This window comes from Melanotaenia boesemani, chromosome 9 (genome assembly GCF_017639745.1).
Source record: "Melanotaenia boesemani isolate fMelBoe1 chromosome 9, fMelBoe1.pri, whole genome shotgun sequence".
Lineage (NCBI taxonomy): Eukaryota > Metazoa > Chordata > Actinopteri > Atheriniformes > Melanotaeniidae > Melanotaenia > Melanotaenia boesemani.
In genome coordinates this window covers 36,864,416-36,936,504 of record NC_055690.1, presented here as the reverse complement: position 1 = coordinate 36,936,504, position 72,089 = coordinate 36,864,416, and the positions used below count along the sequence as shown (strand labels likewise).

The 72,089-nt window shown below is 39.8% G+C and overlaps 2 protein-coding genes and 1 long non-coding RNA gene across 5 annotated transcripts in view; all 3 read right to left on the bottom strand.

Moving 5' to 3' along the window:
* Positions 1–21,538, bottom strand: part of LOC121646440 (gastrula zinc finger protein XlCGF57.1-like) — a 22,842-nt gene extending 1,304 nt beyond the window's left edge. For both annotated transcript variants that reach the window (XR_006011637.1, XM_041995401.1), the window contains exons 1-2: positions 21,347–21,538; positions 1–1,641 (exon numbers count right to left, since the gene is read on the bottom strand). The exon at positions 1–1,641 is cut by the window's left edge. Coding sequence is in view for 1 of the 2 variants with exons in the window: in XM_041995401.1 (XP_041851335.1) it covers positions 21–1,301 (1,281 nt within the window). In the remaining variant the exon portion in view is untranslated. The remainder of the gene's footprint in view (positions 1,642–21,346) is intronic.
* Positions 21,539–40,198: 18,660 nt separating this feature from the next.
* Positions 40,199–43,746, bottom strand: LOC121646439. The gene is made up of 4 exons (XM_041995400.1): positions 43,507–43,746; positions 41,767–42,800; positions 41,361–41,677; positions 40,199–40,934 (listed from the first exon to the last, which is right to left on the bottom strand). The coding sequence occupies exons 1-4, from the start codon at positions 43,729–43,731 to the stop codon at positions 40,576–40,578; spliced, it is 1,935 nt and encodes a 644-aa protein (XP_041851334.1). The 5' UTR covers positions 43,732–43,746; the 3' UTR covers positions 40,199–40,575.
* Positions 43,747–45,327: 1,581 nt separating this feature from the next.
* Positions 45,328–63,485, bottom strand: LOC121646441. 2 transcript variants are annotated; one of them, XR_006011638.1, is made up of 3 exons: positions 63,281–63,485; positions 54,439–54,609; positions 45,328–45,648 (listed from the first exon to the last, which is right to left on the bottom strand). It is a non-coding gene; the product is annotated as an uncharacterized LOC121646441 (long non-coding RNA). The 2 variants fall into 2 exon arrangements; XR_006011639.1 differs by having other exon boundaries at positions 45,328–45,652; positions 54,444–54,609; positions 63,281–63,483.
* Positions 63,486–72,089: the final 8,604 nt, after the last annotated feature.

The window sequence follows — 72,089 nt, the reverse complement described above, 5'->3', positions numbered from 1 at the left end:
ATTTTGCACTTTCGTCGTTTCTATTTTGTGTGGACACGCATGTGTCCTTTTAAAGAGACACGCCATCTAAATAATTCACCACAAACCTCACAAGGAAACGGTCTCTGTCCTGTGTGGATTCTCATGTGTTGGTTTAAGCTTGACTTCTCACTAAATCTTTGTCCACATTCATCACAGCTGAATGGTTTGTCTCCTGTGTGGATTCTCATGTGTTGGTTTAAGTTTGACTTCTCACTAAATCTTTGTCCACATTCATCACAGCTGAATGGTTTGTCTCCTGTGTGGATTCTCATGTGTTGGTTTAAGCTTGACTTCTCACTAAATCTTTGTCCACATTCATCACAGCTGAATGGTTTGTCTCCTGTGTGGATTCTCATGTGTCTGTTTAAGTTTGACTTCTCACTAAATCTTTGTCCACATTCATCACAGCTGAATGGTTTGTCTCCTGTGTGGATTCTCATGTGTTGGTTTAAGTGTGTCTTGCGACTAAATCTTTGTCCACATTCATCACAGCTGAATGGTTTGTCTCCTGTGTGAATTCTCATGTGTTGGTTTAAGCTTGTCTTTTGACTAAATCTTTGTCCACATTCATCACAGCTGAATGGTTTGTCTCCTGTGTGGATTCTCATGTGTGTGTTTAAGTTTGTCTTGTGACTAAATCTTTGTCCACATTCATCACAGCTGAATGGTTTGTCTCCTGTGTGGATTCTCATGTGTTGGTTTAAGCTTGTCTTTTGACTAAATCTTTGTCCACATTCATCACAGCTGAATGGTTTGTCTCCTGTGTGGATTCTCATGTGTGTGTTTAAGTTTGTCTTGTGACTAAATCTTTGTCCACATTCATCACAGCTGAATGGTTTGTCTCCTGTGTGGATTCTCATGTGTGTGTTTAAGTGTGTCTTTTGACTAAATCTTTGTCCACATTCATCACAGCTGAATGGTTTGTCTCCTGTGTGGATTCTCATGTGTTGGTTTAAGTGTGTCTTGCGACTAAATCTTTGTCCACATTCATCACAGCTGAATGGTTTGTCTCCTGTGTGGATTCTCATGTGTGTGTTTAAGTTTGTCTTTTGACTAAATCTTTGTCCACATTCATCACAGCTGAATGGTTTGTCTCCTGTGTGAATTCTCATGTGTGTGTTTAAGCTTGTCTTTTGACTAAATCTTTGTCCACATTCATCACAGCTGAATGGTTTGTCTCCTGTGTGGTTTCTCATGTGTCGGTCTAAGTTTGTCTTGCGACTAAATCTTTGTCCACATTCAGTCATTTTACCACAGATTTTTGATGTTGACATAAACATTAAATTTAACAGTTTTTACATGTGTCACTTTAAAACATCTTGTATGGTTTAAATAAAGGTTTCTTTGTTAAATGTCTCTAGAGAGATCGTTGGTGGTGAACCTCTTCGCCACATTCAGAGCAGATGAGGGATTTTCTGGCAGTGTTACACTCCACGTCACTGTTTACACCTGACCTATGTGCCCTGTCGTCATTCCATCTTCCATCACTTATCCTGATTGGGCCACAGATCCTGTGGTTCCTGTTTTATGGAGAGATGCTCCAAGTCCTGCTTGTCAAGACCACATTTGCAGGGAACCCCTTCTTCTACCACCAACAGCTGTAGGCATCTGCAGATAACACTGAAAAACAAACAAAAATCTCTGTTAATTTCTCCATTTGACCATGTGTAGATCCACTGACAGAACATGGTGACCCTCATCTTTCCCTAGATACTGTCTGACATCTGATCTGTTGCACTCTCATGTGATGGCTGGAGTAGCACAGCACACTAAATAGTGGAGGGCAAAATGCAGAATAAAGTGCTAAAAACAAAAGCTGTGTACAAAGCACAGATGGGTTGTGTTGTGGCAGAGAAAATCAGTGGTGTTCTGTCAGAGTTTCTCAAAAAATAGTAGCAATCACTGCAGATAATGCTGCCATTATAAATATGGTTTTTAAGCGCCTGCAATTAGGTAAACTGTGCTCTGTTGCCCACACACTCAACCCTTATGCACCCCTTTGAAAAAAAATCCCCTTTTGCACCCTAACACACATAAATGAGCATGTAAAAAGTCATATAAAATATTTTATATTTCCTTTTTACCTTTTTATTCTTCAAACCAGGATCAATTCTAATCATCCATATCAATGATTAATGAATTTTTAATAAATTTTTAATTTGCGGAAGTTAAAGATTAGCTTAGAAATTAATTTATACAGTCCATGTAACAAGTCAAGCCATTCATTATAACACCATGAAGGCTAACAGAAAATAGACCATAAACAACATCTGGAAATTAATTTAACAATAACAACAACATAACGAGAACAGTTCAGGGGAGGCAGGAGCGGCAAACTGTGAAGTAATGCTTTTTTGCAAAGAGGTTTTCTGCAGTTGTTGCAGTTGCTTTGCACAATTATTCTGCTAGAGCCAACCATGGTAATAATGTTATTCAGCAGCTCCTCTGCCGGAGCAAATGAAGTGAAAAACTTGCCACTTGTGACTGTCACACTTGTCAGCACCAGCTGATCGGCCGTTGTACAAACTCAAATGCAGTAAGATGTTTTTACGTCACAGGCTACCCACATTTTCAGGCCATACCTGGCTGGTTTCACTGGCATGTACTGCATAAAATTGCCGTGCCCTTTATACGGATCTAGCTGCTCATCCACGCAGAAGTCCTCATCCTGGTTTGAAGATCACCTGTACCGGGAGGATTCCACTCGAGCGCCACAAAATAAGGTGGCAGCTGGTTTGACCACGGATACGCTAGAGATGGCTGCTTGACCGCAGTTGGAATTTGTGGGTGACCACTGGATTTTACCACTTTTAGACCTCCAAGACGGTCTTCCGTGGCTTCTTCACCACCGTTTGTGGAGTCACTGGAGCTGGTGGATGACTAGTCAGCCGCCGGAAGGTAGACCTCAACTTGGTGGAGTGAGTGTTGCTCTCTGTGATTTTATCTGAGATTCCACCGGTGTGCTCAGTCACATCTGTTTGGGCCTGCATGATGTCCTGGGCCTGCATGATGTCCTGGGCCTGCATGATGTCCTGGGACTGCATGATGTCCTGGGCCTGCATGATGTCCTGGGCCTCTGCTACCGTGTAACGGTTTTTTCATGGTATCAGGTAGGAAATTAAATGCTTTTCTCCAACTTGCTCTTATAAACTGTGCTGCAGATGCAGCTGTGTAAACTAAGATGAGGATTGTTTTCACTTCAACACATAACTTTGATGAGCTGCAAAGGGTCCTGTGTTTTGTTCATTTCAAAGCAGTGCAGGGGAATGCATGTAAATGTGCATTTTACATATTTTCAAATAAAAATGTGGAGCTGCTTGAACGTTCAGGAAAAAAATACACATGAAATGGATAATATGTAAAAGTTGCCACTTGAAAGCTTCCTGCGCTATTGTGCATTTTGTCACACTGTAATGCAATTCAATATACACATTTTTGTGCTTAGGGTCCAAATGGGGAGTAATTACGATAATGGTAAAGGGTCTGTACTTATATAGCGATTTTATCCAAAGCGCTTTACATGTACGTCACATTCACCCATTCACACACACACATTCACACACTGATGGCTGAAGCTGCCATGCAAGGCGCTAACCATGACCAATCAGGAGCAAGTAGGGGTTCGGTGTCTTGCTCAGGGACACCTCAACATGAGCTCGACGGGCCGGGATCGAACCTGCAACTCTTGGGTTACAAGACGACCACTCTACCCACTGAGCCATGTTACAACATAATGTTGTTTACAATAGCCTAAAAATAAAATTAAGATCGTGAAAAAAATGCAATTTTCTGCATCCCATCCCTCATCTTTAAAATCAGCGAGGGGAATTGTTAAATATGCTAGAAATTAAAATGCAAAAACACATAAATGGTCATAGGTGTGCATAAGGGTTAATCTTGCAGCACAAAGTCTGTACTCCTTAAATTCAGTGAGCCAGTGGGTGGCTAAGGTCTGAACCACTGTTGTGTGGATGAAGAGGGGCTTGATGGCGAAGGTGGTTCTCTAAGAGAAGCAAGAACTTCCACGAAAGATACAAGACGTTCGTACAGATTACAGAAGAATGTAATGACCTATTTGTAATGATGAGCTCTGCAACATAGTTCTATAGTATTTGAATCCAATTTTAAATACAACTGTTTGTCTCCTGGTATGAAAAGCATCTCCTAAATGACTTAAACTTAATGTTCTGATTTGTTTGTATGTTAATCAGATTTACCTCGACAGACTCATCCTTGATGTAAGAATGCGCTGAAACTCGGTATCTAATGCTGGAGAAATTCAGAGCAGTACCCTGCAATTCAAGCAGCCAGCTTGGATCTAGGCTTTCCACCGATCGGATCGGCTTGATCGGATCGGCCGATATTTCAAAATTTTTTCCTATTTTTTGATCGGTCCTAAAGTCTTCATTCACCGATCCGATCAATGACGTCATTGGAATTTGAAAAAAAAAAGAAATTAATGTCACTACTTTCAATGAGTTGTAGCTTTGTGCGTTTATGTTTTGAATTCCGTCACTTTGTACTGTACAATAAAGTTTTTGAATTCAGAGTAGGCCTGCTCTGCTTCTATTCCACGTCTTGGCACGCGGTGTTGGTTGCACATTAAGTCAAAAAACATGTCAGCAGTATGGAATTTTTTCACCGTGAACCAGAGCGATATAACAACAGCTGTCTGCAACCTGTGTAAAGCTTTAGTACATCGTGGAGGAAACTCTGCTAAAAGTTTTAACACGACTAATTTGATCCGGCACTTAGAAAAAGAGCACAAGGAGGAGCATGCTGACTTCCAAAGACGGAGTGCAGAGAAGGTCAAAGAGACACCCAGGCGGCTACATCAGACAACTTTGGACCGTGTCCAGCCGTACAACCGCAACAGCGAGAAGGCAAAGGGGGGAACCAGAAAGTTGATGGAGTTTATTGTGCTGGCCGACCTGCCATTTAATATTGTTGAGAACCCCGCATTTCAGCGCTTGTTGGCATACTTTGATCCGCGCTATGTTCTCCCAGGGCACTCGTACTGTGGCGATACCGGTCTTAACGAGCTGCACCAGGTTGTTCACTCTCACGTCGAGGGCCTTCTGAGAGAACACAGTCCCTCGATTAGTCTGACCACTGATATTTGGTCATCAGATGTGAGCCCCATGTCTCTGCTTAGTTTAACTGCCCAGTGGATTGACCCAGATTTCAAACTCCGCGCTGCAGTGCTACACGCCCAGGAATTCCGTGGCTCTCACACTGCTGCGGCGCTGGTAATGAAATACAACAACATGCTCCAGGCGTGGCAGATTCCGAGAGAGAGGGTTCATGTCGTACTGCGAGACAATGCCGCAAACATGGCAAAAGCCATGCGAGAAGGTGGACTGCCGACCTTACCGTGCATGGCGCACACACTCCAGCTGGCTGTTCACGACGGGCTGCTGGCACAGCGCATGGTGTCAGACATCCTTGCTACAGGGAGACGTATCATCGGGCACTTCAAACGCTCCCCTCAAGCGTACTGTGCGTTCCACGACGTGCAGCTGCAGCTGGGCCAGGATGTCAAAAAATTCCAGCAAGATGTTGCCACCCGCTGGAACAGCAGCTATTACATGCTCCAAAGTCTGCTGCAACAAAAACGAGCACTTGCTGCTTTTGGGGCTGAGCATGAAGTTCCTGCTTCCTTCAATTCCAACCAGTGGGGTCTAATAGAAAACATCTTAAAAATCCTGGAACCATTTGAGGAGCTCACAAGGGCAATAAGTGCATCCACTGCAAGTGCTGCTGATGTCATCCCATCTGTGATGGCCTTAAAACGGTTCCTGAGCAGAAACTCCCCATCAGATCATGGTGTGGGCACCACAAAAGCTGAACTGCTGAGAGCTGTAACCCGGAGATTTGATGGGATTGAAAACGAGCCACTCTACATTTTGGCTACTATGTGTGACCCAAGGTGACGAAAAACATTTAGCCTAAATTAATTTACAAAATGTATTTAAGTTGACGTATTGAAAAAAATGCTATTAATTTAAACCCATTTAGAACTGCAAACATGTTCTGTAACTTTAATATCTGTTTTATCCTCTTTTGCCTTTACACATTAAAACAGTTTTGATACAGAAAATCATCAGAACCAATGTAACTACTGATGGGCCATTTGGTTACTTTTATTTGAAGTTGGTCTAAAAGAACAAATGCCCAGTAAAAATTAATGTGATGTTTCTACATCTAGATACAAGGATCGATGCTTTTCAGCAGAGCTGAAGGCACATACACGGGGGCTGCTGTTAGATCTGCTGGCTGCACAGATGGGCCCTGATGAAGGAGGACAAGAACTTGCAGACAGCAACACCACAGACGAGCCAGCTGAGAAGATGCCACGACTTGGTTCCTTGTCATCGATGTTGGGTGAGATCATGCAAGAAGAAAGACCAGAGCAGGGCACTGAAGCAATGTCTCAGTTGAATCTCTACCTGTCAGAGCCAGTTATCTCTCGAGATGCTGATCCATTGGCTTACTGGAGAGCCAACCGGGATCGCTTTTCTGCCCTCGCCATTGCTGCAAGAGCTTACCTATCAGCACCCTGCACAAGTGTGGACAGTGAGCGCCTGTTCAGCACTGTATCCAACATCCTGGATGCTCAAAGAAGCAGGCTTTCAGCCAAGAAAGTTGAGATGCTGCTCTTTGTTAGAAAGAATCTGCCATTGATGCATAAGTAGGCTTGGGAATTTATATCGCCAAAGTATATATAGCAGCAAGTTTAAACCTCCTTCTCTGAATTTAAATTGTTTGTTGTGCCTGGGAAAGGGAGGGATTGTTTACATTTTATTTAGTACATATACTTTGCTGCTAATTATTTGATTAATTTTATTTAAGTGCTCCGATATACACATTTAATTTATTTCAGTTGTTGGAAATATATGTGGCCTGGGTGCTGTGCCATATTTTCTGTTCACATGACATTTTTGAAAGTTCTGATGGAGAATTACCGCCTGTTATTTTCACTATTGACTGTTTATTGGAGTTATATATATACAGATGTATATATGAATGTTTGAGGGAGCATTACTGCCTTCATTTGCACTACTGTGACTATAATTTTTCATAAGAGTTTATGAATGTTTCAGACCAATTACTGCTCTATATTTGCTGTTCACTTTAAGTAATTTCATTATATTAAAGTTCAAGTAATTTAATTACAATAAGTTGTGTTCATTATTTATTATGGGTGCCAATGCTGTAAGGCATTGGCAACATATTACTATCGCTCTGCGTTTATTCCGTTTATTATTATAATTCTTCCGTTTCCGTTCCTAAACTTTGACGGCTATCTCCTCCTACAGCTTTCACTCTACCCCCACAAAAGTTACATCAATCTGTGCGTCTCGATCGGGACATGTGGGCTATGACTTTTCTCGTACAAAAGTCTGGCGGTTCTCGAGTAAATCGCAATAAACCGCGGTTTTCGGTCCCATTGGAATGAATGGGATTTGGGTCAGATCAGCCCAAAAACATAGGTCACTTTGGAAGCCTACAGCTCAGCCATACATTCACCTACAAACACCATTCAAAGTTTAAACGGGTCACGAAAGATAAATCTATCACTCTTCTGAAGGCCAGTTTCATATCTCTTACAGTTTGTTCACAATCACTGTGTAAGTTTTAGAAAAAATGCCTAAATCCTCTCCCTCTGCTCCACTCTCACGTCACTCTAGCTTTTCCTTCCACAAGACTTTCTTAAACAAAGTTCTCTCACGGCCACAGTTTTTGCTCTACAGAAACAATTTTTACATCAAAACGTAGGTTTTTTTGTTGGCTTCAATTTATCAGGAGCTCATTTTGGGCTAGGACGTACAGATTTGGAGCTATGAGGCTCAGAATGACCCAAAGTCTTTTCTCCCCATGCAAAATCCCCATTGGCTTTTGCTTAAAAAACTCATGCTTAAACAAAGTTCTCTCACGGCCAGAGTTTTTTCTCTACAGACACAATTTTTACATCCAAACGTAGGTTTTTTTGTTGGCTTCAATTTATCAGGAGCTCATTTTGGGCTAGGACGTACAGCTTTGGAGCTACAGAGCTTGGAAAGACACAAAGTTTTCTCTCCATGCAAAATCCCCATTGACTCTGCTGAGATGCAGCCATTTTTCAAACTGCTGCCATTTAAGTTCTGTTTGCAGTACAGTGACAAGACTTATATCCTCGTGTTCCCCAAAGCCTCCTGCACGCAACGGTGAAAGAATTATTTTCATATGTATTACGGTTTGATGTCAGCAGCAAGAAGTTCGGAGGCTTGCAGACACTGATTTCCCTGTGCTCTACAGCAGCCTATCTCTCTGTGTGAGTATGTGTAACCTGATCCCCTTCATGTGTGGCTGTCTGCTGGCTGTCAGGGGGAAAGGGTGGGGGCTTGGTTACCATGGAAGCAGTCTCAGCTGCTGTCATTCTGCAGATTGCCACTGTTTAGGCCTTTCATACCTGTCAATCTGCAGATTTTGCAATCATGCAGAGATTTGCCTTTTTTTTTTCTCTATCACTTCTCATCCTGACCACATCTACATTTCCAGGTGTTGTCAACACCATACCCCCCCCTACAAAAACAGTAAGTGCCTCTAACTCTGGACTGGGTGGAGCAAACAACTTTAAACTTGGCAGTTTTATTAAAAGTCCCTATGTAAACATTTCTGCACATGAGCAATGACTACAGCGCCACCTAGTGGCCGCCTGATTTCTGCAGATTTTCCGATCACGCTGATGTTTGGCTGTTTTCATCTGACACCCGATTCGAGCGCGCTCGTGCACGTGCGGCGACTGCGGCGCCACCTGGTGGCCGTATGGAATATTTAATGGCATCACCTTTACGGGCAGGTTTGCCTCCGTCTCGCGCCTCTTGGCGCCGTGATGGCAGCGCGGCGTGCGCAACGGGCGCATTGGCACCCATCAAAATTTCTTTGAAATTTTCTAGTTGATGTTTAACCTTTTCATCTCAGTCATTTCAGGACAAAGACATGTCAACAAAAATTCCTTTTATGATACTCTGTAAACTGTAAAAATATGGGTAAACAAGTTGTTTAAATGGACATATTTGCTTCCTCCTGTGATCGGATCGGTGATCGGTTTTTTTAAGGTCTCTGATCGGTGATCGGCCCCTAAAATCCTGATCGTGTAAAGCCTACTTGGATCAGCAGCTGACAAATAATATGGAAAGGGACAGGCAGCGATAGAAAGACGAGCTTAGACACAAAAAATACCAGTACACACAAAATTTGAATTCAAAGAACAGTATTACACTGCATCAGTGAATTGATTGTCTTGACTTACTACAAAGAGCTCACTATAGACTATGTGCTAATGTAGGGAACGCATATGTTAAGCGTTTTGTTAAGAAAAAAAGAATATTTCGAACAGAGATCTATGTGTTCTTTATTCTTTTTCATACAGGCTTGCTCGGCTGACTGGGGGGGATTTTAGGAGAGAAGAAGACTTCATCAACCTCATCAAAGTTCAGCACTTTGTGTCTTCAGAAAAAAGCCCCGTACGCGGACAGATACTACCATTTCTCCAAAAGAGGTACATCTGACCGTGGAAGAGGGAGACACAGTGTTCGTATCCAACCTGAACAATCAGGTTTGGGCAAACCTATCTGAGCGCCAACAGGTACGTGACTGAGGCAGGTAGCTGGAAAGAAAGAGATGAAGAATAGAAATTTCTTTAATCCAAAACAGTGTCGCAAAAAGGACTTCTTCAGGATCAGGAAGAAAAAGGGGGAAAAGGAGTAAGAGAGGAGAAAACTATGATGTGATTTTAGCTATAACACTCTACCAGTCAAACTAGCAGCGTTCCATTAATAAGTGTTATTGTACTGGAAGCTTTTATACAAACACAATTTTACTCCACACAACAAGCCCGTATGGAACAACAGATGCATTTTTTACAAGAGGAAATCATTATTTGAGAAAGAGTGGTACTCCAAGGGTATCTGGTCGGTGGATCATTTGATGGACTCAGTCGGGAATTTTTTAGATCTCACAAAGTTTTGCGCTGTGTGTAGTGTTGGCTGTTCCAAAAACCATTTTGAATAAATTGGGAAACATGTCCCAATCTCGATTCGATCTCTTGTCAAGGAATAAAAGTTATATTCAAACACTTCTCCAGTTATGAGATCTCTACAGACTGAGGGAATTAAATTTTGCCAGGTTAAATGTAAAATACTGAGGATTCTTCTCTTTAAAGAATGTTTCCCGAAGCCAGTTAGGAGTTATATTCTCAACGATTTTAATGAAGATCAAATTCTTAAAATCTGATCTAATTTTATTACATATCTCACCGGGGTTATTTGACGAAGCTGGATTAAGGGAAAGCCGGACTTCTACAATATTCTACAGTCATTGTGTGGCTTATCTTGACAAGTCTAGCTTATTAATTAGAGAGTTTCGTTTCATCGACGTGGCTTAGTTGAATGCCAGCTGAGTAACCATGGTAACTGATGCAGCAGAACTAGCCTGCTCGGGGGCAGGCTAACGTTCAAGCTTAGCTTAGCTGTGTCTCAAAGGTCTGATACAGGCTCCCTAAAGCAGGGGTGTCAAACTCCGGTCCTCGAGGGCCGGTATCCTGCAGGTTTTCATCGTTTCCCTGATCTAACACACCGACTGAAATTGATGGGTTATTGTGAAGAAGTTGACAAGAAGCTGTTAGATCCATTTGATTTTATTCAGGTGTGTTAGATCAGAGAAAAAATGAAAACCTGCAGGACACCGGCCCTCGAGGACCGGAGTTGGACACCCCTGCCCTAAAGAAAGTTCCACCTGGTAGAATGCTGCACTCCCGCCACCCATGCTGGTATAAAAGTAAAAAAAAAAAAAAAAAAAAAAAAAAAAAAACACTTATCGGACTTCCGGGATGGCGGCGAAGCAAGTGGCAGCATAATTCCCACGCTCTCAGTGAGGTCCTATGTTTCCCCGGTTTGAAAAGAATTTATCTATCTTCTTGTGTAAAATGTTATGGGGAAATACAAACTAAGGAAAACTAAGGCGACAGAAAATCAACTTGGCAACAAAAACGAAGAAATGGCGACGGGAGAAAACGGTGAAACTTCTACGGCAGCCGAAGCTAATGCACATACGGATGCTCTGCAAGCTAGCATCGTTGCTATCCACGCGGAAATAAAAGCAGGACAAAAAGACTTGAAGAAAGACCTAAACGAGCTGTGTGAGACAATGAGACGAGATGTGAAGGAAGAAATCAGAAACTTTAAGGAAGAAGTTAGCCAGAAATTGAGTGTGATCGGGGACGGCCTGAAAAACACTGAAGTGAGGATGGATGATGTGGAGAAGAGAGTGGCAGAGATAGAGGAGTGGAACAGCGGTGCCAAGGAGGTGCTTCTACAAACTCTGCAGGATCAAGAACGCATTCAGTCCAAGCTGGTGGACCTGGAAACACGCTCACGCAGAAATAACCTCAGAATCTTGGGGATCCCCGAGGGAGAAGAGGGACCTAACGCTTGTGAGTTTTTGGAGAAGCTCATTAAAACAGAACTGTCACTCCCTGACATTGACCTCAATATACAACGCTGCCACAGATCTCTCGGACCAAAACCTCCACCGCAGGCCGCCCCGAGATCTATGATTGCCTGCTTCCTCGTTTACAAAACTAAACAACAAGTCCTAACTGCCGCATGGAAAAGAAAGAAATACATCTCAAAGGCAGAAAAATTTATTTTGATCATGACTACCCAGTGGAAATTATAAACAAACGTAAGGAATACGCTCCTCTGAGGAAGGTACTAAAAGAAAAGGGACTCCGTTTTCACACACCACCACCCGCGAAACTTCGTGTTTTCTACGAAGAAGGACCCACAACATACAACACCGCCAAGGAGGCGAGGGACGACATGCTGAGGAGGGGGATTCTGATGGCTGAATGTGTTGCCCCAGACACACCTGTCAACTTATCCCAGATTGACGTAACAACAACACCCCGCAAAAGCCTCAAAGAGAACTCCTGGGAGACTTGTGGATCCACTAAGCGACGGGACCGGGCTACGGATATCGAGAAAGTTATGGTTAAATAAATCTAAGACACTCAGTATATGTATGTAAAATAGATAGATTGTCTCCCTTTGTTACATGCCGTTTGGATACAATCTTTGCCCTATTATGAACAATTTCTATGCAGTTGCAGGGAAAAATGGGCCCTTAGTTAATAATAATTTACACTATTTTAGGATCATTATCTGGGGGAAGGGACTAGCTCTTACCCATTATTTATGTGGTTTGATAAGACACAAATGAAGATGCTAGTGAGCATCTGGAGGGGCCCTTCAGGAGAAGGATTCCCCTCCCTGTTCAGAAGTTATATTTACACTTCACTGTTGGAGGTCTTTTCTGTTGGTTTGATTTTTGGTTTTGCACAGATGTTCCCAGTCTACATGTTCAGGCCTAGAGAGAAACCTAATGTATGTATGTATAAGATTCTAGGGATAAGATGGTGAAGGAAGAAGACAAAGTAATTACCCTAAATGTTAACGGTCTACAAAATCCCATGAAAAGGAATAAACTACTTACTAAGATGAAAAGAGAAAAACATCATATCGTTTTCTGGCAGGAGACACACTTAGACGATAAGGAACATGAGAAATTAAAAGCTTTGGGTTTTAAAAACACTTATTACTCATCTTATAGAAATGGAGAAACAAGGGGAGTTGCAATACTAATTTCAAATAGAGTAACATTTCAACTTGTTAAACAGATAACTGATAAAGAGGGTCGGTATATTTTAGTAACAGGATATATTGACCACAAGCTTGTGACCCTTTTCAATGTGTACAGACCACCAGATAATGATGTAGTGTTCATTAAGAAATTATTCAATATAATTACAGAAGAGAGTTCAGAAATCTTTATCAGTGGGGGGGACTGGAATATTCAGTTAAAGCCCTGCCTAGACTCTACCAATACATCTAAAAGAATAAACCCAGAGACAACGACAGTCAAAAAACTTTTGTTTGAATCAGGTATGATGGACATCTGGAGGGAGCTTCACCCAAAAGAAAGAAAGTTTACATTTTACTCTCATCCCCATAAGGTTTACTCAAGGATAGATTATTTTTTCATGTTTAACCGAGACAGACATAGAATTAAAGGATGTGAAATAGGGGTAAAAGACATCTCAGACCATGCCGGAGTGTACCTCTCTCTCTATCTGGACACCGAAATCAAAAACACAACCTGGAGGCTTAATACAAGCCTGTTGAATGACCCGTTGTGTATAAAATACATTGAAAAGGAAATGGGTGTGTATCTGGAATACAATGATAACAATGAGGTGTCCCCAAGTTCTCTATGGGATGCAGCGAAGGCAGTAATTAGGGGCAAAATCATTGCGTGGTCCTCTACCAAAAAAAAAAGAAAAACTTCAGAAATTACAAGAACTAATAGGCAAACTTAAAAACCTAGAAACTAAACATCAGGAATCTGATGACCCTCATCTCTTATACCAGATACAAACAACTAAGCAAAGAATAAATGAGATATATGATGCCCATGAAGAAATGAAAGCTAAATTTATTAAACAAAGATATTATGATAATGGTCCCAAAGCTAAGAAACTATTATCTTGGAGGATTAAGAAACAACAGGATGAAAGATCCATTCACAAAATTAAAGATGCACAAACTGGTGAAACATGTCACAAATTACAAGAAATACAAAACTCTTTTGTGAATTATTATAAAACTCTATACACACACAACCAGATGGTGCCGGTACCCTGGACATTGTGAACTTTCTGAATTCACTGGACCTGCCGTCCATTGGTTCAGAACAAAACAAGAGGCTGATGCACGAAATAACAAAGCAAGAACTGGATACTGCAATTTCCAAATTAAAAACAAATAAGATGCCAGGGACAGACGGTTACCCAGCAGAGTGGTACAAAGAATTTAAGCATGCAGTGTCACCTCTGCTACTGGAATGCTTTAACTATGTACTTAAAGGTGGTGAAACTCCAATATCTTGGAGGCAAGCCATAATCTCTGTAATTCCCAAGCCCGGTAAAGATAAATCTGAATGCGGTTCCTATAGACCTATATCAATTCTAAACTTAGACTATAGACTATTTACATCTATACTAGCAAAGAGATTGGAAAACATAATCCCAGAACTCATAGATGAAGACCAAAGCGGGTTTCTCAAAAACAGACAAACACAAGATAATATAAAGCGAACCTTACATGTAATGGATTACATGTCCAGGACTGAAGATGAAGCCATTGTTCTTAGTCTTGATGCAGAAAAAGCATTTGATTCTGTCAGATGGGAATATTTATACTTAGTATTACAACGATTTGGTTTTAATAGCTCTATAATTCAGGTTCTAAAAAACTTATATTATGCACCAACAGCCCGAATAAAAGTAAACGGCAGCCTATCTAACTCAGTAACACTAGAGAGGGGTTGTAGACAAGGATGCCCACTAAGTCCAACCTTGTTTGCCTTATTTATTGAACCGCTTGCCCAATCACTGAGGGAGGATAATGATATAAAAGGAATTTGGATAAGAGGAACAGAATATAAAATATGCCTTTACGCGGATGACATATTGATTACTCTTTTCCAGCCTGACTTCAGCCTAAATAAATTATTGTCCCGTCTGACAACATTTGGTCAATACTCTGGCTATAAACTAAACATTGATAAAACACAACTCATTTCATACAATTATACACCTTCATGCCACATTACAAACCTTTCTAACTTAAGATGGGACAATAGCACTATTAAATACCTGGGTGTTAAAATTCCAAAAGATCTGTCTAATATCTACACTCTAAATTACCTGCCAATAACCAAAGGAATAAAGGAGGACTTAAGTAGATGGACTTTGTTGCCATTTAACCTACATAATCGTATAGACATAATTAAGATGAATATCCTACCACGACTTCTTTTTCTCTTTCAGTCTATACCCTCAGCAATACCCATACAACAATTTACAGAATGGAGGAGGATGTTTTCAGGATTTATTTGGAAAGGTCCAAAACCCAGGGTTAGATATAAAACCTTACAACTACCTAAAGAAGAAGGAGGGCTCTCCTTGCCAAATATGGAGAATTATTACAAGGCAGCACAACTAAGATACCTAATATATTGGTGCGACCCATATTACAGTGCCAAATGGAAGAACTTAGAAATATCCCAGTTAAACATACCCCTACAGACATTAATAGGAGATAAGAATATGTACTCACAACAAAAAGAGCACTTAAACAGCTTGACAAAAACATCCTTTAACATCTGGTTTGAAGAATGTCGTAAAACTGGAAAACCAAATCAAACTGCTCAGATGGATACCATATGATAGTGATTTTAAACCATCACAGATTGATGAACGGTTTAAGTTTTGGACCTTTAGAGGTATAACTACATATTGTCTGATTTCTAGTGTAGAAGAACTGAATAGTTTTCAAACACTGAAAGACAAATATGATCTAGAAAAACAGGATTTCTTCAGGTATCTTCAGGTCAGAGCCCACTTTAATTGTGTAATAAAAATAGGAAGCGGTTACTCAGGTCTAGTTAACATACTGATAGATGCATACAAGTCAAATATTAACAGAAAACTGGTCGCTAGATTTTACCGATGCCTACAGTCCTATAACAAGAACTCCACAACTTATGTTAAATCTAAATGGGAGAAAGAAGCCAAAATAACAATTTCAGAAGAAGGCTGGATGAAGATATTGAAAACTTTACTAAATACCACAAGCTCAGGTCTATGGAGGGAATTTATGTGGAAAAATGTAATTAGATTTTTCATTACACCAAAAATAAAACAACTCCAGACAGCCAGGCTGAGGGAGGGACGATGCTGGAGAGAATGTGGAGAAACACTAGCAAATCATTTTCACATATTTTGGGACTGCCCAGCTATTAAACCATACTGGTTAGGAGTGGTAGAGGACATCAACTCAGTAATGGGTTACAAGATCAAACATGACTTTCACACAGTATACATTGGAGACACCTCATCCTGTACTAAATCTAGTGACAGATACCTGATCAACATATTGTTGGTCGCCAGCAAAAAGGCAATAACAAGACATTGGCTGTCTAAAGATCTTCCAACTAAAACCCAGTGGATTGGAATTGTAAACGAGATATATAACATGGAAAGAATAACCTTCTCCCTGAACCTGAACAGAGATAAATTCAACGACTACTGGAAGAAATGGAAGACCTTGCGCACCCTCATAATGAAAATGAAATATACATACAATGATACGACTATAAACCAAGCTGTGTGTTGCATATCACACTGATGTAGGTGTTGATACTGTATGTGTTTTTTGTTTGTGTAGGTAATGGAACGGGAAATGTAGCTATCCTCTGAGGCTGATATAAGTAAACCTACTATCTAATCTTAACAAAGGGATACAGTTCATAACAATACCAAAATAAAAATTCACTTCACCCTATGTAAAAATCTACAAATGCCAAGCTACTCTTAGTCCACACTGTTATTTATTGATGGTTTCTCTTAACAGTCTGTGTCTGTTCTGATTGTTTCTGTTTGTTTACTGATATATACTGGTGTTGTTTGTATGTACGAAAACAATAAAAAATAAAATATATATAAAAAAAACCCTTATCATTAGAGATGTTCCGATACCATTTTTTCCCACCCGATACCGATTCCGATACTTGTGCTGTGGGTATCAGCCGATACCGAGTACCGATTCCACTATGTTGTTAAAAAAATATATTAAACAAAGTCAATTTACTTTTTGAATTTATTTCTAAATAGTACAACATAAAAACTGTTGCAGGACAGCTACTAAATAAATTCTAAGAATAATTATAAAGTAAAAATGAAGCTACTTTTTTAAAATAAAAAGGCATTTAAATAGAACAGTAGCCGATAAAATAAACAGAATTGCGACAGCAGCTTAAATAAATCTAAAAATAATTTAAACATAGTGTATCCACAATATTTTTAAATAAAACAGGAATTTAAATATAAAAAATAAAAAATTAGCAGTGCAACAACTTCAATAAACCTAAATATAATTTTAAAAAAATCAGTGCAGCCATAATATCTTTTAAAATACAACATTTCAACAGAACTGTATAAAAAAAAGTAACTGCAACTTAAATGATCCCTTTAAAAGATTGTTGCTGCACTATGGAGTAAAGATTCAGAAAATACAAACCAAAGGAGTAGCAGCTACACAGTAAATAAAAAATACTTTAACACAAGTTTGCTACACATTGCAGTAGCAGTTCAGCAATTTAGTATTCTTATAATTCCAGGAGCAAAGGCAGATTTTTCTTCAAGAAGATGAGCATTTCTGCCCTCTCTCCTCCTAGCCTGTTCCTTTTTGCATCAACAATGTTGGATGCTGCACTGAACAGTCTCTCACTGTCAACACTGGTACAAGGAGCACAGAGAAACTTTGCAGCAGTGGCAGCCATAGTGGGAAACCGAATTTGGTTGACTCCCCAGTAGAGGAATGGGCTGTCTGAGCGGGGGACTGTTTGCTCAGTCAAATATGACTGTATTTGAACCTGTGTACTTGTGCTACTTGCCCCACGATCCTCATCGTGCTCCTGCAGGATTTCCTCAAACAGGCCTTTCAAACTGCTCTTTCTGCTGCTGCCACTGTCTGGCTGTGCTTCCATTCGTGGGGCTTTGTGGGGGTTGCCTGGTGCTGCCTCTGCTCCCTCAGATGCAGTCCTGCTGTTCAGGAATGCCTCCATCTTCTCCACCTCTCGGGTCAGAGCATCCTTGGCATGCTTGATGCTGTCTGCACTTGTGAAGTATCTGAAACAATAATGAAAAATAATAAATGCCTTAAAGTGTAAAATAGTAGCTTTAACAGCTTGTAGCATATTACTGCAATAGTAATCAATAATGTAAAATGCAGTTAATCAAAACCCCATTTCAAAATTAGTCATAATGTAGATATTTAATTTAAAAAAAACTTACACATACCTGTCTTTGAATCGAGGGTCTAAAAGAGTGGCGACTGCATACAAGGGCTCACTTTCGACGGTCTTGAATCTTTTCTGGACAGCTTCAAGAAGGGTTGTTTTCATGGTCTTTATACCCGTGTCGCCCTCGTTCTCCTGAGCTAGCAGGCGCTTTAGCACTGTTACCGAGGGGATTACTTCAGCTGCAGATGAGGTGGAGGAGCTCATCTGTCTTGTCAGCGCTTCAAATGGTGCCAGAACAGTGATTGTTTTCTCCAGTAAAGCCCACTGGTTAGCAGTAAGGGTCACTGGCAGGTCCTGGTCGGCTCCATATGCAGAAATTGTCCGTTTCTGCTCCAGTATGCTCTCGACCATGTAGTACGTACTGTTCCACCTTGTTGATACGTCTTGGTGCAGACGTTTGATGGGCATTTGGAAATCTTTTTGAAGATCCTCAAGGCGTGTAGTAGCCAGTGGCGAGTGTTTGAAGTGCGCGATTATCTTTCTTGCATTTGCCAGTGCATCACTCACACTTCTCTGTGACAACAGCCCTTCGTGCACCACCAGTTGAAGAGTGTGTGCGAAGCATCCCAAACTCGGTACATCCATCTCGTCCATGGCTTTCTTCATGTTGCTCGCGTTGTCGCGCAGAACAACATGGACGTGGGACTTGGGAATTTTCCACTCAGCTAGCATCCGCTCAATTGCTTCAGCAATTAATGTGCCTGTATGTGACCCTCGGAACTCCATGGCATGAAGCACCGCACTCCGAGGTGTTGACTCTCTGTCTACCCAATGTGACGTTAAACTTAGTAAAGACATGGGGCACACGTCGGAGCTCCAAATGTCCGTTGTAAAGCTGACTGCATGTATATCTTTCAGCATACTCGAAATGTCTTCCTTAACTGTCTCGTATAGTTTGGGTAGCGCAGTTTCGGAGATATATTTACGACCTGGCAAGCAGTACCTTGGCTCCAAATGCTCCATTAGGCGACGAAATCCCACATTTTCGACAACAGACAGACGTTGGTCATCAAGGACAATAAATTCCACAATTTTGTCCGTTATCTGTGTTGCTTTTCGGCTGTCCTTGGAGAATTTTTCTCGTCGCTGGAAGGCAGTTTCCAGAGTTTGCTGCTGCAGCTCATTCTTATTTAGCTCCTTAACTTTAATCATTTCGTCATGCTCTTTAGCGTGACGCGTCTTCAGATGTTTAATCATGTTGCTGGTGTTATAATTACCAGCATTTGTGCCACCTCGCGAAATTTTATTGTTGCATATTTTGCAGGTCGCAGTCTTGCTGGTAGGACAATCCAGCGTAAAATATTGCCACACCGACGACATGATTACTACCTCCGGTTAGCTCCTCTTAACAGGTGTCAGGTGGTCTGTTCTTCTTCGCCCCTCTAAAACAGCAGACTGCAGAGGGCAGCACAGCACAACTGTTTTTAAGAGCAGCAAAGAAGAACTGCGTCAGCGCTCACAGAGTTAATCCGTAAAAAAAAGATTCCTATTAAAATATGGGGTATCGGATCGGTGCCTGAACTCCACTACTCGCCGATACCGATACCAGCATTTTCGGCAGTATCGGAGACATTTCCGATACTGGTATTGGAATCGGAACAACTCTACTTATCATATCACTACTTTGTCTTGAATAATCAATAAATCCATCAGTGCCAGTTTAACTAAAGAAACACAACTATATACGTACTGAACATGAAATTAAATGAAAAAGAACATGGTATATATTAAAAATAATTAATACCTTATTAACCTCCCTACCCAGGTTCAGGAACCCCGACCTCCACTGCCTCTGGTTGGCTAACAGTAAAACTGGGATCAGCTGAGCCCCGTCCATACAGGCCGAGGGCGTCTAAAGAGAGAAAGAGAAAGCTGGTCTAAAGAGATGGACGGAGAAAGACAGAGTCCCTCTTTGGTTACCATGACCTGGCCTTTTATTAATGTCCCTGCAGAGGGCGCACGCTTCATTCAAAGGACATTCAGACCACCAGACCCACGGGTTTTCAGGGGGAGGACCACCAGTAGCAGTGGTCTCTGACGTTGTCTTGGTATCTACAGTTCAACAGAACAAACATTTCTTCAAAGATACCTCCAACTCTGAGACATGTTCTGGTTCTTTATTTCCACCTGCTGCAGGTTCGCTTTGCTGGTAAGATTGCCCCACACACACACACACACACACACACACACACACGATAATCACAAAGATGATGCATATTGATTATTGGGTTATTAATAAACTGAACAGGGCCAGTACATACAGAGACAAATCAGCTGCTTTATGTAAACAGATTTATAACAAGAGGAGACAGAAATAAATGAGGACGGTGAATCAACAACTGACAGCAGTGACGTCGGTCAGGAGAGGCGTCATGATAAAAAAGAAAAACTACATAAAATAAATACTAATATTTTCCACTGGTCTGTGTTAAAAATGCATTTTCAGTATGACTCTACACAAAAATCGCAGAATTTGAGGATTTCCCGATCAAATCCAGGACAGAAATCCCGGGTGAGGACGTGGCGAGCTGGGCCTCGTCTGACTGGTGATCCAGTACAAACTGGGTTCATGACGCGTTTCTGTTCCTCAGCATATCCAATACGAACTTCACACAAATAAAGTTTATACAATTTACATGATTACATTTAATTTTCCTGTTTGAAGGCATAAGAATGTATTTTTGTTATACACCACCATTGTTATATACCATTATATGGATTATACCATCCATTACTGACCCTTTCCCCACAATTTTAACAATTTCAGGTTCATCCACAAAAGATCAGAAAAGCTGAAACACAAAATACTGCATTTTAAGGGATCTACACACGGCTTACAACGAAAAGATTTAAAGACTAAGTGTTGTAGTTTTTTCTTCTTAACGAGAATTATTTCCATTTTCACAAATAAAATAAAGGTTTCATAAACTATGTTTTAATTAATCTAGCTGTAGTTTAGGATATTTCAGTCCACGTTTGAAGTCTAACTGCTGTAGTTTTTATGAAGAGCTGTCTAATGTGGTCTAGATTGCTCTAAATTCAGTGGAATCGGAAGCTAACTTCAGCCTCGTGTATTTTACGTTGTTTGGGCCACATAAAACGGTGTTTTTAACGGCGTTTGATTAGAGAAGCACCAACAGGCTGGTTTACCCCTTTTAGCTTGCCATACACGCGAGTATAAATTCGTCTTTATTCTTAAGGCGACGTGACGACGGGCCTGATTAACCCCACAGAGCCACAACTTCGTTGCACCAACAACTTTAACCTCACTAAGCACCAAACATCACAACCACACAATTCCCGGTAATATGACCGTTTACCGATTAAATTAAACACAACAATGTATGTAAATTCTCACCTTCCTTCCCCACGAGGGTCCCCTCGATAAACGAGTCTTTGTCCGATCCTTCTTCCTCCCCGTCGTTTCTCCCCAGCGAGCTGGAGTCAGCAGAGGACAGAAACCAACAGTAGTATCCAGATACGTCGGAGTTATTATAAAGATCTTTATTATATTATCTATGACTGGAACAGCTTAATGACTCGCGCTCTCTCTGAAACTTTCTCAGAGAATAATTCCGTCGTTTTTTCTCTTCCCTCCTGAAACAAGGGTGGGTAGGAACCAAAAATACCCGAGCAATAACCACAGTTACACAAGCAATAATTCAGTTTACATTTGTCTCGTAAAGGCTCTTTTTAGGCATTCCCATCGTTTATGTTGGATTAATGTAATTTTAGTTTGCTTGCTGTCTAAAAGTCTTAAATAACTTGGATGTGAAACTGTTTTCACACTGAACAAACATCCGGTTTCTAATAAGTTTTCAGTTGCTTTATCTTTAATAAAATATAAATAATTGTTTTAACCAAGAATGTGAGCTGAATCTGGTATTTAATGCATTTCAACCATTTGTACGGTGGCCGGGAAGTGCAAAACAATATTAAATCGAGTGAAACACTTTTACATTTTTGTAATACACATTTACATCGACTGCAACAGTTTTACATATTAACAATACACATTTACATCGACTGCAACAGTTTTACATATTAACAATGCACATTTACATCGACTGCAACAGTTTTACATATTAACAATGCACATTTACATCGACTGCAACAGTTTTACATATTAACAATACACATTTACATCGACTGCAACAGTTTTACATATTAACAATGCACATTTACATCGACTGAAACAGTTTTACATATTAACAATGCACATTTACATCGACTGCAACAGTTTTACATATTAACAATGCACATTTACATCGACTGCAACAGTTTTACATATTAACAATGCACATTTACATCGACTGAAACAGTTTTACATATTAACAATACACATTTACATCGACTGCAACAGTTTTACATATTAACAATACACATTTACATCGATTGCAACAGTTTTACATATTAACAATGCACATTTACATCGACTGCAACAGTTTTACATATTAACAATACACATTTACATCGACTGCAACAGTTTTACATATTAACAATACACATTTACATCGACTGCAACAGTTTTACATATTAACAATGCACATTTACATCGACTGCAACAGTTTTACATATTAACAATGCACATTTACATCGACTGCAACAGTTTTACATATTAACAATACACATTTACATCGACTGCAACAGTTTTACATATTAACAATACACATTTACATTGACTGCAACAGTTTTACATATTAACAATGCACATTTACATCGACTGCAACAGTTTTACATATTAACAATACACATTTACATCGATTGCAACAGTTTTACATATTAACAATGCACATTTACATCGACTGCAACAGTTTTACATATTAACAATGCACATTTACATCGACTGCAACAGTTTTACATATTAACAATACACATTTACATCGACTGCAACAGTTTTACATATTAACAATGCACATTTACATCGACTGCAACAGTTTTACATATTAACAATGCACATTTACATCGACTGCAACAGTTTTACATATTAACAATGCACATTTACATCGACTGCAACAGTTTTACATATTAACAATACACATTTACATCGACTGCAACAGTTTTACATATTAACAATACACATTTACATCGACTGCAACAGTTTTACATATTAACAATGCACATTTACATCGACTGCAACAGTTTTACATATTAACAATACACATTTACATCGACTGCAACAGTTTTACATATTAACAATACACATTTACATCGACTGCAACAGTTTTACATATTAACAATGCACATTTACATCGACTGCAGCAGTTTTACATATTAACAATGCACATTTACATCGACTGAAACAGTTTTACATATTAACAATGCACATTTACATCGACTGCAACAGTTTTACATATTAACAATGCACATTTACATCGACTGCAACAGTTTTACATATTAACAATGCACATTTACATCGACTGCAACAGTTTTACATATTAACAATACACATTTACATCGACTGCAACAGTTTTACATATTAACAATACACATTTACATCGACTGCAACAGTTTTACATATTAACAATACACATTTACATCGACTGCAACAGTTTTACATATTAACAATGCACATTTACATCGACTGCAACAGTTTTACATATTAACAATGCACATTTACATCGACTGCAACAGTTTTACATATTAACAATACACATTTACATCGACTGCAACAGTTTTACATATTAACAATGCACATTTACATCGACTGCAACAGTTTTACATATTAACAATACACATTTACATCGACTGCAACAGTTTTACATATTAACAATACACATTTACATCGACTGCAACAGTTTTACATATTAACAATGCACATTTACATCGACTGCAACAGTTTTACATATTAACAATGCACATTTACATCGACTGCAACAGTTTTACATATTAACAATACACATTTACATCGACCGCAACAGTTTTACATATTAACAATACACATTTACATCGACTGCAACAGTTTTACATATTAACAATGCACATTTACATCGACTGCAACAGTTTTACATATTAACAATGCACATTTACATCGACTGCAACAGTTTTACATATTAACAATGCACATTTACATCGACTGCAACAGTTTTACATATTAACAATGCACATTTACATCGACTGCAACAGTTTTACATATTAACAATACACATTTACATCGACTGCAACAGTTTTACATATTAACAATACACATTTACATCGACTGCAACAGTTTTACATATTAACAATGCACATTTACATCGACTGCAACAGTTTTACATATTAACAATACACATTTACATCATAGAAACCATATTTACATTTACAAAACAAAAGTACAATGCCAAAACACTTTTACAATCACTGATGCAAACTTACATGTGCATAACATTTTACAAAGTTCTGAACACATTGCTGAAAAACTTCTACCACCAACAAAGCAACTTTACATCGACTGCAACACTTTTACAAGTTTACCAAAACACTTTTACAACGATAGGTGTTTCACCAAAATCGCTGATTCATCAGAATCCGTTACAAGAGGGGGGCGATAGTGTACATTTCTCTACATGTACATCTTAAAACACAAGCAAAGTCTTGAACACTTTGATTAAAAAACACATTTCTGATAGCTATCTGAATGTGTGACTTTACTGTACCTGCATTATAATGAAGTCAGGCTTCAATAAAAGTGTTTTCAAGACTTTGCTCGTCTTCTAAGGCCTGGTGCACACATATGGATTTTTTTTATCTTATGAGATTTTTTTATCTGTTTGAGACCTCACACGTGAAGATAAAAAAACCTGCATTTTACACTGTTGATGGTACTGTGTGTGGTGGCTCCGATAATCTCATCCCAGAACAACACACACATAACAATGCTGTCCTGCAACCGATCTAGAATCTAGTCCTCCGAGGCGGACATCTCACGTGACCAAACGTGATGTAATAAAAAATGAAGAAGAACCATGGCAACAACCGGAAAACACCACACCCAGCATGTAAGAGGATATATCGGACAAGGGAATTATTGTGGCGCACCAACTTTAACCTTAACCACACGCCGCAGCAGGCTAATAACTGAAAATTTATATCCAAAACGCGTCACGTTAAACCACTTCACATGTCACGATGCTTTATTGCTTTACATCCATGTCACAATGTCATGAAACAGCCACTTACTTTGTTTGATGATGTTCCAGATGTGCAAGGATATAAAACAGTGCATTTAGATGATGTTAATTGTATATACAGTAGTAGCGGTTTAAAAGTTCCCCTGTTTCCATGATGGATCCTTGACTGGTTCTTGACTGGTCCTTGACTGGTCCTTGACTGATCCTTGGCCGATCCTTCACAGGTCTGTGGGGGTAATGTAATCCCCCACAATGACGTCGTCAGCGAGGCTCTGCCCCTAAGCAGCCCAAGTAAAAAAACAGCTGCAATCCCTCTTTTGTCCACGGGGAGGAGCAGTGATTTGATCTTGCTGCTCTCTAAACAGTTTATAATGAGCTGTGTCGCTCATTTGTTGCATTTTTGCCAACATTTAAAAAATGATTTGATTTGAAAATGGCGTCAAATAAATGTATCAAAAAAGCCGACATGTGTAGCTAATGGTGTTATGAGGCAAAGCACAACCTCCTCAAGTCGGCTAAGTGGTGAATGTCACTAGCAGCGAGCTTTCTAAACATCCCGAGGAGCGCCGCCAGCGGTCATTTGACTGCAACGTAAGTTATTCACAGTGGGGGTTGATACAGCTGCTGCATAACTGAATATTGACAAAATCATAACGTAATATCGGCAGGTAAAAATAACATAATACTGATAATGTGTAAAGCAGGGATCACAAAAGTCCGGACCCAGCCCAACCTATATTCTGAATTAGGCCTCAAAGTGCTATTATCCTAAGTAGTTTTTTTTTCATAAATCTTCCATAGATAAGTAAATAAATGGTTTATACTGTGAAATGAAGTGTCCCTGGATTTTATTCATAGCGATCTAGTGATAAAACGTGATAAAACGTCATACAGCTGTGTCTCAGCGGTGGGACAGCCGCCTGCCCGCTGTCTGAAGCAGGCACATGCGCAAAGGCTGGTAGGAATGACAGGAACCAGCAGCCTATCAGCACACAGGGTTTGTGATCTTACAGCCAATCAGAAGCAGAGTAGGGCGGCCATTTATTACAACTCCATAGCCGTGATATACGACAGTTTGGCTGAGAAAGAGTCTCCCTGAGCGGCTCTGTGGAAGTTTAGACGTGCTAAACTGCTCGTAAATATTGATGTGTTTACTTTTCCAAACAAGTAAGCAGGTAAAACTATAGACAACAACTATATAATAAAAGTCCTAAAATACCAGGTTCAGCCGTTTAGTTTTTAATACACTATAAGCATGGTAGCGTGACTGGCGGTCATCAAAAGACCGCTGGCGACGCTTCCAGTGTTTAACACTAGAAAACCCAGAGATTTCTTATCCCTCTACCATGCCCAGAGTACAACCAAAAGGCTGCCCGGTTTGAAATTAACAATTCCATGGCCAACAATTAGCACCTTTACATTTGTAAACACAGCCATTACCTGCCGTTAGCTGTTCAAGCATACTCCTTGGGGGGAGGAGTGTGCTTGAAAAGAGCCTTGTGGACTGTGCTGTATAGTTTCACTCACCACAAACGGTATTTGTGCTTTTGACCATTTCTCACATTTTCATGTACCCTTTATTGAGCATTGGTCATGTGAGTTTTCATCGTCATCACACTATTGTACGCCCAGCTTGCTTTCAAGTGAGAGATTATCACGTTTCTGTTTCCACAAAGGCAAGAAGGAAAGCATAATCAAGTATTTCAAATGAGAGATAATTACATTCCTTTTGACCTGGGAACAGAAAAGCAAAATCAATTTAATGTTCCTCACTTCCTAATATGGTGCAACAAGGTTCACAGTCCTCAATGTTTTTAGTAAAAAAAAAAAAAATTAAAAAACACCTTACTAACAGGGTGGAATGGAACACAACAGAGTGGAACAGAATATAACAGGGTGGAAAATATTTGTTCCCAATTCCAAATAAAAACGCTTCAATGGCCAGATGATCAGCAATGAATAAAGATATTTCTACAGTGATCCAGATTTTTTGTTTGTTGTTTTTTTTGTTTTACATTTTAGATTTTGTAAGAGATGGGTGTGTTTTAACAACAGCAGTTTTATCCGTGACTTTAATCGATAATTATTATCATTATCCAGTGTATAAAAATGTTGGTGTAAAAACGCCAAAGATAGATAAGCATGATGCTGAACTTCGTGGTCTTAGCTCCTGGTTTGGTGTGTCTTGTTCTGTTTATTATCATTCTGAAAGGTATACCAAGTTGTGGGCTGCATATATGCAGCCCACAACTTGAACAAAGGCTAAATTCCTCAACATTCGCACTTGCTCCATAAAATTACCATCTCCAAGGCTCCTCCACCACCACTTTGACTATGGATTAATAAGTAAATGAGCCGCAGTTTTGTAATTGTTGCATTGTCAAAACAGTTCTGTTAGTGTTGTCACACAAAATTCAGTAGACTAGTTGGTTCCTATGCAGTGAATTTACATGTTATTACAAAAATACACAATAATAAAATAGGCAAGTGGCAAGATTAGAATAAGTTCTGCGCAAAGACTCCTTTTTCATTTTCCAAAACAAAACTGACATAAACAATCTTGAAAAAAATGTGCACGTAGGCTATGAGGAAAGAATGAATGCAATGAAGTAGGGACTGGTTGAATAAACACGGTTTAACTGGACGCCTAAGCGAGCGCGTTGCAGGATGGCTCCAGATTTTATTGTCAAATGGTTCCAGGTCAACCAAGTCCGAACTGCTTAGAGCAGAGTCCTGCACGGTTCTGTTTTGCTACGCATACCTGCTCTAACCCGTTAGAATGACTCCCGAACCCGACTCGTCACCAATGTATTTATTCCATTTAAATCCGAACCAGACTGATGTTTAACCCGCGACCCGAGCCATTAACGCATCATTGCCATGCTGCACCGCTTCTTTTCCATTATTATAGCCTATTGTTGTTTTATCATTGTGTTAATCTAAAACACATAGATAGCCTATGAATGTTTATTTTAAGCTTGCTCAACATTTTTAAAACAGCTTTATATTCCTCTGACTGAACCATTTCAGAGTGAAGACTAAACCAGACCAGTGTGTTTTATTTTGCCACTGAGAGGGTATTTATAATAGGCTACTCGGAGATTGCTGTGCTTTAACAAAATGTAATCCACCTTTTCTGGCAGCAGCTGTGTTCTCCGTTCCTGGACTACAAATCCGGCGGCAGAAAACTCTGCTGCGCAAATACCAGCGTAAAATAAACTTTCATATATTTTCTCTGTGTTGTTGTAGTATATTCAGATGATAAAACAACAATATAATAAAAAAGAAGACTTGGAAGGAGGAACAGCGGTGCAGTAGGCTATGGCACACGTTAACGTTAAAAAGCACACTGCTTGTTGTAAATACTTGGTTTATGCTTTAAGAGGTAAATATTTTGGTTAATATGTTGAAGAAATATCGTTGTTTCTTTTTTCATCTCTTGCTATGCTATTGAATTTGGCAACATTAACATGGAAATTCACTGCATTAGGACCGACTAGCCTACTGAATTTCTGGTAGCATGACAACACAAACTGGACTCGTTTGACCACTCTTACCCAATGTGCAACAATCACAAAACTGGGCCACTTGTTCAGCTGCCTCATTGCGGCTCATTTACGTATCAATCCACAGTCAAAGTGGTGGTGGAGGAGCCTAAGAGATGGTAATTTTCTGGAGCAAGTGCGAATGTTGAAGAAGGCGCATGTTCAAGTTGGGGGCTGCATACAGTACCTTTTGGAATGGTAATCAGAGCGTGTCGGGGAATAGCCCACCTGGAGGAGTTACGTAATCGGGATTCCCGGCGAGCAGGAAGTCGCAGCACAGCGAGTGTTGGATGTCCCCCCGCGATTAGACACATTGAAGTGGAAGAAATTATCTCCGATCCTGCGTGGGGCTTTTATCTGTCGCCCTGTCTTCTTATGGAGGTGAAATAAATAATATGAGAATAAAATAACCCTTCCTAGCTACCTCAAACAGATTCTGTGTTGCTTGATCCAAATCTGATTTGTCTATGTTAATAATGCTAATATTAAAAGATTAATCAGTATGATAAATACATCCTATTGAGAATAGAGCTAGGGGCTGTGATCCAGTATTTGAAAGGTTTTATTAACCTACTAGCATTCATTTCTGAATAAAACAATTGGCAGCGCACAAGCATGTTACAATTTCACATTCCACGTCAAACGATGATTATGTATTAAGTTTTATGCATTTTTATGAATTGTGACTGGCCATCAGAGGTGCTTTGAGTGGCGCCTCTGCCGGTCAGTGTAAATTCAGATAAAATCTGACAGACTACGGGCGATGAGAAGTCTGTGAGAGAAGCGCCATCTTCTGGGTCTACCCTATATTACAAGGAATGGGTGGAGTTTGATTAAAACATCGACACTCCCAGGAGAAGGAGGGGGCCTCTCTGGCGGCTGGAAGTTGGAAGGCAGCTGGCTGGAACTGGAATGGAACTGGGCTGGAAGCCGGCAGGTATTCGGCTGGCTTTCAGCTTGGATGGGAACTTTTAAACCGCTACTACTGTACAATGACAACGATGACGGTTAATAGAAAATTTCTCCCCAAGCTCACCCTGCCTCCATGCTTCAGGCCCCAAACCAGACACAGGTGAGCATACCCATTAATAAAAATAACACACCCACAGTGCCACCCACAATCACCGGTGATGTCACCATGCTGTGTGCACATACATTTTATGGGAAAATAAATAAGGCAAGGCAAATTTATTTGTATAGCACATTTCATGTACAAGACAATTCAAAGTGATTTACACTTTCCATGTTAACATGACAGCATCACACAGTTGCTGCAGGTTTGTCGGCTGCATCCATGATGAGAATCTCCCGTTCCACCACATCCCAAAGCTGCTCTACTGGACTGAGATCTGGTGGCTGTGGAGGCCGTTGGAGTCCAGTGAACTCATCGTCATGTTCTAGAAAGCAGGTGGAGATGATCTGAGCTTTGTGACATGGTGCATTATCCTGCTGGAAGTAGCATCAGAAGATGCTCCACTGTGGTCATAAAGGGATGGACATGGTCAGCAACAATACTCAGGTAGGCTGTGCTGGTTAAACCAGGCCACGTTGGTACTAAGGGGCCCAAAGTGGGCCAAGAAAACCTCCCCCCACCATTACACCAGCAGCAGCCTGAAGCATTGATCCAAGGCAGGATGGATCCATGTTTTCATGATGTTTCCAGCAGATTCTGAGCCGAGCATCTGAATGTGGAGCTGAAATGGAGACTCATCAGACCAGCAACGTTTCTCCATCTTCTATTGTCCAGTGTTGGTGAGTGTGTGTGAATTGTAGCCTCAGTTTCCTGTTCTTAGCTGGCAGGAGGAACCCGGTGTGTCTTCTGCTGCATCCTGGTCCAGACAACTGCTGCTCTGGATGTTTTCTCTTCTTCAGACCATCTCTGGAAACCCTGGAGATGGTTGTGGGTGGAAATCCCAGTAAATACTCAGACCAACAACCATGCCACGTTCAAAGTGTCTTAAATCCTCTTTCTTCCTCATTCTGATGCTCAGGTTGAACTTCAGCAAGTCGTTTTCACCACGTCTCCATGGCTACATGCTGCCGTGTGATTGGCTGGTTAGAAATTTGTGTTAAACAGTTGAACATTTGGAGCTGATAAAGTGGAAAGTAAGACATGTTATTACATTTTTAGGCAACTAGATCCTATTTCTCTTGGTAAACTCCTCTTTCCCGTGTTTATTTCTTCCCGTTTCCATCAGATTTTACCATTTTGGACAAATGTTTGGCCCAACTTAAGAAATGTATCAGAAGGTGTCATTTTCTAGGAAAAACATCATGTCACATTTTTCAGTTTGACATGTGAGTCTCTGCATTGCTTCACACAACTCATCAAATAAAAGCAGAACTGACTGAAGGCCATGAAACAGCAGCAAAGCTCCAGTTTTTAGATTTTATTGAATAAGATGCAACAAGAGCAAATGAATGTCTTTATAGTTTTAATCCCTGCAGTTACAATAAAAAACATGCACAAAAATACAAGGTGAACAGATGAGTTTGCAAGTTTCTAATAGACTGATCTGAACAAATTCTGAAGGTATAGAGTTCAGCCGCCCATGACCCTGAAATGGACTAAATATAATAGAAAATTCATGTGTTGACATACAATATATGTGAAATATTTTTATGTTGGGATGCTGGCTTGTAAAAGGCTGGACTAAGTATTTGGTCAGAAAAACTGCAGCCTTCCAGGAAGCTTAGTCAACAATTGTTTATTGAATCCAACGGGTGCATTCGTGTGCAGATCTCTTTGTGTGGGTCCAGGTGTGTGTGGTTAACTGAAAGGACAAATGATACCATTTCCAGTTAGTTCAAAATGCAGTTATTCTGGGTAACTATGAATATATAAGAGATAACAACAACTGACAATTGTGGAAGTAATTTTAATGCATATGGTAATCAATGATATTTACTCATACAATAACCACAAGTGTAATCATTCTTTTACTTATAAAATGCATTTATTCATTTATTATTCTCAATTACATTTCATGATGTGTGTTTTTCTTCTGATATAGAACATTGACGTTATTATTCTCCTGCTGGGTCATTGAGTTTGAGGTCAGGCTGACCACTCTCTCGGACTCCTGATGTGGGGGAAAGGTGGGACCGAGAGGCAGCTGATAGAAAACAGTTGTTTAGAAAATAACAGCCTGATTGGGCGAGAATGGCGCCTTTCAATCTCCCTTCTCCTATTATCAGTTTGAGAGACTGACCTTCAGCTGGAACCAGGTTGAATAAAACTGATGTTAATGATGCAGCAAGGTAGAGTCTCTCCCGACTTCAAGCGAATCTGAATGACCACTCTCAACTTGCAAGTATTTGTCTGTATTTTCTACTTCTCCTGTAATAAATCTTCTAATTACTTTTACTCATTCAGACTCTTGGTCATTTTTCTACAACACAATACAGAACAGTAAGATAAATAAATACTCAAATTGTCCATCAGAGGTTTCTGTTAACCACGACATGGGTGGTAACCAGTACTATAAACAGAAACCCACGGAAATTTGTGTTTTATGATTACAAAGGGGGTTCACAGCAACGTAGCAACTCAGTAGATGTACACAGTGTTACCCCAAAACAAACATGAGAGCTACTAAAGGGCCAGACCCAAAGCTATATGAGATCTCAATTACTGCAAACCATTTAAATGGAACTACACATATTAGTAGTAGCGTTTTGTGTGAACAAGGATAAGCTTCAAAGGATAAATAAAGCAACACTTACATCTTCATTCACGCACGCTTAACAGAAGTCACAGACGTAGCACAGAACCGGCAAAACTCTCACGTGCTCTACTCTCCGAGCTCCGAGCTTGTGCAGTGCCCAGCAGTCGTTTGGGTGCGTTCCATTACCACATCTAGACAGCCAGAGGAGTCCGGGTGGGGACATTTGCACAAAATATGTCAGACAGATACAATAGATGTGCTGTATTGATAGAATTTCCAGTAATCAAACATAGCAACAAACATCTCAATACAAATATCAGCATGCCTTGTTGATATCTCCACATGGATGAAGGATCGCCACTTTAACCTAAATCTGTCCAAGACCGAGCTTATTGTCTTTCCAGCCAGTCCTTCCTTACAGCCACAGATAAGCGTGCAGCTTGACTCCATCACGCTTGTGCCTACGTTTTCTACCAGGAATCTTGGTGTCATGGTAGACAACCAGCTGACCTTTAAGGACCATGTTGCCTCAGTTACTCGATCTTACCGATTTGCTCTCTACAACATCAGGAGGATCAGACCCTACCTGACTGAACACACGGTCCAGCTCCTGGTCCAGGCTCTGGTCATTTCACGCATTGACTACTGCAACTCCTTACTGGCTGGCCTGCCTGCATGCTCAGTTAAACCTCTGCAGATGATCCAGAACCAGCAGCACGTCTGGTCTTCAACCAGCCCAAAAGAGCTCATGTCCCTCCGCTGCTAATCGCTCTCCACTGGCTTCCAGTTGCAGCGCATCAGATTCAAAGCTCTGCTTCTGGCTTACAAAACAATAACCCAAACGGCTCCGGTCTACCTCCACTCCTTAATCCAGAGCTACACTCCCTCTACCTCCACTCCTTAATCCAGAGCTACACTCCCTCTACCTCCACTCCTTAATCCAGAGCTACACTCCCTCTACCTCCACTCCTTAATCCAGAGCTACACTCCCTCTACCTCCACTCCTTAATCCAGAGCTACACTCCCTCTACCTCCACTCCTTAATCCAGAGCTACACTCCCTCTACCTCCACTCCTTAATCCAGAGCTACACCCCCTCTACCTCCACTCCTTAATCCAGAGCTACACTCCCTCTACCTCCACTCCTTAATCCAGAGCTACACTCCCTCTACCTCCGCTCCTTAATCCAGAGCTACACTCCCTCTACCTCCACTCCTTAATCCAGAGCTACACTCCCTCTACCTCCACTCCTTAATCCAGAGCTACACTCCCTCTACCTCCACTCCTTAATCCAGAGCTACACTCCCTCTACCTCCACTCCTTAATCCAGAGCTACACTCCCTCTACCTCCACTCCTTAATCCAGAGCTACACTCCCTCTACCTCCACTCCTTAATCCAGAGCTACACTCCCTCTACCTCCACTCCCTAATCCAGAGCTACACTCCCTCTACCTCCACTCCTTAATCCAGAGCTACACTCCCTCTACCTCCACTCCTTAATCCAGAGCTACACTCCCTCTACCTCCACTCCTTAATCCAGAGCTACACTCCCTCTACCTCCACTCCTTAATCCAGAGCTACACTCCCTCTACCTCCACTCCCTAATCCAGAGCTACACTCCCTCTACCTCCACTCCTTAATCCAGAGCTACACTCCCTCTACCTCCACTCCTTAATCCAGAGCTACACTCCCTCTACCTCCGCTCCTTAATCCAGAGCTACACTCCCTCTACCTCCACTCCTTAATCCAGAGCTACACTCCCTCTACCTCCACTCCTTAATCCAGAGCTACACTCCCTCTACCTCCACTCCTTAATCCAGAGCTACATCCTCCCTATTATGAAAAATTACACAGAATTGGAGCCCCTGAAACATAGTGTAAGAAAAGACCCCTCCAACTATACCCGCTGCACCAGGATGTCACTAGCTACTGGATCCTCCATGTTCACTGTGGTCTGGATCTGAAGCTTCACCACAGTTTGCTTTGATTTCAGGACTGCAAAGCAAATATATATATATATATATATATATATATATATATATATATATATATATATATATATATATACAGTCATAAATGAACTTTTTAGGATTAAATATAACAATTTCAAAAATATAAATACATATAAAAATTTGCAGATGCATTAATAACAGTAAAATGTTTTGTGTTACCATAGCAACTTTTAACTTTAATCTTGTGGATGTGGTGTCATTTCATTTAGTTTCAGCTCACCTTTGGTTCCATCTTCATTACTGCTTCCTGCTCCTTCAGGGATGATAATTTCTGCAGCACCCAAACAACAGAATCTGTTGAACTCATGGTTTCATAGAATCACACAACTTTCAACATAATCAGGAGCTGGTACGGATGCTGAGGGCACATTGCTCCAGGAGCCAACACGACTGGTCGCGATTCCTGCCACGGGCTGAATACGCCCAGAATTCCCTCAGGTACGCCTCGACGGGCCTGACGCCATTTCAGTGTGTTCTGGGGCATCAACCTCCACTGATTCCCTGGATTCCTGACCAGGGGGGAGTACCGGCCGTGGATGCCTGGTTTCGCTGAGTGGAACGGGTGGGGCAGGACACGCATGTCCAACTCAACAGGGCCATCCGGCACCAGAAGATCCAAGCCGACCGCCATCGCTCCATCCAGGTGATCGGGTCTGGCTGTCGCCCCGATCACAGCAGGGTACACGTTGAGTGTGTAGTAGTTCTTTTGTTCATGCTTAGTTAATCCATGATGTCATCTACCTGCTCACAAGCTTTTTGTTTAACATTTAGAGTCTTTTTATTCAAACATCTCCAAATGTACTATTCAAATGCAAAGGACCACACAAAGTAAACTTTACTTCAATCATGTTAAAGATGGTCATAAGGATGTTTTTTCTGTGTTAATATGGTCTCCCTCCTTCTTAGAACAGGTTAGACTGAAAAATTTAAATTACAGTTGTTTTAAACACATCTCTAACAGTTTTTGGTTTATTTGGATAATATATACATATTTTTGGTTAGAGTTTGATTGCAAACATTTCTGTTTCTGTTTGTCACTTTCACTCAATAAAATGTGGATAACGGTACAGAAGTGAAGTTCCTACTAATAGAAAAAAAGGAAAGTTATCACCTTCTTTGCTTGTGATTTGGGTCATTGCCTCTTGTAAATCTGTGAACCTGAGTCCTAAAAAAACCTGAGGGATTAGTTGCTAATTTAAAACAATTTGCATCTTTCTAAGAAGCACATATTATTCATTCAAATAACATCACCACATAAGGTCGACCTTTATTCTGATTTATGGGTGATAAAAAAAAACACTCCTGGTTTTAGCGCATGAAGAGGCACTTCATTCACAATTAATTAAATAAATAAATAATGAAATTGTTGCTGAAATGTCAAAGGTGGAACGACTTTTGTGGGATACATTAGTTGTATAGCTGCAATGTTAAAAACTGCTTTCTGATATTGTGTCTATCGGGCTGTAGCCTCAATATGACTTGAGACCTTATGCTGCCCTGACATTGAAAAGTAAAGAATAAAAGTTATAACAGAATAGAAATAGAAAATGTATAACAACAACATATCAGCTAAACAACATTACTATACTGTACCTATGGTGTTTTGTTGTTTCTGGATCTACCACTTCTATTCTTTTTAGCCTGAAGCTCATACGAGATTATGACATTGTCATGATCTTAGGGTTTTGATTTAAGGTTTTTAGTCTTGTCATGTTTAGTTTTGGTTTCCTGTCTTATTTTGTAGCTTAATTCCTCTTGTGTATTGTGTTCTGTTTTGCTTCCTGTTCATTAGCTCACCTGGTTTGATTTTCTCATTCGCTTCACCTCTTTCTTATTATTCCCTCAGTGTATTTATACCCCTTTGGTTTTCAGTTTGCTTTGTCAGATCCTTGTGGTATTTCTCTGTCGTGTTGTTCCTGAGTTTCTTGGCTCTTAAATTAAAACCTTTGGGCTTTTGGGTCCTAGACTCCACTGCATCGTGACGGACATGGTTCTTGATGATAAATGCCCAAAATGTATCACTGATTGTACAATGATCAGCGTTCCACTCTCATACGTTACATGAGAAAAGACTTTTAACACAAGTAAAACCTTTTGTTTGGTCTGCTTTTAAATACTACTCTATGAATAAATTATTCATGTGAAAAACTGAAAAAAATCACCAACTTCATCTTACTGAAAACTGCTGTTGTGTGGTTTGTAGGAGATCTGGTACATAATTTGAAAAAAGGATATTTAAACTTATTATAGCCTTACATTGTGAAAACTAAGGAATTTTAGAGAAGATTTCCTCTAATCATTTCCTTTTTTTTCATTTATCATTCCCGACTAGAAGAGAACACTCCACCCTATTCCAGCAATGAGGTCCTCTCCCTTAGAGACAGGGTGAGAAGTAAGGTCATGTGGTTTGGGCATCTGGTCAGGATGCCTCCTGGACCTCTCTTTGGTGAGGTATTCCGGGCATGTCCCAAAGGGAAGAGACCCCGGGAAAGACCCAAGATATGGTGGAGAGATTACATCTCTCGGTTGGCTTGAGAACGCCTTGGGATCCACCCGGATGAGCTGGCAAATGTGGCCGGGGAAGGGCTTCTCTGCTTAGCCAAATGCCCCTGCAAACCGACCCCGGATAAGCAGCAAGAAAATGGATGGATGGATCTCTGTTTTTCGTTTTTTAGTATGTGCAGGTGTTTTCATCTTTACATGAGATAAAATTTACTGTAATGAACTGTATTTAACCAACATGTTGCACAAGCTTTTATTAAAAAGGTGTTAAATGTGGAAAACGCTGTCATTTTGCATGGCTGACTAATTGTCTAAGACCTGGTACACACTTAACAATTGTCTTAATCTTATGAGATTTTTTATCTGGTTGAGACCTCACACGTGAAGATAAAAAAAAAGGTAAGTTTTGATCGTATTGTGTGTGGTGTGCTCCGAAAATGTAATCACAGAACAACACACACATAAAGGTGCTGTTCCGCAGCTCATCTACAATCTAGTCCTCCGAAGCGGACAAATATCGAAACGTAGAAGAAGAACCATAGCAACAACCGGCAAAAAACAAAGAAGAAGAACCATAGCAACAACCGGCAAAAAACAAAGAAGAAGAACCATAGCAACAACCGGCAAAATACAAAGAAGAAGAACCATAGCAACAACTGACAAAAAACAAAGAAGAAGAACCATAGCAACAACCGGCAAAATACAAAGAAGAAGAACCATAGCAACAACCGGCAAAATACAAAGAAGAAGAACCATAGCAACAACCGGCAAAAAACAAAGAAGAAGAACCATAGCAACAACCGACAAAAAACAAAGAAGAAGAACCATAGCAACAACCGACAAAATACAAAGAAGAAGAACCATAGCAACAACCGACAAAAAACAAAGAAGAAGAACCATAGCAACAACCGGCAAAAAACAAAGAAGAAGAACCATAGCAACAACCGGCAAAATACAAAGAAGAAGAACCATAGCAACAACCGGCAAAAAACAAAGAAGAAGAACCATAGCAACAACCGGCAAAATACAAAGAAGAAGAACCATAGCAACAACCGGCAAAAAACAAAGAAGAAGAACCATAGCAACAACCGGCAAAATACAAAGAAGAAGAACCATAGCAACAACCGGCAAAATACAAAGAAGAAGAACCATAGCAACAACCGGCAAAATACAAAGAAGAAGAACCATAGCAACAACCGACAAAAAAACAAAGAAGAAGAACCATAGCAACAACCGGCAAAATACAAAGAAGAAGAACCATAGCAACAACCGGCAAAAAACAAAGAAGAAGAACCATAGCAACAACCGACAAAAGAACAAAGAAGAAGAACCATAGCAACAACCGACAAAATACAAAGAAGAAGAACCATAGCAACAACCGGCAAAATACAAAGAAGAAGAACCATAGCAACAACCGGCAAAAAACAAAGAAGAAGAACCTTAGCAACAACCGACAAAAAACAAAGAAGAAGAACCATAGCAACAACCGACAAAATACAAAGAAGAAGAACCATAGCAACAACCGACAAAAAACAAAGAATATATATATATATATATATATATACATATATATATATATATATACATATATATATATATATATGTGTGTGTGTGTGAGAAACATATGTATAAAGACAGAATTACAGTTTTATATACTTTTATATAGAAAGATAGATCATATAAAGATAACTTTAGATAGATAGATAGATAGATAGATAGATAGATAGATAGATAGATAGATAGATAGATAGATAGATAGATACATAGATAGATATATAGATATATAGATAGATAGATAGATAGATAGATAGATAGATACATAGATAGATAGATAGATAGATAGATAGATAGATAGATAGATACATAGATACATAGATAGATAGATAGATAGATAGATAGATAGATACATAGATAGATAGATAGATAGATAGATAGATAGATAGATAGATAGATAGATAGATACATAGATAGATAGATAGATAGATAGATAAATAGATAGATACATAGATAGATAGATAGATAGATAGATAGATAGATAGATAGATACATAGATACATAGATAGATAGATAGATAGATAGATAGATAGATAGATAGATAGATAGATAGATACATAGATAGATAGATAGATAGATAGATAGATACATAGATACATAGATACATAGATACATAGATAGATAGATAGATAGATAGATAGATACATAGATAGATAGATAGATAGATAGATAGATAGATACATAGATAGATAGATAGATAGATAGATAGATAGATAGATAGATAGATAGATACATAGATACATAGATAGATAGATAGATAGATAGATACATAGATAGATAGATAGATAGATAGATAGATAGATACATAGATACATAGATAGATAGATAGATAGATAGATAGATAGATAGATACATAGATAGATAGATAGATAGATAGATAGATAGATAGATACATAGATACATAGATACATAGATACATAGATAGATAGATAGATAGATAGATAGATAGATAGATAGATACATAGATAGATAGATAGATAGATAGATAGATAGATAGATAGATAGATACATAGATACATAGATAGATAGATAGATAGATAGATAGATAGATACATAGATAGATAGATAGATAGATAGATAGATAGATAGATAGATAGATACATAGATACATAGATAGATAGATAGATAGATAGATAGATAGATAGATAGATAGATAGATACATAGATACATAGATAGATAGATAGATAGATAGATAGATACATAGATAGATAGATAGATAGATTTTGTGTATTATTTTATTTGTGCTTTTGCTTTAGTTTTCTTTATTAGATTTTTGGACAAATTGTTTTCCCTTGTTTTGCTATGTCTAGTTTTTTTTCCTTCTTTCTATTTTAGCGCTTTAATTCTCTTTAGCTGACAAGGTATTTTATGAATATTTTCATAGATCAAATAGAAAAATCAATACACTAAGTTAAAATAAGATTTAAAAAACATCAGTGTGCATGTCTGTAGAAGTAAAATACTTTATTTAAAAATAATGTGGTACTGTTTTGTAATAATTAATGCACCAAAGGGTTATATATACCTATGTTTTACTGTTTTTTTGTTTTGAGTTTTATAAGATATAGACCTTTTTCTACTTGTATTTTTTTTTCTTCCTTTTATATTTTCTGGTTTCAATATTTTTATTTTGTTTTTTTTATTTTATATTTAACTTTTTATTCATATATAAACAGATTGCTTTGTTTTGAGTTTTTTTTATTAATTTACTTATTGGCCTAATAAGCTTATTAACTTATTTTCTATTTGTATTTTATATATTTGTATTATATATATATATATATATAATTTTAAAATATGTATCATTTTAACTTATCAGAGGTGTATAAAGTACTTGAAAAAAATAACTAAGTAAAAGTATAAATACCATGACTGAAAAGGACTTTGGTAAAAGTCAAAGTCACCTATAAGAAAATTACTTGAGTAAAAGTCTTAAAGTAGCTCACAGTAAATGTACTTAAGTATCAAAAGTAAAAGTACAAGTATTTTATAGAACGCATGAAAAGCACAAACAACCAGTAATTATTCTCCCCTTGTTTTTTTATTTCACTTTTTCAGTTGAATGAAATGTGGTACAGAATGTAACTCAAAAAAATAAACAATATCTTGCCAAATTTAACACAAGGATAACTTTTTAACTATGTTTGGGGAATCCTCATGAACTGAGGCACACTACCACACACACAAACTTTCTGGTTCAAGTGGAGAAGTTGAACTTGCGGTTCATCCTCAGCAGAAGCTGATTTTCAAAAGTGTTTGCAGCTAACCGTGCTCTTTTTGGGCTGAAGATGAGACCTGCTATGCTGAACAGCCTTTCGCAAGCTGCAGAAGCAGGCAGAGGTGTGTTGAGTTTGACAGATAACTTGAGAACCACAGGAAATGTCTTGAGAATCTTGATGTCATCTGTTGTGTAGGCCAGGTACGAATCAAGCTGTTTGGTGGCGCGTGGTGTTTTGTGGGAACTTTTCAGGATGTGGAAGAAGTCTCCCTCATCAGATGAGCCAGACCCAGCATCTGCTGAAGGATCCTCCAACTGCTCCCTGATGTAGTCCAACCCTGAAACACAGGGACACTAGCATTAGTACAGTCACATTTTTATTGGACACATTTATTTACATTTATGACATTTTCCGTAATTCTGAAGTAATAAATAATATTACATTGACTAACAACACTATCAGAAACAAAGGGCCAAAATTAGCACACAAAAAAAGAAATAAAATAGAAAAAAAGTATTTGTAAATTGTAAAAATAACAGATCTACAACCAAGGCAGAGTGAGCTTGCAGATTGCCTACTTTCACAAATTTAGGGAGTAGACAAGGAGAGAAACACACATATAAAGTCTTGACTCTGACAATTAGACATCTTAGATATTGACTCAACTTCTATTCAAAATTAGACTGATGTATGAAATAACATAAATGTAGTAAGCGTACATTAAATTTGTAATTTACTGAATATTTTCTCCATGTTGTCTTACCGATTTTCAGTGTATCATCATCTTTGATCCAGGCCGTTTTGAATTTTGGGATGAGAATCGCGGCAGCAACCAATTCAGGGTCTCTTAACATTTCACCAAAACGGTTCTGGATGCCAGCTTGAATGGCTTCAACCAACGGCTTGCAGTGCTTCAGCGCGATCTTTATTTTTTCCAATTTGCTGCTCAACAGGGAAATAGTCGGAAGAAGCCATCCCATCTGGACTTCCATTTCTCCTTGGAGGATGTTGATGGACTGGGCGACAGGGCTCATGGTGGTGTAGTACTCTTTGAGGAAAGTGAGCTCAACTGGATGGAACCTGTTGGGAAGAAAACAAACCACTGTTTTACAATTGTGCATGAATATTGTACCCAAAAATGAAAAAATAAATACATAATTCAAACCTACATTGGAACCTTCAATTCTGCACAGATCTCTCTCAAAGCTGGCTCTCCCTTCTCTCTCAGAATCTTGAGGAGCCTTTCCACAGCCATAAACATGGAGTTCCACCTTGTAGCGTTTGGTCTTAGCAGCTGGAGGGAGCAGGCATCTTCCACAGCTTCAGCTGCTTGGCAGGATCTTCCACACTTATTCCACAGCCCATAACACTTGCTGAATGTTGAGCGTTGCAGTTTTTTGTATCCATCGTTGGCTGTTGCTTTTTCAGCATCAACTGTAGACACTAAGTTGAGTAGATGACAAGCACATCTTTGATGTTTTGGAAGCTCAAACTGAAAGCCATCATTCTCATCTAGGACCGAAGACACGTCAACAAATTCCACTCCCTCCTCCATCTCATTCCCTTCCTCATCCTCTTTCTCTTCCTCTTCTGCTTCATTATTGTTTTTGTCCACACTAAAAACTTGAAAAGCCTTCAGGAAGTTGGAGCCATTATCGGTTGTTGTCCTCACAACTTTGTTTGTGATGCCATATTCAGAATGGATCTCATTAAGTGCGGTGGCCAAAACATCAAAGGTGTGGGAACCTCTTAGCTGTCTGCAAGCTAGGGCTGCTGATCGTCTAGTTAGGTCTGTAGGGTTCACCCAATGGGCAGTCACACCAAGGAAGCTCCTTCTCCTAACTGACCAGCAGTCTGTAGTGGTGGCAATGTGATCCACTTTACTCATCTCCTCAGTTAACACTTTTCTCATTGCCTTTGCTAAATCTTCAATCCTTGATCTCAGGGTGACCCGTGTGATGATTTTAGCAGTAGGAAGGAGATCTGTCAGAAGCTCTCTGAAGGCTTCATTTTCAACAGTTGACAATGGCTGGAGCCCGTTGACAACATACTGAACGATGGCCCTGTCAACTGCACTCTGAGAGATGGATCGGGAATCCAGCAAGGTGGTCTGTTTGGTGGTGGAGGTCCCAGCTTCCGAAGCCCTCTTTCTTTTCTGTGAAGTCAGCTGCTCATACTTTTTTAGATGGTGTGGATGTGCTCTCTAGAAAAACACAAAAGTAAAAGAAATAACAATATTATTTTAAATGATACTCAAGACATCATGCAACAGTTTCCACAATGACAGGTCTGGATTGTTCTAACCACTTTCACCCATTGGTGTCCCATTTGTGGGCATGTCCAATATTGATTAAAAAAAAATGTTGGTCAACTGTCAACTGGCTATATTTTATCTTTCAGAAATACAAAATTGTTTAAAGCTAAAACATTATACAGCACACTGAGCTTGGACATCTAATTGCTGTACAACAAATACAATTTAAAAAACAAAAAATAGAACTATTTTATTGAACAGCATGCTATTATAACAGCTCCTATGGGCAAACAGTAACCTAATGATTAGCTTCAAGTTACTGATCTTGTATGATTTGTTTGTGTATTTTTCATTAAAAGGTAAAGCACTTGATATTAAAAATGTATCGTGCAGGAGGAAAACTGCCTCGTTTGATTACGTTAAAATGCTAACCTTGTCTTATTGACACTACTGCAGAACAATTTTCCGCAGTATATTATCTACGGGCAAGTTGCTTATGTTATTAGCACATAGCGTTAGCAACTTGCTTCTTACTAGCACGTAATGACACTCGTTAATAAAGAATAGATCCATGCCCAGCACTGATATTTATACTCCTCCTGCCACAAGGCGTGACATTGGCAGCGATTAACTTACTTAACGCTAATTCACTTACCTCAATGTGTTTCTTAAGGTTGGATGGAGAGTTGTTAAACGCCTTTATCTCGTGGCACTTTGGAAGGCACAACATACATTTCATTCGGTAGGTTTTGGTATTTTCCCCCATCCCGAGGTAGCTGAACATTATTGCCAGGTATGACCACGGGTGACCGTCGTCTTCTGCCGAAGCTGAACCATCTTCTATCTCCCCCTGCGTGTCGACATTCTCTGCAGCTGCCATGTTTACATATGCTGAAGAAGATCTCTGCCGCAACGCACATCCCGCCCGCCCATAGATCCCGCCCTTCACCTTAATCTTTGCGAGAGTACCGTACGTGGTTCTACTCGTCCTCTCGGACCCGCGCATTCCAGATATCTTTTTGATTATTTTAATTTGTAACGAGTAACGAGGTGGCAAATGTCAAAGTAACTAAGTAAAAGTATATTTTTTAACTTTTAAATGTAGTGAAGTAAAAGTAAAAGTCTTGATTAAAAAAAAAACTCAAGTAAAGTACAAATCCTCAAAAAAACTACTTAAGTACTGTACTTAAGTACATCTACTTCGTTACTATACACCTCTGTAACTTATGTGTATAAATAAATGTGTAAACTTTTTGAGCTTCTTTTTCTATTTCTATTTTAGAATTTAATTAGGACCTGATGTTGACGAGGTGTGGCCCTGTTTTTAAATTTCTAATGAAAATGCCCAGGTTTTAAAACATCTAGCCATAATGACCGCAGTCCACATGATTAAGACACTTCCCTCAAGCGGGCAAGGAAAAACTCCCAAACTGTCCTTTTAACAGAAGGGCCTGGAAGAAACCTCGGGAAGGATCACACAAGAGGGAGCTCCCTTCCAGAGACATTAGAGTGTCTAGTGGGCTGCAAAACGAGAATATCTATATATTCTCTAAACTACACTGGGCATTTTTTTGTTTCTCTGGTCCTTTTCCTCTGAGGCCTGTCTTCCTTTGTGTTAGTTGAAGCCACGTTTTGAGCCTCTTTGGGAGAATCTAAACAAATAGACACAAACAGCAAGTTATCAAAAGCATTAATCAATTTAAAACAAGATTCATCCCAATGAATGTGTGTTTCTGAATGTAGGCATCTATATATTCTCTAAACTACACTGGGCATTTTTTTGTGTGTGTGAGTGTGTGTTACCACCTGTGCAGGTTGTAAACCTGCAATACTGATACCATCTTCTACATCCTCTTCATGAAGTTCTGGTCCTTTCAGCCCTCCACACTGGGCGCAGCTGCTTCCTGTCCTAGCCCGATTTTTTCTTCTTTCTCTTCCAACAGCTGCCTGAGCTGAAAAACAAAAGTTAGGATTCCATCAGTAACGTTTTTTCTTATACAAGCATTTTAAATAACTAACCCTTACCTGCTTCCACGTGGAGCATCTGTCAAATCATCCAACGTTCTCTTCCTCCGAGGTTTAACTGTAACCTCAGATGATGCAGCTTCACATGGATCCCGTTGGGACACACCAAGAAAGCCAATCTTTCTTCTCTTCCTTTCCGGAGAGCCATGGCCTGAGCTAGTAGACAAATTACAAGTTGTTAGTATTGCATCAGTAACATTTCTGCCTGTACAAGCATGTGAAAAAACTTCCACCGACCTGCTTTCAAACTGTGGAACTGTAAAAGTTCCCAATGTTCTCGTCCTCCGAGGTTCCCTCTCCACAGTTACGCTCTGCCAGTGAAAGACGCCTAGTGCTCCCACCACAAGGTGGCGCCACATCAGTAGCTAGACTCTTCTCCTCTGTTGTTCCCCGGTGGTGGAACCATCTACCAAACTCCGTCCGATCCGCAGAGTCCTTATCCACTTTTAAAAGCAGCTAAAGACTCAGTTGTTTAAGGAGCATTTCCACACTTAGCTTAACTCTTCTACTCATCGGAATGAGTTAAAAAGATTTGTCCAGCTCTTTGGTTCAGCTCAGTACTGAAGAAGATGCGTGCACTTATGCTTAAGATGATGTTGTGTGATGAAATCATAAGGAAAAAAAAGAAAGTCCTGCCTCTAGCGCTACATGACAGCACCTGCGTCCACCTGGACTCCCAGCAGTCTGAGTACCACTTAATGATGACGTCCCTTCTGGTTGGTTTCTGCTGGTGTTCTTACTCTCGTCTCGAAGTCGCTTTGGAGAAAAGCGTCTGACTGTAGAACAGAACAGAATGGAGTAGAAAACAGAAATTAAACATAAAAGCATATATACACAACATGAGTTAGAAAAGGATTTCTTGTTGGGTTAAAAGTTTGAATTTGTATGGTTGCCACCATACAAATGATGATTGTACCTAAAGTCAATGATCTATTTTCATTTATTCCCATTAAACCTTCCTCCATCTGGTTTGAGTCATTCGTTCGTTCTGACTCAAATTTCCAAAGGAGCCAAAAGGTTCGTCACACGTGGTGGTCCACAGGTTTGGGTCTGAAGGTTCTGGCTGCTCATTCAGTCTCGTCCCAAGACGCTGCTGGATTGGTGGTGTCAAGAGATGGTGAAATAGTGAAAAGGGTCTGCTGAGATGTGGCAAAAAATATCACTAGTGCAACTTTGATGAGCCAAAAATAAATAAATTAAATATTATGAAAAAGAAAAAAGAAACTTTGTAAACTGGTAATGAAGCGAAAAAGCCTGAATTAACCAGTTATCAAAAATCAGTACAAAAAGTGAGAATGCAAAAACTAAACTGGAGTTTAAGTAGATATAAAGAAACAAAGAACTGCTGTGGAAATTTCATATATTCACTTCAATATTGTGTTATACTGATCACTCTCAAGGTAAACAGATTGTTTAAGTTCTTGGTAACAGAGATTAATGCTGAGGAGCCTGTTGCTATCGTAAAAGTGGATGCATTCCTTACAACAGTTCACACTGACCTGTGTGGCCAGATACCTTCAGGATGACCCAGCAGGGCATGTTTATGTGCTCAGTAAATGAAAAAGCTCATTAGGTTTGCTGAAGTGTCTAATCCTGTGTGAGGAACAGTCTCTTTGTTTTTATCTTACAAGATATATGATGTGCTGTGACGTGATCCTTCTGCTTAAAAGATGCTGCATGTGTGTTTCTTATCAGATTCTCTTCATATCTCTGTGCTGTCAGACCTCTGAACAGTCTCTCGAATTGCAATTCTATTCTTTGTATTTTAATTCTGTGTTCAATAAACTTGTAATCATTTTTCACTTCAGAACCAGACTCCTCATCCTTGACAGAGTAACTTTTTGCCTCCACAGAACAAAATGTAGTCTAGTACCAAAAGGCATGTGTAGGGCGGATCTTCTCTCCTCATGCATGTTAAAAAATGCAGGTCTAATGTGGTCCATAGTGATGCGGCTTACATAACGGCAAAAACCGTAATTCGTCCGCCGCATCTTTCTTTCCATTTCTGAAGAGAATTCTTGCTCAAGAGTCGTCACACAGGAGGGTTTTGGAAGCATCTCGGTAGAACACTTTTTAGTTCTCATCTCTGAATCTGAATCGTTTGTCGTAAGTTTTTTTAAGTGTGAGGATGGTCCACACCCATAAGAAGGTGTTCAACCAATGGGCAGCCTCTGCAGTGCTGGGATCAGATGACCTAGGGGGCTGGTTCAGTGTTTCCTTTCTGATTTCCTTTGTAAAAGTATCAAACATTTGTTAATACATCTGTACGTTATCAAATGTTAGTCTTAAATGTCATTGTTAAAATACTGATATACATTCTAAAGAAACATTATCATCATTCAAACAAAGCAAATGTCATTAAAATGAACTATAAAGACTGGTGAGGAAAGTTTCAGATCATGAAGGAATCAAACTTGTCAACCTTGTACCATAACGATGACCTGCATATCTAAATACCAATAGCTTATCAACAGCATATGAAAATATTTAAAATATTGACAGAATCTTTGTTCTCTACTGTATCTTAGATAAAGAAAGTCTGTCCTCTTGTCTGTGTTCTTCTGCTGAAGTGCCAAACCTTTAAAAGTTTATTACCCGCAAGAATGTTAAGTTAAACAAGTCCTGGTGGGGGATCCCACCAGATGATCTCGTCTTTGCCCTGGTTGAGATATTAGACCTGTGGGTGTTAGCTTGTCAGCTTGGAAAAACAAACAAGTTTTGAGAGTAGAAGGTCCTAGGTCATCAGTTGAACATCCATCTGTGAAGCAGGGGAAAATTACTTTGTTTTAAGTATTTTCATGAAAGATTTGTGGATGTGCAGAAGATTAATTTGGAAACTTCCCAGATACCGAGTTTATAAAAAGTTCAAACTTCCACTCCAAACTTTTAGTCACAAATGTGTTTAAATACCTTCAAAATGACTGACAACTCAAATTTAGGCCTTGTACAATACAAATTCTCTGCAGAAGCCACTATACAGGACAGAGTGTTCAAGATGGGTTTAGCACCATCAAACATCTGCTCACATTGCACTAATAACACACCCAATGATTATTTGCATGCTTTATGGTCTTGCATGCCTTTTTTTTTTTAGAAGCTTTTGCTTCAGGTGCGTGAAGACCTTTCAACGTGGTTAAAGTGTAATATTACTGCACACCCCACACTGGGCCTACTCGGTGAACCGGGTGATATCAACATAGAAATGAACTCCGCACACATGGTCCTCACTGGGTGGCTGGGCTGCCCCGGCGTGGGCTGGGCGGTGAAGCCTGGGCCCTGGTGCTGGGGAACTGTCCTCCTTTCAGTGGGTGGGGCGGCCTGCACTGGAGCAGGGGATATGGGGTGAGAGTGGGAGTTGGGGATATGGGTTTGAAGAAGTGGAACAGGTTGGTGGGTGGGGGATGCTCTGGCTGCAGCCTCTCTTTGCTGCCTCCTGTCTGGAATCATTGCCATTACTGCAGTGAGCTGTCTCAGTTCTGCTCTGTGGGCCCTCTTGGTCTGCCTCTGATCCTTGGACTCATTTGTCAATCTCAGCAGTGGATCTTTGACAGCCCAGTTTCCACATGTGTACTCAGCTTGTTATAATTCTAGGCAGAGAGGAGTAGCAACTCTAATTAATAGAAGGTTAAACGTTGACATTAAGAATACAATCATAGATCCAGAAGGCAGATTCATAATAGTTACAATATCTATTCAAAATGTTAATTTATGTACTGCAAATATATATGGTCCAAATGTTGAAGACCCGTCCCTTTTTCACTCCCTTTTCACCTCACTCAGTTATACCGGACCAACATAGTACCACAGGAAGTCATCAAGACTAGCAATCCACAGAAAGTGTTAAACAGTATATGAAGGATTTTGGCCTTTGTGATGCTTGGCACTATCACCATCCCACCATGAGGTGGAGATTGGAGTAGGTGGGGGGAATCTATGGTGCCCTGGTTCCTGGGGTGGGTGCTTGGGTTAGTGCTACAGGGCTGCTGCTGAGGGCCCGGGTCTCTGGGTTTCCCTGGTCTGCCTCTAGCCTCCGTAGAGGTGTGGTCACATTTGCACCATCTCACTCAGCACTCTTCATCACTGATCACTCCTTAAACCTCATACTCGGCATGCTGACACAGTCACTGAGTTGTCCAGTGAGTTTATAAACTAAGAGACAATTTCTTTTTTTTTCCCTGTGAGTTTGTATCTGGTTATTGTGCTACTTTTGTGATATGTCTTTTTGATTTTGTTATTTAAGAAGTCTTAATGACTAGCAGCTCCGTTTTTCAGTAAAAGCCGTAGGAAATTTTCTGGTGTGTTCATGTACAGGTGTAACAGTTTGTTGCCTGGTTGAAAGTTTGGATTGAAGGGTCGTTGCCTTCTGTCTGTGGTGTTTTTGTCTCCTCTTCTAATAAATCAGAATATCAAGAGGAGCCTTACCCATAGGCCTCCCCTTGGCAGAGCAAATTTGTTAAGCCCAATACAGCAACCAGATTATCATTATGCTTGCTATGATGCTGGACAGGACAGGTTAAAAAAACAACAACAACAACATAAAAAGTATAAACACACACACAGCACACGAACTTCCCAATCGCACTCCCCAGCACCTCCCCCTCCCTCCCACCATGCTCTGTGGGAGACATCCCTGGCAGACCAGAGGGCAGTGAGCCCCAAATCCGGTCTCCACCTCCATCCCCAGCCACCCCCATCACCTCCCACCCAGACGCAGCCGACTGCGCATCCCCCAGGACAAAGAGTGTTTAAGATGGGTCTAACATCATCAAACATCTGCTTACATTAATAACGCACTCAATCAGGGGTGGCCAACATCGGTCCTCGAGAGCCACAGTCCTGCAGGTTTTCCATGTACCCTGCACTGACACACCTGACTCAAACTAATGAGTCATTGTGTAAATTCTCATAGACTGTTGGATCCATTTAATTTGAGTCAGGTGTGCTGGTGCAGGGATGCATGGAAAACCTGCTGGATTGTGGCTCTTGAGGACCGACGTTGGCCACCCCTGCACTCAATGATTATTTACATGCTCTATGTTTTTGCACACCTTTTCAGAAGTTTTTGCTTCAGGTATGTGAAGACCTTGCAACATGGTTAAAGTGTAATATTACTGCACTCTCCACACTGGGCAAACTCTGTGACCTGGGGCTGCCCCAGCATGGGCTGGGTGGTGAAGCCTGGGCCCTGGTGTTGGGGAACTGTCCACCATTGCTGCAGTGGTCTGTCTCAGTTCTGCTCTGTGGTGGCTGCTGGTTGACCGAGGCTTGGACCCTCTCGGTCTGCCTCTGATCCTTGGAGGTAGTGCGGTTGCATTTACATAAGCACTCAACACAACTCACCCCTAATGCTGAGTACACACACCTACGTACAGACACATGCTGACACCCACACATATACTTGTGTTCGTTGCAGTTTTTCTTCTCACAGGTGCCCCTATAGATTGTCTGTTGTGTTCTCGTAAGGCTGATTTCTACCAATGGGTGTAGGTCAGGTTGGACTGGTTAGGGTGTGGATATGTTTGGAAACTCACCTCGCTGCGTTTCCAAAGACAACCATAACCTTTACTAAGAGGTGAAATATCAGATAGTTGTAGATGCCTTAAGCTACGTAGAGCCATTGCAGCACCTTAATTAGAGTAGAATCAAAACACCACACAGAAACAAAGGAGGAGATTGTGATCATCCAACAGTTTGTGTTTTTTCTTCTTAGCAGTGCTTTGTAATTCAATTTTAAATGGAGATTTAATCAACAAAGAAAATATGTTGCTCTAAACAAGAAGCCATTCCTACTTTGTTTTTTTTCCCAGGTTTTCCTCAACTGATCAACAGATTGCAGTGTGTAAAACTCCACCCTTTCGTGTCAGGTCGGTTGGATTGGTACCCCAACGGAAGGGCAAGAAAAAGTAAAACGGGTCGGGTGGGACATTAGGGTACCCGTCCCAGTTTCTGTGGAAATGTGTCCGGACCAGATGATGGAAACAGGGCTTTAGAAGCCTTCAGGATGTTTACTGTTTCATTCCAGGCTGTTTAGTTTATCTGTTTAGCTTTGATTGCAGTTTGTTTTCTACCTTTAGTTTTGTTCTTCCTTTCTCCATCCTTTCTCTTTCTAATTCTCCTCTATCCACCTATTTTTATATGTTTCTCCATTCCTGTTATGAGGAAAAACTTATTTTAAAATAATAATAAAAGAACATTTAAGATTCAAGGGGAGCCCCATATCCAAAAGGCCCCTCGTTTGACCAAAATGTCTTGATTACCCTCATATAAGGACGAGTCAGGGACCATTAACAGTCAGTCAGATCTCAGAAAATTCTGAGACCTTTTATTGAGATATATGACGTAGGACATACACGTACACATGAATACAGTTAACACATGAATACACTCTACTATTACAGGGAGAATAATCTAAACACTACAGTCAAATTCTGACATCCAAGTATTATGTTTTCCATTAACTTATAAAAAATTAAATGATTTAGCAGTTAAAGAAAAAAAGTAATGAGTTTCTGGATATATTTAAAACCCCCCAAAAAAATTAAATAAAAGAACTAACCACCTAAAGTTATAAATCTTATCAGAAGGATTAAATGGAGAAGTCTGCTTCTTGCAGCAGGTTACAGTAATCTCATAATATACAATTACACTGATAAAATCATACAATGTGGAAAGTATTTAGATAAGGCATTTTGTTAGCAAATTATCTGAAAGATCCTTGTGAAAAAACCTTGTCTTTACAAGAAATAATCTATATTCATGAAAGAAAAAAAAACATGTCCCCCTTAAATAATACATTTTTATGTATCAGAATATAGTGAAGAAATATCTAGTCTTCAAATAGGTCTCTAAAGCCTGGTACACACAATAATTTTTTAAATCATAGGAAATCTTTTTTACCTGGTCAAGACCTCACAAATGGAAATAAAAAAGTCAGTTTTGATCGTACTGCGTTGTGTGCTCCGAAAATGTAATCACAGAACACACACATGACGATGCAGTCCAGCAACTCATCTACAATCTAGTCCTCCGAGCTGGTCAAACATTGAAACATAGAAGATGAGCCATATCAACAACCGGCAAAAAACGTAGAAGAACCACATCAACAACCGGCAAAAAATGGAAAGAAGAACCATATCAACAACCGGCAAAAAACGTAGAAGAACCATATCAACAACCGGCAAAAAACGTAGAAGAACCACATCAACAACCGGCAAAAAATGTAGAAGAAGAACCATATCAACAATCGGCAAAAAACGAAGAAGAAGAACCATAGCAAACAACCGGCAAAAACCGTAGAAGAACCACATCAACAACCGGCAAAAAATGTAGAAGAACCACATCAACAACCGGCAAAAAATGTAGAAGAAGAACCATATCAACAATCGGCAAAAAACGTAGAAGAACCACATCAACAACCGGCAAAAAATGTAGAAGAAGAACCATACCAACAACCGGCAAAAAACGAAGAAGAACCACATCAACAACCGGCAAAAAATGTAGAAGAAGAACCATATCAACAACTGGGAAAAACCGTAGAAGAACCACATCACCAACCGGCAAAAAATATAGAAGAACCATACCAACAACTGGCAACAAACGTAGAAGAAAAACCATAGCAAAAACCGGCAAAAAATGTAGAAGAACCACATCAACAACTGGCAAAAATGTAGAAGAATCAAATCGACAACCGGCAAAAAACGTAGAAGAAGAACCACATCAACAACCAGCAAAAAATGTAGAAGAAGAACCATAGCAACAACCGGCAAAAAGCGTAGAAAAAGAAGCATGGCAACAACTGGCACAAAGCAAAGAAGAAGAAACATGGTAACAATCGGAAAGAAAGGGGAAAGAAGGGAATATATAGGACGGGGGAATGATGGAGGTCTTGGTACCATTGTTAACAGAAAAAGGCAGAAGTAAAAAAAATATCAGACTGGAGACGGCGTGAACACGGACTTTGTTTACTTCCTTGCTCCCCAGCCAGCTCGCTCTGATTGGCCACATTCCGTGCCACGTCACCCACCCACACAGTCACAATGCACGAGTCGGCGGCGTTCTTCAGAAATCGGCACTGAAATATTAAACATGTTCAGTGTTCCCAACTGTGGCTATGACCCATATCGGAGCAGATTATCAGGACAAATCGGCTCATAACACACCACAGACCATATTATGACTGGACAGGGAAATCACACGATGATCGGGCGTTTGCCGTCCAAGGTTGGGAAGAGGCAAAATCAGGACAAAAACAGCCCAAATAGTGTTATGTGTGTACCAGGCTTATAAGTAAATACAACCCTCAGGTGAACAACAACACATTATATCGCCCATACTGCCATCCATGTTCTTTACCTGTTTGTGGGGCTAGAGCCTAACCAAGTTAGTCAGGCGAGAGGCGATGTTGTTGCAGCCGAATATTTCTAGACTCGGTCCTCTTCCTTCCCTTTGTAAAATGGCTGCAGGAGCATTTAATCATCAGTAGTTTTTAAATTCTTGACAGAACGTCCAAACACCAGATAAACACAGATGTCTGAGACTGAACAGGTGGAAACACCTAAACCTGAACGTCATTCATCATTCAGCTTGTAAGGATCTAAGTTATTAATTTGTGTTTTTGCATCATAACAACTCTTCACCTGTCTTGCGAGCTCATCGAGATTAGGATCTTAGCTGCTAGCAAAACATGGACAAATTTGTGAAGGTACCAATGGGCAATGAATGAATGAACAACAGATTTCAACTACTAAAAAAAGACAACAAAATCTGATGAGGCACATTTTGCCCTAGACATGACCAGGTAATGTTCAAGTAAAGGTCAATGGTACTGAAGAGACACCACAGTCTATCACCACCGTAGAATACCCCCTTGAAGTTCCTCTAACCAGCTCATATTTACACTGTAAACAACATTGTTTACAGATTAGTAGCAAAATTTTGCCCTTTGCGTCGTTTCTATTTTGTGTGGACACGCATGTGTCCTTTTAAAGAGACACGCCATCTAAATAATTCACCACAAACCTCACAAGGAAACGGTCTCTGTCCTGTGTGGATTCTCATGTGTTGGTTTAAGCTTGACTTCTCACTAAATCTTTGTCCACATTCATCACAGCTGAATGGTTTGTCTCCTGTGTGGATTCTCATGTGTTGGTTTAAGTTTGTCTTTTGACTAAATCTTTGTCCACATTCATCACAGCTGAATGGTTTGTCTCCTGTGTGGATTGTCATGTGTTTGTTTAAGCTTGTCTTTTGACTAAATCTTTGTCCACATTCATCACAGCTGAATGGTTTGTCTCCTGTGTGGATTGTCATGTGTTTGTTTAAGCTTGTCTTTTGACTAAATCTTTGTCCACATTCAGTCATTTTACCACAGATTTTTGATGTTGACATAAACATTAAATTTAACAGTTTTTACATGTGTCACTTTAAAACATCTTGTATGATTTAAATAAAGGTTTCTTTGTTAAATGTCTCTAGAGAGATCGTTGGTGGTGAACCTCTTCACCACATTCAGAGCAGCTGAGGGATTTTCTGGCAGTGTTACACTCCACGTCACTGTTTACACCTGACCTATGTGCCCTGTCGTCATTCCATCTTCCATCACTTATCCTGATTGGGCCACAGATCCTGTGGTTCCTGTTTTATGGAGAGATGCTCCAAGTCCTGCTTGTCAAGACCACATTTGCAGGGAACCCCTTCTTCTACCACCAACAGCTGTAGGCATCTGCAGATAACACTGAAAAACAAACAAAAATCTCTGTTAATTTCTCCATTTGACCATGTGTAGATCCACTGACAGAACATGGTGACCCTCATCTTTCCCTAGATACTGTCTGACGCACATCTGGGATATAGCTTAACTCCTTAAAGATATCATAGGTTGTTTACGACTTTAGTCTACGCCAGTCTTCACATTTATGTGCCCAAGCTCTGAGGCTTGAGGGGAGACAGGCTCTGCTTTGTCTCAGCCTTATCTGGTAAGGATGACCTCCAGTTGTCAACAGAAAGGTATAAAACCTTTTGTCTCTTCCTGGTCTTTTATTTCATCAATTTGTCTTCAATGGGATCTGTGTTGAAAGCTCAGTGGATCTGCATTCGACTACTCCGCCTAGGCTGCATTGTCTTCCTGCTTCAGGGTTCAGAAGACTGCTCTCAACTTGCAAGTAATTCTGTATTCAATACTTCTCTTGTAATAAACTTTATATACTTTTACTCATTCCAGACTCTTGGCAATGTTTCCACAGCAAATTACAGGGCTCAGTGACATCTGATCTGTTGCACTCTCATGTGATGGCTGGAGTAGCACAGCACACTAAATAGTGGAGGGCAAAATGCAGCAAAAAGTGCTAAAAACAAAAGCTGTGTACAAAGCACAGATGGGTTGTGTTGTGGCAGAGAAAATCAGTGGTGTTCTGTCAGAGTTTCTGAAAAAATAGTAGCAATCACTGCAGATAATGCTGCCATTATAAATATGGTTTTTAAGCGCCTGCAATTAGGTAAACTGTGCTGTGTTGCCCACACACTCAACCCTTATGCACCCCTTTGAAAAAAAAATCCCCTTTTGCACCCTAACACACATAAATGTGCATGTAAAAAGTTATATAAAATATTTCATTTATATTTCTTTTTTACTTTTTTATTCTTCAAACCAGGATCAATTCTAATCATCCATATCAATGATTAATGAATTTTTAATTAATTTTTAATTTGCGGAAGTTAAAGATTAGCTTAGAAATTATATACGCATTATTAGTTTTTGGTTAGTGTCAAAAACTCCTGTTTTGTACCCTTCTGCACAGAAATATGCGCATAAAATCAAGTTATACTAAATAATAAATGAATTATTTTATTGTCTATTTTTGTTTTGTTTTTTTTTTTTAAACCTCATCAGACCTCACACACTGTAACAAAGAGTCTCACCTACAGTCCATGTAACAAGTCAAGCCATTCATTATAACACCATGAAGGCTAACAGAAAATAGACCATAAACAATATCTAGAAATGAATTGAACAATAACAACAATACCAACATAACACGAACAGTTCAGGGGAGGCAGGAGCTGCAAACTGAAGTAATGTTTTTTTGCAAAGAGGTTTTTTGCAGTTGTTGCAGTTGCTTTGCACAATTCTTCTGCTAGAGCCAACCATGGTAATAATGTTTTTCAGCAGCTCCTCTGCCGGAGCAAATGAAGTGAAAAACTTGCCACTTGTGACTGTTACTCTTGTCAGGCCTTCTGTATTCTCCAGCACAACCCAGCAGCCGTCTTTTTTTTTTTTTCCTGGGCCGGAGCACCAGCTGATCGGCCGGTGTTCGAACTCACGTGCAGTAAGATGTTTTTACGTCACAGGCTACCCACATTTTCAGGCCATACCTGGCTGGTTTCACTGGCATGTACTGCATAAAATTGCCGTGCCCTTTATACGGATCTAGCTGCTCATCCACGCAGAAGTCCTCATCCTGGTTTGAAGACCACCTGTACCGGGAGGATTCCACTCGAGCGCCACAAAATAAGGTGGCAGCTGGTTTGACCACGGATACGCTAGAGATGGCTGCTTGACCGCAGTTGGAATTTGTGGGTGACCACTGGACTTTACCACTTTTAGACCTCCAAGACGGTCTTCCGTGGCTTCTTCACCACCTTTTGTGGAGTCACTGGAGCTGGTGGACGCCTAGTCAGCCGCCGGAAGGTAGACCTCAACTTGGTGGAGTGAGTGTTGCTCTCGGTGATTTTATCTGAGATTCCACCGGTGTGCTTAGTCACATCTGTTTGGGCCTGCATGATGTCCTGGGACTGCATGATGTCCTGGGCCTGCATGATGTCCTGGGACTGCATGATGTCCTGGGCCTGCATGATGTCCTGGGCCTGCATGATGTCCTGGGCCTCTGCTACCGTGTAACGGTTTTTTCTTGGTATCAGATAGGAAATTAAATGCTTTTCTCCAACTTGCTCTTATAAACTGTGCTGCAGATGCAGCTGTGTAAACAAAGATGAGGATTGTTTTCACGTCAACACATAACTTTGATGAGCTGCAAAGGGTCCTGTGTTTTGTTCATTTCAAAGCAGTGCAGAGGAATGCATGTAGATGTGCATTTTACATATTTTTAGGGCTGGGCAATAAAACGATAACGATATGTATTGCGAAATAACTTTTTCTCAATAGTAATATGAGACTATCGCGATAGAGCTGAATCTGAATTAAGCACCATGTGGAACCAATCACTCCGGGAACATAGTCGGTCAGGTTAGGTTGACGTACAGCACAGGCGAAGCTAATGAGCAGCACGTGTGTAGTTTGAGCTGCAGTAGCCGACTAGCCGACGCGGCAGCCGAAAAAAATGAGTGGTTCGTCTGGAGAACCGTCAACCATGGATGACGAGGTCACTGAAAAGGACACGGATCAACGTTCAAATGCCGAAGAAATTGTTGAAAGGAAGGGCCCAAAAAGTTCGGTAGTGTGGAGGTATTTCGGTTATTTAAAGTCTGACAAAAACAGAGTAGCGTGCACTGTAAACTGTGCAGAAAGCATGTTCCCACAAAGTCTAGATTTTTATTTTCTCTAATTTATTGCCTTAGAGCATCAGATTGTTGCATTTTATTTAATTGTCTTTGGAGGCTGCTTTAATTTGCACTAAGGGTTTCAACAAATCTTTATTTTATTTTCTTTTATTTTGTATTTAAAAAAAACAACCCAACAGACTTCTGTATATAAGGACAAGGAAAGATTCTGAGAATTTAATTTTAATTTCTATCTTATTCATTTGATATTGACAAATGCTTGTCCATTTTATGTCTGTTCTCCTTTCGAACTTGAAAACGTTAATCTATTTTTTAGAATTAATATTTGTTTTTAAATGGAGTAGACCAAACACTTTAGTGGTCTGTTTTGTTATTGTTCTCTTTTGAAGCTTGAAAGCTTCTGCCTTGACTTTTAGTTTGTAATATGTACCTTTTTTTTAAGTTATTTTAAACAGTTGCATTAGGTTCCTTCAGTACATCTGTCATGCTGTACCTATTGTAGGAAATAAATATTTAAATCAAAACAATCCTCTCACTTTTGATGATTTCACATCTCAGTTATGAGCAACAGATTATTTAAATTTGACAAATAGTGATTTGAGTTTTATATCGTGATATATATCGATATCGCCTAAAATGAAAATAAATATCGTGATATGAAAAAATCGTATATCGCCCAGCCCTACATATTTTAAAATAAAAATGTGGAGCTGCTTGAACGTTCGGGAAAAAAATACACATGAAATGGATAATATGTCAAAGTTGCCACTTGAAAGCTTCCTGCGCTATTGTGCATTTTGTCACATTGTAATGCAATTCAATATACACATTTTTGTGCTTAGGGTCCAAATGGGGAGTAATTCCGATAACGGTAAAGGGTCTGTACTTATATAGCGCTTTTATCCAAAGCGCTTTACATGTACGTCACATTCACCCATTCACACACACATTCACACACTGATGGCTGAAGCTGCCATGCAAGGCGCTAACCATGACCAATCAGGAGCAAGTAGGGGTTCGGTGTCTTGCTCAGGGACACCTCAACATGAGCTCGACGGGTCGGGATCGAACCTGCAACTCTTGCGTTACAAGACGACCACTCTACCCACTGAGCCATGTTACAGCATAATGTTGTTTACAATAGCCTGAAAATAAAATTAAGATCGTGAAAAAAATGCAATTTTCTGCATCCCATCCCTCATCTTTAAAATCAGCGAGGGGAAATGTTAAATATGCTAGAAATTAAAATGCAAAAACACATAAATGGTCACAGGTGTGCATAAGGGTTAATCTTGCAGCACAAAGTCTGTACACAAAACAAGAGGCTGATGCACGAAATAACAAAGCAAGAACTGGATACTGCAATTTCCAAATTAAAAACAAATAAGATGCCAGGGACAGACGGTTACCCAGCAGAGTGGTACAAAGAATTTAAGCATGCAGTGTCACCTCTGCTACTGGAATGCTTTAACTATGTACTTAAAGGTGGTGAAACTCCAATATCTTGGAGGCAAGCCATAATCTCTGTAATTCCCAAGCCCGGTAAAGATAAATCTGAATGCGGTTCCTATAGACCTATATCAATTCTAAACTTAGACTAGAGACTATTTACATCTATACTAGCAAAGAGATTGGAAAACATAATCCCAGAACTCATAGATGAAGACCAAAGCGGGTTTCTCAAAAACAGACAAACACAAGATAATATAAAGCGAACCTTACATGTAATGGATTACATGTCCAGGACTGAAGATGAAGCCATTGTTCTTAGTCTTGATGCAGAAAAAGCATTTGATTCTGTCAGATGGGAATATTTATACTTAGTATTACAACGATTTGGTTTTAATAGCTCTATAATTCAGGTTCTAAAAAACTTATATTATGCACCAACAGCCCGAATAAAAGTAAACGGCAGCCTATCTAACTCAGTAACACTAGAGAGGGGTTGTAGACAAGGATGCCCACTAAGTCCAACCTTGTTTGCCTTATTTATTGAACCGCTTGCCCAATCACTGAGGGAGGATAATGATATAAAAGGAATTTGGATAAGAGGAACAGAATATAAAATATGCCTTTACGCGGATGACATATTGATTACTCTTTTCCAGCCTGACTTCAGCCTAAATAAATTATTGTCCCGTCTGACATTTGGTCAATACTCTGGCTATAAACTAAACATTGATAAAACACAACTCATTTCATACAATTATACACCTTCATGCCACATTACAAACCTTTCTAACTTAAGATGGGACAATAGCACTATTAAATACCTGGGTGTTAAAATTCCAAAAGATCTGTCTAATATCTACACTCTAAATTACCTGCCAATAACCAAAGGAATAAAGGAGGACTTAAGTAGATGGACTTTGTTGCCATTTAACCTACATAATCGTATAGACGTAATTAAGATGAATATCCTACCACGACTTCTTTTTCTCTTTCAGTCTATACCCTCAGCAATACCCATACAACAATTTACAGAATGGAGGAGGATGTTTTCAGGATTTATTTGGAAAGGTCCAAAACCCAGGGTTAGATATAAAACCTTACAACTACCTAAAGAAGAAGGAGGGCTCTCCTTGCCAAATATGGAGAATTATTACAAGGCAGCACAACTAAGATACCTAATATATTGGTGCGACCCATATTACAGTGCCAAATGGAAGAACTTAGAAATATCCCAGTTAAACATACCCCTACAGACATTAATAGGAGATAAGAATATGTACTCACAACAAAAAGAGCACTTAAACAGCTTGACAAAAACATCCTTTAACATCTGGTTTGAAGAATGTCGTAAAACTGGAAAACCAAATCAAACTGCTCAGATGGATACCATATGATAGTGATTTTAAACCATCACAGATTGATGAACGGTTTAAGTTTTGGACCTTTAGAGGTATAACTACATATTGTCTGATTTCTAGTGTAGAAGAACTGAATAGTTTTCAAACACTGAAAGACAAATATGATCTAGAAAAACAGGATTTCTTCAGGTATCTTCAGGTCAGAGCCCACTTTAATTGTGTAATAAAAATAGGAAGCGGTTACTCAGGTCTAGTTAACATACTGATAGATGCATACAAGTCAAATATTAACAGAAAACTGGTCGCTAGATTTTACCGATGCCTACAGTCCTATAACAAGAACTCCACAACTTATGTTAAATCTAAATGGGAGAAAGAAGCCAAAATAACAATTTCAGAAGAAGGCTGGATGAAGATATTGAAAACTTTACTAAATACCACAAGCTCAGGTCTATGGAGGGAATTTATGTGGAAAAATGTAATTAGATTTTTCATTACACCAAAAATAAAACAACTCCAGACAGCCAGGCTGAGGGAGGGACGATGCTGGAGAGAATGTGGAGAAACACTAGCAAATCATTTTCACATATTTTGGGACTGCCCAGCTATTAAACCATACTGGTTAGGAGTGGTAGAGGACATCAACTCAGTAATGGGTTACAAGATCAAACATGACTTTCACACAGTATACATTGGAGACACCTCATCCTGTACTAAATCTAGTGACAGATACCTGATCAACATATTGTTGGTCGCCAGCAAAAAGGCAATAACAAGACATTGGCTGTCTAAAGATCTTCCAACTAAAACCCAGTGGATTGGAATTGTAAACGAGATATATAACATGGAAAGAATAACCTTCTCCCTGAACCTGAACAGAGATAAATTCAACGACTACCGGAAGAAATGGAAGACCTGCGCACCCTCATAATGAAAATGAAATATACATACAATGATACGACTATAAACCAAGCTGTGTGTTGCATATCACACTGATGTAGGTGTTGATGCTGTACGTGTTTTTTGTTTGTGTAGGTAATGGAACGGGAAATGTAGCTATCCTCTGAGGCTGATATAAGTAAACCTACTATCTAATCTTAACAAAGGGATACAGTTCATAACAATACCAAAATAAAAATTCACTTCACCCTATGTAAAAATCTACAAATGCCAAGCTACTCTTAGTCCACACTGTTATTTATTGATGGTTTCTCTTAACAGTCTGTGTCTGTTCTGATTGTTTCTGTTTGTTTACTGATATATACTGGTGTTGTTTGTATGTACGAAAACAATAAAAAATAAAATATATATAAAAAAAAACCCTTATCATATCACTACTTTGTCTTGAATAATCAATAAATCTATCAGTGCCAGTTTAACTAAAGAAACAACTATATACGTACTGAACATGAAATTAAATGAAAAAGAACATGGTATATATTAAAAATAATTAATACCTTATTAACCTCCCTACCCAGGTTCAGGAACCCCGACCTCCACTGCCTCTGGTTGGCTAACAGTAAAACTGGGATCAGCTGAGCCCCGTCCATACAGGCCGAGGGCGTCTAAAGAGAGAAAGAGAAAGCTGGTCTAAAGAGATGGACGGAGAAAGACAGAGTCCCTCTTTGGTTACCATGACCTGGCCTTTTATTAATGTCCCTGCAGAGGGCGCACGCTTCATTCAAAGGACATTCAGACCACCAGACCCACGGGTTTTCAGGGGGAGGACCACCAGTAGCAGTGGTCTCTGACGTTGTCTTGGTATCTACAGTTCAACAGAACAAACATTTCTTCAAAGATACCTCCAACTCTGAGACATGTTCTGGTTCTTTATTTCCACCTGCTGCAGGTTCGCTTTGCTGGTAAGATTGCCCCACACACACACACACACACACACACACACACGATAATCACAAAGATGATGCATATTGATTATTGGGTTATTAATAAACTGAACAGGGCCAGTACATACAGAGACAAATCAGCTGCTTTATGTAAACAGATTTATAACAAGAGGAGACAGAAATAAATGAGGACGGTGAATCAACAACTGACAGCAGTGACGTCGGTCAGGAGAGGCGTCATGATAAAAAAGAAAAACTACATAAAATAAATACTAATATTTTCCACTGGTCTGTGTTAAAAATGCATTTTCAGTATGACTCTACACAAAAATCGCAGAATTTGAGGATTTCCCGATCAAATCCAGGACAGAAATCCTGGGTGAGGACGTGGCGAGCTGGGCCTCGTCTGACTGGTGATCCAGTACAAACTGGGTTCATGACGCGTTTCTGTTCCTCAGCATATCCAATACGAACTTCACACAAATAAAGTTTATACAATTTACATGATTTACATGATTACATTTAATTTTCCTGTTTGAAGGCATAAGAATGTATTTTTGTTATACACCACCATTGTTATATACCATTATATGGATTATACCATCCATTACTGACCCTTTCCCCACAATTTTAACAATTTCAGGTTCATCCACAAAAGATCAGAAAAGCTGAAACACAAAATACTGCATTTTAAGGGATCTACACACGGCTTACAACGAAAAGATTTAAAGACTAAGTGTTGTAGTTTTTTCTTCTTAACGAGAATTATTTCCATTTTCACAAATAAAATAAAGGTTTCATAAACTATGTTTTAATTAATCTAGCTGTAGTTTAGGATATTTCAGTCCACGTTTGAAGTCTAACTGCTGTAGTTTTTATGAAGAGCTGTCTAATGTGGTCTAGATTGCTCTAAATTCAGTGGAATCGGAAGCTAACTTCAGCCTCGTGTATTTTACGTTGTTTGGGCCACATAAAACGGTGTTTTTAACGGCGTTTGATTAGAGAAGCACCAACAGGCTGGTTTACCCCTTTTAGCTTGCCATACACGCGAGTATAAATTCGTCTTTATTCTTAAGGCGACGTGACGACGGGCCTGATTAACCCCACAGAGCCACAACTTCGTTGCACCAACAACTTTAACCTCACTAAGCACCAAACATCACAACCACACAATTCCCCGTAATATGACCGTTTACCGATTAAATTAAACACAACAATGTATGTAAATTCTCACCTTCCTTCCCCACGAGGGTCCCCTCGATAAACGAGTCTTTGTCCGATCCTTCTTCCTCCCCGTCGTTTCTCCCCAGCGAGCTGGAGTTGTGGAAGTATTAATGCATCAGAGTTGTAATGGAAAACAACAGGTGTACTGTCCTTGGTAAGCAGAATATTAATAGCCTTGATATTATAACATGATATCGAAATGATGTCAGCTAGTCAGCAGTCCCCTAAAAGGCTGCCTGTATGCCGTGAGCCTGTACAGGAATAGTGACAGGCAGGCTATATAAGATGTAACAGAAGAATGAACGTGGTCTTTTGATCCTGAAGGGGTGTCCTACGGTGGCCCAGAGGTGTCACAGCAAATAAAAGCCGCAACACAACAAAATAAGTCACAACACTACAAATAAAAGCCGCAACACAACACAATAAACCACAACACTACAAAATAAACCGCAACACAACACAATAAACCACAACACTACAAAATAAACCGCAACACAACACAATAAACCACAACACTACAAAATAAACCGCAACACAACACAATAAGTCACAACACTACAAAATAAACCGCAACACAACACAATAAACCACAACACTACAAAATAAACCGCAACACAACAAAATAAACCACAACACTACAAAATAAACCGCAACACAACACAATTAGGCACAACACTACAAAATAAACCGCAACACAACACAATAAACCACAACACTACAACATAAACCGCAACACAACACAATAAACCACAACACTACAAAATAAACCGCAACACAACACAATAAACCACAACACTACAAAATAAACCGCAACACAACACAATAAACCACAACACTACAAAATAAACCGCAACACAACACAATAAACCACAACACTACAAAATAAACCGCAACACAACACAATAAACCACAACACTACAAAATAAACCGCAACACAACACAATAAACCACAACACTACAAAATAAACCGCAACACAACACAATTAGCCACAACACTACAAAATAAACCGCAACACAACACAATAAACCACAACACTACAAAATAAACCGCAACACAACAAAATAAGTCACAACACTACAAAATAAACCGCAACACAACACAATAAACCACAACACTACAAAATAAACCGCAACACAACAAAATAAGTCACAACACTACAAAATAAACCGCAACACAACACAATAAACCACAACACTACAAAATAAACCGCAACACAACACAATAAACCACAACACTACAAAATAAACCGCAACACAACACAATTAGCCACAACACTACAAAATAAACCGCAACACAACACAATTAGCCACAACACTACAAAATAAACCGCAACACAACAAAATAAACCACAACACTACAAAATAAACCGCAACACAACACAATAAACCACAACACTACAAAATAAACCGCAACACAACACAATTAGCCACAACACTACAAAATAAACCGCAACACAACAAAATAAACCACAACACTACAAAATAAACCGCAACACAACACAATAAACCACAACACTACAAAATAAACCGCAACACAACACAATTAGGCACAACACTACAAAATAAACCGCAACACAACACAATAAACCACAACACTACAAAATAAACCGCAACACAACACAATTAGGCACAACACTACAAAATAAACCGCAACATAACACAATAAACCACAACACTACAACATAAACCGCAACACAACACAATAAACCACAACACTACAAAATAAACCGCAACACAACACAATAAACCACAACACTACAAAATAAACCGCAACACAACACAATTAGGCACAACACTACAAAATAAACCGCAACACAACACAATAAACCACAACACTACAAAATAAACCGCAACACAACACAATAAACCACAACACTACAAAATAAACCGCAACACAACACAATAAACCACAACACTACAAAATAAACCGCAACACAACACAATTAGGCACAACACTACAAAATAAACCGCAACACAACACAATAAACCACAACACTACAAAATAAACCGCAACACAACACAATTAGGCACAACACTACAAAATAAACCGCAACACAACACAATAAACCACAACACTACAATATAAACCGCAACACAACACAATAAACCACAACACTACAAAATAAACCGCAACACAACACAATAAACCACAACACTACAAAATAAACCGCAACACAACACAATTAGGCACAACACTACAAAATAAACCGCAACACAACACAATAAACCACAACACTACAATATAAACCGCAACACAACACAATAAACCACAACACTACAAAATAAACCGCAACACAACACAATAAACCACAACACTACAAAATAAACCGCAACACAACACAATAAACCACAACACTACAAAATAAACCGCAACACAACACAATAAACCACAACACTACAAAATAAACCGCAACACAACACAATAAACCACAACACTACAAAATGAACCGCAACACAACACAATAAACCACAACACTACAAAATAAACCGCAACACAACAAAATAAACCACAACACTACAAAATAAACCGCAACACAACACAATAAACCACAACACTACAATATAAACCGCAACACAACACAATAAACCACAACACTACAAAATAAACCGCAACACAACACAATAAACCACAACACTACAAAATAAACCGCAACACAACACAATAAACCACAACACTACAAAATGAACCGCAACACAACACAATAAACCACAACACTACAAAATAAACCGCAACACAACAAAATAAACCACAACACTACAAAATAAACCGCAACACAACACAATAAACCACAACACTACAATATAAACCGCAACACAACACAATAAACCACAACACTACAAAATAAACCGCAACACAACACAATAAACCACAACACTACAAAATAAACCGCAACACAACAAAATAAACCACAACACTACAAAATAAACCGCAACACAACACAATAAACCACAACACTACAAAATAAACCGCAACACAACACAATAAACCACAACACTACAAAATAAACCGCAACACAACACAATAAACCACAACACTACAAAATAAACCGCAACACAACAAAATAAACCACAACACTACAAAATAAACCGCAACACAACACAATAAACCACAACACTACAAAATAAACCGCAACACAACACAATAAACCACAACACTACAAAATAAACCGCAACACAACACAATAAACCACAACACTACAAAATAAACCGCAACACAACACAATAAACCACAACACTACAAAATAAACCGCAACACAACACAATAAACCACAACACTACAAAATAAACCGCAACACAACAAAATAAGCCACAACACTACAAAATAAACCGCAACACAACACAATAAACCACAACACTACAAAATAAACCGCAACACAACACAATAAACCACAACACTACAAAATAAACCGCAACACAACACAATTAGCCACAACACTACAAAATAAACCGCAACACAACAAAATAAACCACAACACTACAAAATAAACCGCAACACAACACAATTAGCCACAACACTACAAAATAAACCGCAACACAACACAATAAACCACAACACTACAAAATAAACCACAACACAACACAATAAACCACAACACTACAAAATAAACCACAACACAACACAATAAACCACAACACTACAAAATAAACCGCAACACAACACAATTAGGCACAACACTACAAAATAAACCGCAACACAACACAATTAGGCACAACACTACAAAATAAACCGCAACACAACACAATAAACCACAACACTACAAAATAAACCGCAACACAACACAATTAGGCACAACACTACAAAATAAACCGCAACACAACACAATAAACCACAACACTACAAAATAAACCGCAACACAACACAATAAACCACAACACTACAAAATAAACCGCAACACAACACAATTAGGCACAACACTACAAAATAAACCGCAACACAACACAATAAACCACAACACTACAAAATAAACCGCAACACAACACAATAAACCACAACACTACAAAATAAACCGCAACACAACACAATAAACCACAACACTACAAAATAAACCGCAACACAACACAATAAGCCACAACACTACAAAATAAACCGCAACACAACACAATAAACCACAACACTACAAAATAAACCGCAACACAACACAATAAACCACAACACTACAAAATAAACCGCAACACAACACAATTAGCCACAACACTACAAAATAAACCGCAACACAACAAAATAAACCACAACACTACAAAATAAACCGCAACACAACACAATAAACCACAACACTACAAAATAAACCGCAACACAACACAATTAGGCACAACACTACAAAATAAACCGCAACACAACACAATAAACCACAACACTACAAAATAAACCGCAACACAACACAATTAGGCACAACACTACAAAATAAACCGCAACACAACACAATAAACCACAACACTACAAAATAAACCGCAACACAACACAATTAGGCACAACACTACAAAATAAACCGCAACACAACACAATAAACCACAACACTACAAAATAAACCGCAACACAACACAATTAGGCACAACACTACAAAATAAACCGCAACACAACACAATAAACCACAACACTACAAAATAAACCGCAACACAACACAATAAACCACAACACTACAAAATAAACCGCAACACAACACAATAAACCACAACACTACAAAATAAACCGCAACACAACACAATAAACCACAACACTACAAAATAAACCGCAACACAACACAATTAGGCACAACACTACAAAATAAACCGCAACACAACACAATAAACCACAACACTACAAAATAAACCGCAACACAACACAATAAACCACAACACTACAAAATAAACCGCAACACAACACAATAAACCACAACACTACAAAATAAACCGCAACACAACACAATAAACCACAACACTACAAAATAAGCCACAACGGAAGTTGTCTTTTTTTTATTTTGTTTTGTTTTTAAGATTTTACCACCGGACGTTAGCTACACCAAGTTTCAGTCCAAACAGATGGGAAGTTGGAGATTTTAGGAAGCAGCCGGAGAAGTAAGTAAAATACTGTTTGTTAATAACGTTTATTAATTTCGGCATGCGCTTTTATGAATGCTTTTAACTTTTTATGTGTAGATTAAGAGTCATTGCATGTTCGATGTATGCACACGGACGAGGTACAGTCCGTTGCGACAAAGCAAAGCTGCAAGACAGTGCTGGGGGCTCGCATCAGTCTGCATAAATACATATTTCTCTCTCTCTCTCTCTTTGGTGTGTTTTTGTTTTAAATATTTTTTTCACGTTAACGTGCTTTATAAATAGACAAACACCGGGTCGTCCTCTTCATCAGGTCCACCAGATAGTACCGGGTCGTCCTCTTCATCAGGACCACCTTCTAGTACCGGGTCGTCCTCTTCATCAGGTCCACCAGATAGTACCGGGTCGTACTCTCCATCAGGTCCACCTTCCAGTACCGGGTCGGACCTTTTTAATCCTGGTGTGATAGATGAAGCAGGTGGTGGAAACCTTCCTCAGAGGTTTTCTCCATATTGACATGACAGCATCACACAGTTGCTGCAGGTTTGTCGGCTGCATCCATGATGAGAATCTCCCTTTCCACCACATCCCAAAGCTGCTCTACTGGACTGAGATCTGGTGGCTGTGGAGACCGTTGGAGTCCAGTGAACTCATCGTCATGTTCTAGAAAGCAGGTGGAGATGATCTGAGCTTAGACCTGACCCACTGCAGCAACACCAGATCATAGACTGCCCCCACAGGCTTGTACAGCAGCACTAGACATGATGCTGCTTCCCTTCATCCTCCTCTCTTCTTACCCTGATGCTCCATCACTCTGGACCACGGTAGATCTGGACTCATCAGACCACATGACCTTCTTCCATGGCTCCAGAGTCCAGTCTTTATGCTCCCTAGCAACCTGAAGCCTTTTTCTCCAGTTATCCTCACTGATTAGTGGTTTTCTTCTGACTACACAGCTGTTCAGTCCCTTGAGTTTCTTCACATTGTTCATGTGGAAAAGTTCTAACTTTCACTACTAAACATGGTCCTGAGTTCTACTGCTGTTTTTCTTCCATCTGGTTCCACCAAACCTTTTACTGATCACTGATCACCATCATTCAGGATGTTTTTCTGACCACATTTCTTCCTGGAAGATGATGGTTTCCTACCATCCTTCCAGTTATAATAGTGCGTTGGACAGTTCTGAACCCAGTTCTAATAGTTTCTGCTTTTCCTTCTCTGCTTGATGCCAACGATCTGACCCTTCTGAAACAGAAATACAGGAAAAAATAAATGAAAATAGAATAAACCTGAGTATACCCTGCCTCTCATATGCTAATTGCTGGAATATAGAGTCCAGCCACCCGTGATCCTGAAATGGACTAAACATAATAGAAAATTAATGAGTTGACATACAAAATATGTCAGACAGATACAATAGATGTGCTGTATTGATAGAATTTCCAGTAATCAAACATAGCAACAAACATCTCAATGCATCTCAATACAAATATCAGCATGCCTTGTTGATATCTCCACATGGATGAAGGATCGCCACTTTAACCTAAATCTGTCCAAGACCGAGCTTATTGTCTTTCCAGCCAGTCCTTCCTTACAGCCACAGATAAGCGTGCAGCTTGACTCCATCACGCTTGTGTCTACGTCTTCTACCAGGAATCTTGGTGTCATGGTAGACAACCAGCTGACCTTTAAGGACCATGTTGCCTCGGTTACTCGATCTTACCGATTTTCTCTCTACAACATCAGGAGGATCAGACCCTACCTGACTGAACACACGACCCAGCTCCTGGTCCAGGCTCTGGTCATTTCACGCATTGACTACTGCAACTCCTTACTGGCTGGCCTGCCTGCATGCTCAGTTAAACCTCTGCAGATGATCCAGAACCAGCAGCACGTCTGGTCTTCAACCAGCCCAAAAGAGCTCATGTCACTCCGCTGCTAATCGCTCTCCACTGGCTTCCAGTTGCAGCGCATCAGATTCAAAGCTCTGCTTCTGGCTTACAAAACAAGAACCCAAACGGCTCCGGTCTACCTCCACTCCTTAATCCAGAGCTACACTCCCTCTACCTCCACTCCTTAATCCAGAGCTACACTCCCTCTACCTCCACTCCTTAATCCAGAGCTACACTCCCTCTACCTCCGCTCCTTAATCCAGAGCTACACTCCCTCTACCTCCACTCCTTCATCCAGAGCTACACTCCCTCTACCTCCACTCCTTAATCCAGAGCTACACTCCCTCTACCTCCGCTCCTTAATCCAGAGCTACACTCCCTCTACCTCCACTCCTTAATCCAGAGCTACACTCCCTCTACCTCCACTCCTTAATCCAGAGCTACACTCCCTCTACCTCCGCTCCTTAATCCAGAGCTACACTCCCTCTACCTCCACTCCTTCATCCAGAGCTACACTCCCTCTACCTCCACTCCTTAATCCAGAGCTACACTCCCTCTACCTCCGCTCCTTAATCCAGAGCTACACACCCTCTACCTCCACTCCTTAATCCAGAGCTACACTCCCTCTACCTCCACTCCTTAATCCAGAGCTACACTCCCTCTACCTCCGCTCCTTAATCCAGAGCTACACTCCCTCTACCTCCACTCCCTAATCCAGAGCTACACTCCCTCTACCTCCACTCCTTAATCCAGAGCTACACTCCCTCTACCTCCACTCCTTAATCCAGAGCTACACTCCCTCTACCTCCACTCCTTAATCCAGAGCTACACTCCCTCTACCTCCACTCCTTAATCCAGAGCTACACTCCCTCTACCTCCGCTCCTTAATCCAGAGCTACACTCCCTCTACCTCCACTCCTTAATCCAGAGCTACACTCCCTCTACCTCCACTCCTTAATCCAGAGCTACACTCCCTCTACCTCCACTCCTTAATCCAGAGCTACACTCCCTCTACCTCCACTCCTTAATCCAGAGCTACACTCCCTCTACCTCCACTCCTTAATCCAGAGCTACACTCCCTCTCCACAGTTACTCTGCCAGTGAAAGACGCCTAGTCCTCCCACCACAAGGTGGCGCCACATCAGTAGCTAGACTCTTCTCCTCTGTTGTTCCCCGGTGGTGGAACCATCTACCAAACTCCGTCCGATCCGCAGAGTCCTTATCCACTTTTAAAAGCAGCTAAAGACTCAGTTGTTTAAGGAGCATTTCCACACTTAGCTTAACTCTTCTACTCAGAATGAGGTAGAAAGATTTGTCCAGATCTTTGGTTCAAACAAGTACTGAAGAAGCTGCGTGCACTTACGCTTAAGATGATGTTGTGTAAAGAAATTGTGATCTTGTAATTAAACAAAGGACTATTGTAGGGAGGGGAAGAGGGGAAAAAAGCACTGCCTCTAGCACTACATGACCCAATTGGACTCACAGCAGTCTGACTATCACTTCATGATGACGTCCCTCCTGGTTGGTTTCTGCTTGTCTTGGTCTTACTCTCAGATGTACGTCGCTTTGAGGAAAACATCTGCTAAATGACTGTAGAATAGAATAGAAAAGAACAGAATAGAGTAGAAAACATAGAAGTTAAACATAAAATCATATATACAACATAAGTTAGAAGAGGATTTCTTATTGGGGTAAAAGTTTAAATGTTTTGCAAAGATGAAATATATATATATCTATATATATATATATATGTATATACACATTTTTGCACCAACGTCTCTGCTCTAGAGGATCTGTGGTCGCCTCCGGGTTTGTCCAGCAGCTGCTTCCTCCCTCTACTCTCATGTTGTTTTAGAAATCATGACGGCTGTTGATGATCAGCTGATTGTAGTA

What these genes read in the sequence shown, in the direction of transcription:
- LOC121646439 (XM_041995400.1), bottom strand. Translation starts at nt 43,731, where the DNA reads ATGGCAGCTGCAGAGAATGTCGACACGCAGGGGGAGATAGAAGATGGT. An exon ending in ACCTTAAGAAACACATTGAG is followed by an intron (nt 42,801 to 43,506) that starts GTAAGTGAATTA and finishes GTGTTTTTCTAG; the next exon opens with AGAGCACATCCACACCATCT. An exon ending in TGATGATACACTGAAAATCG is followed by an intron (nt 40,935 to 41,360) that starts GTAAGACAACAT and finishes CCTGTGTTTCAG; the next exon opens with GGTTGGACTACATCAGGGAG.